This window comes from Amaranthus tricolor, chromosome 11 (genome assembly GCF_026212465.1).
Source record: "Amaranthus tricolor cultivar Red isolate AtriRed21 chromosome 11, ASM2621246v1, whole genome shotgun sequence".
Classification (NCBI taxonomy): Eukaryota; Viridiplantae; Streptophyta; class Magnoliopsida; order Caryophyllales; family Amaranthaceae; genus Amaranthus; species Amaranthus tricolor.
Genome location: NC_080057.1, coordinates 2,071,807 through 2,138,978, shown reverse-complemented (window position 1 = coordinate 2,138,978; position 67,172 = coordinate 2,071,807). Strand labels below are relative to the sequence as shown.

Sequence of the window (67,172 nt, the reverse complement as noted above, 5' to 3'; positions counted from 1 at the left end):
TATAATGGGGCATCTCTGTAGGATAAATGAGTGCTTTACGAGCAATTGACTTGAATGAGCTTTGATCTTGGTTCATATCTTGATAAAACATGACATCTGCTGCCCATTTTTACAGAGAGCATATGTTCCGTAATCCTTAATGTGCTCATGGTTGCAGGGTTTCTCAATATGCTTCATCTTAAATTCTTAATCAAGATAACTTAATCAATAATAAGATTGTAATCTTTAAAGCTGCTTGTCAGGGCTCTTTTAAGTTTGCGGCTAAAGAGGCATGCTGCATGTTCTCAGATGACTTGTGAGCTGAACTAGCTTTTCAAATTTGGTGAGGGATAGGCATGATCTGTAGACGAACTCATCCATGGTTGCACACCTTGAAACTTGCATTTCATATGCTGGGCATAGAGACTAAATTTTTCTAATCATCTTTTGTGCTTGTAAACTACCAACTTATTGCTTGTAAAGGAGATGACACGTAAGTAGATTAACGTGCCATTCCACCTAACATTATGGCCGTACTCAAATGATTACGGTTAGCATGAATCTCTTGTTTCAGGTCTTTGGCGAAGTATTATTAACCTGTGTGGCTTTTACACAGTAGATCCAATCAGAAGTCCATGATTTTGATTGTACAAACAGTTAACTCAATCCAACATTCCTAGCCACCGCTACGAAAAAGGCAAAGAAAGCGCTAAACGTAGCCTATTTTAGCCACGCGATGTCACAAACATGTATACTTGCGTGTGCCTTGATGATTTATGATGAGTTAGAAACATTGATATAGTAGCTTCGAATATCTGCCTTTTTCTATAGCATAACTATTGTTACCAATGCAATTTTAGTGTGTTGTTTCTTGATACATACGTATATCAGCTATCGTCAGATTTGACGCAAAAAATGGTATTTGACGCAAAAAAAAATAAAATTAATGGTATATGGTGAATTAATAGTTTACCACAAACGGCACACTAACGGTAGTTGCCATTAATGGTATTCTGTGCTAACGGACGAAAACTCAATGTTATATGGTGAATTAAAATATTTTGTGTGGTATATGGTGAATTTCGAAGAAACTCAGTGGTATATCATGAAATATCCGTTTTTATTAACATAATGAATATAAATTAGGGAAAATTAGGGCAAAAACTGGGATTGGATACTGTTTCGGTGATGAAACGAGGAAGTGGAAAACACTTGAAATACGGTGAGTGGAAGTGTTATCAAGAGCAGCGACTCGTGGAAAGAAGCGATTTGAATTCCTACAAAACAGCACGTTAGCCTTGTCCGGGGGGTGATCTCCCGGAAAACCCCTCCGACGCTCAAGTTAGAACGTGGATATGGCGATATGTAGTAAATGATTATAAACTGAATGTAGGAGGTTGCAGCTGAGACTACAGAATTTCGGTAGGCTAATGGAGTTGAAATGGAAGTAGAGAACAAGCAAGGCTCTTGTAGATGGTTTTTCAGATGGATCTTCCTTTCTGATGTTAGCCTCTATTTATAGAGGTGAGAAAGGAGGTTATTTCCTAGGAAAAGGTGGATTGTCATGGACAATGGGGGACGGTTATTAGCACAGAGTAAGGAGAACCAGAAGATGAGGGAAGAGTGGAGAGTTGAGTCAACTGGGTGGTTATTTCCTTAGGGGAGGTTAGGGTTTTCGGGAAGTTATCTACCAGAAGGGAGTTAGGGTATTCAGAGGTAATTAGCCCATGGGGCATTCAAAGAAGATGGGGAATTCAGACAAAGGCCCATTGACCGAAAGTCAAGGTCAATCCGGAAAGTCAAAGGTCATTAAAGTAAAATGACATTAATGATTTAAAAATAAATAAGTAAATTAGATAAATAATACCATGACATTTAGCCCCACGCATGAAGGATGATGTGAGGAGAGATGAGCCCCAGCGACTTGAAATATCTTTCTTTTATGCGGAAACAATAAGCGTCTACCAAAACTCCTTAGTGTCAATGAAGGGATGTGATTATAGAGAACGTTCGGACCCTCAAGAAGATGAATATGTTCCCAACTTGGCAGATCTTTGGGAGGATTCCGAAAATTGAGTTCGTAAGCTTCGAATCGACTGTTCATATGTCGAATTCCGAGTTGCAACGGAAAAGTTATAGCCTTTTTGAAATAACTGCAGGAGATGCTTGAAGAAAAATAAATAACATCATCAAAGCCACGGCTTCGAGCATGCCGCAGACTCGAGCATGCCGCGGAATGTCTTTATCCGTCCTTATTATTTAGCAGCAAGAGAATAGATGCGGGAGTCGGATCCTGATACACGCTCTACTGTTGCCGCGGAAGACTCAATACTTAAAATATTTTGGAATAAGGAAGCCCCCAAGGAGGGTCTGACTTATCGACCGCACGGATTTCCAAGGACCTGGATATCTTTGAACGAGATCACCATCAAGGGGGGTCCGACTTATAGACCCTACGGACAGGATGCTGGTTTGACCTGATTTACCTTCCTTATCATCATCGTGCTTCGAGCCGGAGAGTTAAGGGAAAATGTGATACCGCGGCATAAATGAGTTGACCCGCCAGTTAAATGAGCCACATGTATGAAAGACGCGGCTTGAATATATACTTTGATTTTTATTCTTCACTGAGGTACTTAATGGAGTCCGACTTATAGATGTTGCGGGGAATTTAAAAGACTTGGAATCACTCAGAATCGCTTTCTTTGCTCTAACATATCCCCCCTTTTCCTTCTAGGACGTGGAAAGATTTTGTAATTCCATGCCTTGGATGATACTGAAGAAGCGGAAGCATCTCTGCCATACTTAGAATTTTTCACCCTAACTGGGGCCACTTGGGGGTCCGACTTATCGACCATGCGGACATCCCAATACTTAAAATAATTTGTATCCGTTCAGGGGTGTAATTCAGGGTCCGACTTGTCGACCCTACGGCTTCAGAAGAATTTTTATAACTTAGAAAATCTGTTGTCATTTTACCCCATCTTGGTAGTCCGACTTATCAAGTACCTGGTCATAATCAAGATCTGATACTCAGAAAATATTTTCAATATTTCCCCACATGGGGGGTCCGACTAATCGACTTCACGGACACTATATGAAAATACTTAGACAAAACTTTGACGTCTGTCCCCTTATTGGGGGTCCGACTTATCGACTCCCCGGTATAAGTTTTGGATACCACCTTTCGTTCAAAGGAGGTCTAGATTCAATGTTTTCAGCATTTATTGCTGTAATAAATAGGATTTTTGGAACAGTTCTTTCTTCACCTAACTCATTAATTCCCTCAATTCTTCATATCGCTAGAAAGAGAAAGTAGAGAGAGACGCTCTGAGAATCTTCAATCCTTCTTCAAACTTCTGACAATCCTCTCGAAGATCTTCAAGGGTTCTGACAGAACTTCATCAAATTTCTGACAAATCTTCAAAATATTTTCAAGGTATTCAAATCTTTCTTCAAATTTCTTGAATTTCTTCACATTAATCTTCAAACTGTTCTTCAGATTGTTCTTCGCATTCTTGAATATTTAGTTTTGAATTAATTTTATGAAATTAGCCCCTATCCTTCACAAGTTTCGCCTACTGTTTTTTGATTTATCATTAATATGGATGTCGCGGAGGCTACTCATGAGATAATAGCTAACTTCGACATTAACTCGGATATCCCGACAGAAATTCCTTTGGTAGCATGTAGACGCTTTAATAAAGAGGGGTTATTAATGAATGATTCGGATGAAAGTAGTTCAGTGAGAATCACCCCCCATTATGAACCAATAAAAGCCGGGGATGAGTCGTCTATATCCCCTGTATATCCTCCGGAGATAATGAAAACTGATCCTTGGGAAGTGAGCGTCGCTTTCTTTCCCAATTACTTGCCGCGAATAAATCCTGACCTAGAAGGGTTATTGTATGTAGATATGGAAAACATTGAAGGATCAGCCGAGTCTTCTGGAAGGGAGAGCGCAGCGCCAGTTCCTCCTCCATTCTACATTCCCAACGGCGGTCCCCTTAACTATTTTATAGATTTACAAACCAAGAGAGACCTAGAAAATCGTTGGGAAGCCATCTCTCAAAAATGGGGTTTGAAAGAGAACATAAGTATTATTACCCCGGGGAATTATGACACCGTTAGGTTTCCTCCCCCACACTGTATAGCCGTATATTTTCCCTCTTTTGAATTAGGACTTAGGTTTTCTCTTCACCCATTTTTTAGGGAGGTGTTAGAGTTTTTGACTGTTTCAGTGCCTGAGTTATACCCGAACGCCTGGGGTTGTATGGTGGCGTTTTTGATCTTATGTAAAGTTTTGGCCGTGCCACCAACACTAACTGCATTTAGATATATATTTAGGGCCCGCCTATGTAACTCTCAATCATACGGCTGTGGCTGGATAACTTTCACCCACCGTCGTGGACTGAAGATAGTCCACGACCTCCCCGATAACCAAAACGGGTATAGGACGAAGTTTGCCTACCTATATAATTCGGGAGGATGGAATATTAAGACCTCCTTTGACATCAAACCCAACCTTTCGGGTTTTAATAACGGGATCCCGCAGTGTTCTCTTAGTGACGCGGTGATAATTGAGTATGCAAAGATGGACGTTCAATTGGGAAGGAAACCCATGAACGTCCAGCTCAACTGGATACCAGGTCGTCCTGAGTTGGAGAATGAGAACCTCCTCTCAGCATTCGGCATCAGCTTGGCTATCGATCGGAGTAAGAGTTGTCGGATTTCTTCCTTCTCTTTTCTATAGTGTGTTTGCTTGTTTCTAACTCGTGGTTTTGCAGGGATAGCCAAGGAAAACCTTCGAGCAAAAAATCCAGAACTCATGAAGAAATTCAGTGTCATGAGATTTGCTCAAGGGGCCATCCAACGGCCTGCGGAGAAACCTCTACCTCTTCCGCCAAAGGTATAACTTCATACATTCTTCCCGAACTATAGGAGATCTCTTTGATTTCTTCTAACTTTTTCTCTTGTAGGATTCGGCAACGGCGGAGAAGGGGCTGGACGAGGTCCCCTGAGAAGAGGAGGCTCTCTGGCTCCTTGAAGAGAGAAGACAGGTCCACATTCCCGATGACTCCCAGAGGGTAATCCCTTCTAAGAAGAGGGAATCGAAGAAAAGGGAGAGGAAGAGAAAAAGAGTCTCTTCCTCCCATGAGGAGAGTGCCTCAAAGAAGGCCTCTGCGGGAGCAACAATAATGTCTGCCGTACCTCTGCAAATGAGGTCGGTGGAGGAGGAGGTGGCTTCACCTCAAGTTGTGGCGTCCCCCGTCCTGAGCCGGGGCAAAGAGAAGGTGGGGGAATCAGCCGCGGCTCCTAAGGCGAAGGTGGAAGAGGTGTACCGTCGTCGGGAGGTTCTTCCTTTCCGGCACGACACCCTTTTCACCAATTTGGGTCATAAGGGTATGATTACCCGATTTAATAGGGCGACATCTCACTTGATCAGCCAGGTGGATGTTGATCTCTTGGAGACCCTGTCCCGCACCGATAGGGTGCGTCAACTCCAAGTTTCCGCGGCTGAGGTAAAGTCCTTCCGCTTTTATCTTCTTAAGTTAACTATACCCGGATTTTAACTTATTCCTTTTTTTTGCAGGCTTTTCTGAGGTTGTCTTTTGAGCTCAACCTCAATCGCCAGAGTGCCGCGGACAGGGAGACGCTGGCTGCCCTATCCTCCCGCTGCGATGCGCAGGACGAGGAGCTTCAAAAGCTCCGAGACGAACTGCCGGGCTTAAAGGAAAAGCTGGCTAAATGCTCTGAGCTGAAGGAGCGTTTAGTCAGAACTAAACAGTGGCGGGAGAGGGCGAGAAAGCAACTGGAGGAGACCGTTGAGAGTCTGGACGCGGCTTCCAATAAATCAGCGACCCTCGGCCATGAAGTCGGTCACCTAATGGACGCTCATGCTAAACTGGTTCATCAGAACCAGTGTCTTTTGGAACAGGTGTCGGCTGATTCGGCCAAATTCAAGACATTGCTATCCGCGGCTAGGGTTTATAAAAATCAGTTTGGAGAGACGAGCCCGGATAGCTTGGGATTGGCTTACTTCGGACGAGCCGGAAGCGTCAAGTTTCTTGGGGGATCTGACAGCAGAGATGGTGACAGCATGGCCACGGGGCGGGTTACCCGGAACCGAACCGGTCCAGAACCGCTTGGAACCGGAACCGTTTGCGACAGGTTCCGAACCGCCTCGAACCGCGAAACCGTGAAACCGCCGGAAAAAAAGTTGTCGGAACCGTGAAACCGCCGGAAAAAAACGTCGTGAACCGGGTAAAAAACCCGCGGTTTGGAACCGGAATCGGTCCGGGAGAACCGGTCCAACGGTTCCATGGAACCGGTTCTGGAACCGAAACCGGAACCGGTCCGGTTGAACCGGCTCAACAGTTCCGTGGAACCGAAACCGGGACCAGTCCGGTTGAACCGGCCCACCGGTTCCATGGAACCGGTTCGCCAAAAGTTACCGTTTATGACCGTTGAACTAGCCGTTGCATTTTTCATTATAAATACTCATCAATTTCAATCATTTTCATTCACAACTCATCTCTTCTCCTACTCTCTCTACTTAATTCTTTAATTACGCAATTATTCTCTTAATGAAATAATTAGTCTTTTAATTATTTATTAATTTAGTTAGTTACATAATTAATTATTTATTTATTTCTTAATTCTATATTTCTATTATTACTTCAATATTATCAATCATGTCTTCATTTTTGAAAAAAGCCACAAAAAAAGTTACTAAAGTGGCAAAATCATTGGGAGGTTCCAATTCGTCCAAAAGAAAGGCCACTTCTACTCCGTCGGTATCAACAACACCTTCCATTAGTAATTATAATTATGAACATAATTATCCGGAAGGGTACGACCCGGAGTTACATAATTATGCAGAAGAAGTGGAAAGAGAAATACAAATTGATGAAGAAGAAGAACAAGAAGAGGAACCAACGACCCCAATTGGGATAAATATATCTCGACAGTCATCAACAAGATCACATGAAGAACAAGGAGAACAACAACAACAACGACAAGCTCGTGGTAAACAAGTCAATTTCCAAACTATCGGTTAGTTTTATAATTTTATTCTTCAAATTAATTAAACTTTAAATTATTTATTTATTTAATTATAGTTTTATAATTTTAAATTATTTATTTAGATGAAGATGAACCAGTAAGACAACCTTTTCCGGCAATGCCACCTCCTAGTGGTAGAGCTGTTTCACATGTGTGGTCGTATTTCACAAAAGAACCAACCGAGAATCCAGATATTTTCTTATGCACTTGTCAAATTTGTGAAAGTCAAGGAGTAAAGCCCTTAGTTTCATACAGTTTCGCCAGAGGTAAATACTTTTTAAGTTTTTTATACATACTGACATACATAATACATTGATACATTATATATTCATATTTTATAAACATTTATTTATTGTGTTTTGTGAATACGTGTTAGGTGGTGGTATGGGATCTTTTAACAAACATTTGGCAAAGAAGCATGGAATCACAAAAGAAACTCATGCAGCAAGCGGCAGCGGGATCACAAGTGGAAGCCGACAGACATAATGGGACATTCCCATCACAGGTATGCCTTTTAGATATAATCGTAATGATATGATTGATGAATTTTCTAGGTATGTAATTTGTGATGAATTGCCTTTTAACCACGGTGAAAGTAGGGCAACCACAATATAGAGCAATCCCTAGGAGCACTCTTAAAAGACGCATAATTAAATTATACGAATCAATGCGCTATGAATTAGTTGAAATGTTTAAATCTTTTAATGGTAGGGTTAGCATAACAACTGACATTTGGTCTGCTCCCCCACATTTAGAACCTTATATGTGTGTAACAGAACATTGGATAGATCAAAATTGGATTATTCAAAAAAGAATAGTTGCTTTTGAGACAATGCGAGAAAGACATACCGGTGAAAACATAAAATATAGATTAGTAGATATGTAGAGAATGGAACTTATTAGATAAAATATTTTGTTGTTCAACTGATAATGCAACCGCGAACATTAAATGTATAGAACTTTTGTATAACGAACCTGCTTTTAGTTTAATCCTTGGGGGTAGCTTATTACACATACGTTGTTGTGCGCATATAGTTAACTTATCTTGCCAAGCAGGCATAAAACAATTAAGTGATTTATTAGAACCAATTAGGGATATAGTGAAGTGGCTTAGGATCGGAAAGATAAAAAGACGATATAAACAATTATGTGACCAATATCAACTTAAAAAAGTGTATTGGTCATTAGATACTCCTACACGTTGGGGCTCAACCAACGATTTATTAAGAAAGGCGATTGCTTATCGTCTAGTAATAACACAACTATATAGTGAGTGTACAGATAGTTACATAGCTGATGACACTTGGGAGTTAGCTATAGGTGTACATAACATATTAGAAGCGTATGACCACGCGACTAAGATTTTTTCTTATGTTTATGAACCGAACGTTCACTTAGTAATAAGTGAATGTATTACTATTTTTTATCATCTCCTTAAATATACACATGATGATATTAACCCAAATTTGAGGCCGATTCTTGCAGATATGATGGAAAAATGGAAGACATATTTTACCGATTTTCCTTATATTTATGGATTCCCAACCATTTTGGACCCACGTTTTAAAACTGAGGTCCTTACTAAAGTAATAGGATTTTATTACCAATCATTAGATCGCCCGTCTACTGATGTACATAATTATGTAGGAACATGTAAAAAATATTTACCAGAACTCTATGATTTTTACGCTAGTGTATATAACCCGAAACGCGATATGTCTAGGCGTGCTAGCGTTTCAGCACGTCCCTCTTACTATAATTCGGTAATAGCTAACATAATGAGTCAAGATGATAGTTTTGTAGGATCATCTTCTTCTTCCTCGACCTCATATTTAGAACTAGATAGTTATCTTAAACACCACTTTGAAATAGACGAAAGTATCTATAATATTTTGGAGTGGTGGAAAGAAAAATCTGTAAAATTTCCCATTTTATCGAGAATTGCAAAGAATATCCTTGCAATTCCTGCGTCAACAATTGCGTCGGAGTCTGCTTTTAGTGCAGGTAGAAGAGTTTTGGACGAAAAGAGATCTCGTCTTGCTCCACATAGTATTCAAATATGTGTTTGCAAGAAAGATTGGGATCAAGCGGAGATTCGAACACAAGGACTAAGGAATGATGATGATCAAGACGACGATGATGATCCATGGATGATGATGGATACATCTGCATCATCGTCAGGAGGAGAGTCAGCGGAAGCATCTAACCAACCACATGATGATGACGAGGACGATTAGGATCAATCCGACAAGCGACAACGATAAATCAACATTCAACAACTATAAATAAAAGGTATGACAAAGAACTACGTGGGCTTTGATTCCTTCGGGATACGTAGGCAGCTTAGTATTCCTTTGGGTACTAGGTTCAAGTCCATTTTCTCCCTCTTTTTTTATTAATCATCTTTATCGACATTATCATTGATTCGTTTCTTATTAATTTATTTTTTTCCATTCTTTTTAGTAAATATTTCAATAACGATGACAACTTGACATGCAATGAATTTCGCTAATAATCAAGTAATCATCAAAGGTACGTCCGCGATATTATAGTATTTTTTTATTACACAAATATTTAAAGAAAAAAAAAATGGAACCGATGGTCCGACCCGCCCGTCCCGTGAGTTGGAATCGCCGGAACCGCCTCATGAACCGCCAAGGAACCGTTTGGAACCGCCCGGAACCGGAACCGTTCGCGACAGGTTCCAAATGGAACCGGAACCGGATGGAACCGGAACGGAACCGGACCAACCCGGACCGTGGCCATGCCTAGATGGTGGGCACGGGGTCCACGATTACTGAAGAGAGGTACCGTCTGGCTGCCGCGGAGTTAGGCGTTGACTTCCATTCCCTCAAACAAAAGGCAAATCACAAGGGGGACGAAGCTTTGGCCAACTTAGCTCCAATTTTGGAACGGGAGTCGGCGGTACTGGTGGACCCCAACTGGGACGTGGAAGAGGCGAGGGCTTGGTCGGAGAGGGTTGATGTCGCGGCTGAGAAGGAGGCTCTATGCCTTGATCTGGATAAGTTAACACTCTCCCTTCCTTCGGCCTCGGGCACCCCCGAGAGCTTGGCGCTTTCTCAACTGGAGAGTTTATGCTTAGACTTGTCAAATCTCCTTATCGATGAAGGAAGAAACCTCCAAGGCTTGTCCAAGAAGCTATCCAAGATTGAAGTGGAGCCCTTCAATGTTAAAGATTTTGTGAGCTTCACTCCAAGTCTTGAAGAGGGGGCAGCCGAATCTCCTCCGTTGCCGGCCCAGGACACCGAGGAGGATGTTGATGCCTTTTTGGATGATGTTTAATTATTTTGTAATTGTAGTTTAAACTTGACATTTCTGATTGGTTTTTGTAATTCTAATCGTTACATGTATATATTTTGAATGACACTTCTATCACTGATACTGCCTCTTTTGATCTCAACTTTTCCAAGATTGTATTTCTTTGGTTCGAGTCTTAGTTCGCGGACTCCTTCAAGAAGTGGGGGGTGCCGCGGTCAAAATTTTAAGTTTACTTGACAAATTTTTTATTTTGGACCCCCTTCTAAGGGTCTGACTTATCCACGTCACGGCTGGGTGACTTGAAGATTTACCTCTCTAACTTTTGAACTTAGGACCCCCATCTGAGAGTCCGACTCATCGACGTGGCGGACAGGCAACATCAAACTAAATATTTGCTTAGGATCATTTTGAATTTGAGACCTCAATCTAAGGGTCCGACTTGTCGATATCCCGTTTAGGAAACATTAAGTGAGATTTTTACTTGGAAGTATTTTGAACTTGGGGCCCCAATCTAAGGGTCCGACTTGTCGATGTCCCGGTTAGGAAACATCTTAGCGATTTACTTGAATGATTTTGAAATTTGGGACCCCAATCTGGGGGTCCGACTTGTCGATGTCCCGGTTAGAAAACATCTTAGCGATTTACTTAGAATGATTTTGAAATTTGGGACCCCAATCTAGGGGTCCGACTTGTCGATGTCCCGATTAGGAAACATCTTAGCGATTTACTTAGAATGATTTTGAAATTTGGGACCCCAATCTAGGGGTCCGACTTGTCGATGTCCCGGTTAGGAAACATCTTAGCGATTTACTTAGAATAATTTTGAAATTTGGAACCCCAATCTGGGGGTCCGACTTGTCGATGTCCCGGTTAGGAAACATCTTAGCGATTTACTTAGAATGATTTTGAAATTTGGGACCCCAATCTAGGGGTCCGACTTGTCGATGTCCCGGTTAGGAAACATCTTAGCGATTTACTTAGAATGATTTTCAAATTTGGGACCCCAATCTGGGGGTCCGACTTGTCGATGTCCCGGTTAGGAAACATCTTAGCGATTTACTTAGAATGATTTTGAAATTTGGGACCCCAATCTGGGGCTCCGACTTGTCGATGTCCCGGTTAGGAAACATCTTAGCGATTTTCTTAGAATGATTTTGAAATTTGGGACCCCAATCTAGGGGTCCGACTTGTCGATGTCCCGGATTCGTGATGACTTGGAGTTAATTTGGATATGGGACCCCTTTCAAGGGGTCCGACTTACGGAAACAACTGAATTTTATAAGATTTACAATATTACCAGAAGAAGTAAAATATAACTGAATACTTTTTAGAGCCGGATAAGTCTTTGAAAAATGAACTCTCGATTATTATTGAAAAATGTAGACAACGCGACTCATGCCGCGGGATGAAATACAACTGATTCTGAACAATGTGATAATGCCGCGGGACGAACTTGTGATGACATTAATGATCAGACTGGCTTCTTGCGAATCTTATTAAATGAAGTACTTTTTCAAATGATCTCCATTCCATGGGCGGGGTAGCTTCTTTCCTTTCATGTCTTCCAGTTCAAATGTTCCAGGTTTGATGACACGGACGATTTTGAACGGACCATCCCAGTTGGCTCCAAGCTTCCCTTTTTCTACGATTTTCCCTGTGGCCTCGACTTTGCGTAGGACATAGTCCCCCACATGAATATGTTTGGTTTTGACGATCCGGTTGAAGTTGCGAACCATTTTTTGCTTCTGGGCCATGGACCTTAATAATGCGTTCCCCCGTGTTTCTGGAAGCAGATCCAAGTTCTCCCTTTTCCTCTGTTCATTTTCGTCGTGTGAGTAGTAGGTGACCCTTGTGGATGGTATGCCTATCTCTACTGGAAGCACTGCTTCAGATCCATATACCAAAGAGAATGGGGTATGCCCCGTTGCTTCTTTGACGGTTGTTCGGCTTGCCCATAGAATGTCGGGTAGTTCTTCGTCCCAAGTACCTTTAACCCTCTCTATCTTCTTTTTGATACCGTTCAGGATCTCCTTGTTTGCTGATTCAACTTGCCCATTTGTTTGTGGCCGAGACACGGAGCTGAATCGGATTTGAATGCCAAATCTGTCACAGTATTGTGTAGTGTTCCTGCTGATAAATTGTCTCCCATTGTCAGTGATGATCACACGAGGAATACCGTATCTTGTGATGATATTTCGCCATATAAACTGATAGACTTGCTTGTCTGTGATTGAGCTAAGAGCCTCCGCTTCTACATACTTGGTGAAGTAATCAATAGCCACAATGATGAACTTGCGTTGCCCCTTTGCTGGTGGAAAGGGGCTAATGAGATCTATACCCCACTTGTCGAAAGGCAGAACGGCTTGCATGGTGGTCAAGTAATTTGAGGGCTTCCTTTCTATCTTTGAGTGGTACTGACATTCGGGACACCGTTTGATCAATTTTTCCGCGTCTTCTAGGAGTGAAGGCCAATAATATCCGCTTCTGAGAACTTTTCCAATGACAGTTCGAACACCCTGATGTACACCGCATCCGCCTTCGTGTATCTCACGAAGAATGTAATTTCCTTTTTCAGGAGAAACACATTTTAAGAGGGGATGAGTATACGACTTTTTATAGAGTGTTCCCTCGTGGAGCTCGAACCATCTAGCCTTCTTCTGGAGTACTTTTTCTTGATTTTCATCCTGGGGAAGCGTCTAGTTTTGCAAAAATTCGATGTAGGGTTCCATCCATGTCTCTGATCTGTCAACGGTGTTCACCATGTGGTTGATACTGGGGTTCGGAAGTACTTCCCAGATGATGTCACGAGCCGCGGATGTTTCTGCCAAGCTGGCGAGTTTCGCTAGAGAATCGGCTTGTGCATTTTGGGATTTCGGGATGTGGATCAACGTGAACTTGTCGAACTTTTGAACAAATCCCTTTACTTGCTGTAAGTACATTTTCATGCTGTCATCTTTGGCTTCAAATTCCCCATTAACTTGTCCAACTATTAGTTGGGAATCAGAAAATGCGGACAGTACTTTAGCCCCTGCCTCGTAGTAGATTTTCAACCCCATCAGTAATGCTTCGTATTCGGCCTCATTGTTGGATGCCGCGAACTCGAATCTGACCGCCCTTTCCATACGGACCCCAGCGGAAGACACAATGAGGAGACCAGCCCCACTTGCTGATTGCGTTAAGGATCCATCTACATACAACTTCCATTCGTGATCGGTTTCAGGATGATGGGGGATAGTACTTTCAGCAATGAAGTCAGCCAGGGCTTGCGCTTTGATTGCTGTCCGAGGTTCGTATTCAATGCCGAAATTCGCAAGTTGATTAGCCCAATCAGTGACGCGACTTGATTTATTCTTCTCTTCTAGAATCTTTTTCAAAGGTTGATCGCTCTGTACGATGATCTGATGGGATTGGAAGTATGGTTTCAATTTCCTACTTGCCATCACGACTGTGAACAGGACCTTCTCCACTTCACTATAGTTTCCCTCTGAGCCTCGGAAGGCGTGACTTATGTAGTATACAGGGAGTTGCTGCTTTTCTCTTTCAGCGATTAGCACTCCTGACAGGGAATATTCGGAGACCGAAACATATAAGATGAGCCCTTCCCCGTTGATAGGTGAGACTAATCTTGGCAGTGATGACAGGTGGTCCTTCAACTGATCAAAAGATTCTTCGGCTTCCTTAGTCCATTCGAACTTGCTCTGCTTAAGAGTTTTGAAGAAAGGAGAACATTTATCCGCGGATTTGGATAGAAATCTCCCTAAGGCAGCTAGGCACCCTGTTAGTTTCTGTACTTCTTTTACGGACCTGGGATATTTTATATCTTGGATTGCCCGAATCCTTTCGGGGTTTGCTTCAATGCCCCTTTCATCCACGAGAAAGCCAAGACACTTCCCTCCAGTGACCCCAAACACGCATTTCTCAGGATTGAGTCGCATTTGGTGTTTTCGGAGGGTCATGAAAGTTTCCCGTAAGTCTGCGGCATGCCCGGACGCCTGTTTGCTTTTTGTGATCATGTCATCCACGTATACCTCCAAGTTTCGCCCGATCTGGGACTGGAAAACTTTGTTAACCATTCTTTGGTAAGTGGCTCCGGCATTTTTCAACCCAAAGGGCATGACTTTATAACAATATACTCCAGTATTTGTGATGAATGCTGTGTGTGGCTGGTCTTCTGTGGCTAAGGGAATCTGATGGTAACCAGCATTAGCATCCATGAAGCTCAGTAGAGCGTGGCCCGCGGTAGAATCTACCAAATGATCTATCTTTGGGAGGGGATAGTCATCTTTGGGGCATGCTTTGTTTAGATCCGTGAAGTCAACGCACATCCTCCACTTGCCATTGGATTTTTTTACGAGGACGACGTTGGAAAGACAATCTGAATATTTGCATTCCCGGATAAACCCAGCTTTCAGCAATTTTTCCACTTCTATTTTGGCGGCATCTATTCTTTCCTTCCCTTGATGCCGCAACTTTTGATTCACGGGCTTGTAACCTGGTTTTATGTCAAGTCTGTGGCACATGACACTTGTTGGTATACCAGGCATCTCTTCCGTGGTAAATGCGAAGATATCGCGGAAATCAGCTATAGTGGCCACGACCTCGTTCTTGATTGCGTCTGGAAGATCTTTTCCGATTTTGATCTGCTTCCCGTCAAATATTTCCATCCCCTCATATCGATCCACTGGGTGAGGCTTTTCGTGGGCGTTGGGACCGTCTGTATACACGCTCATGACGGTTGGAGATTCTTCTTCCCTCTTTCTCTTGGAGGGGGTGGCGGATGTTTCTCGCTTCAGGGTGTTCACGAGGCATTGATGGGTTGTTACTTGGTCTCTTTTAAGGACGCCCACCTGACCATCATCCTGTTCGAACTGCAACAGGAGTTGATGAGGAAAGATCGCGGCTTTTATCTTGTTGATGAGCGGGAGTCCCATGATGGCATTATAGTGGAATGTGAGATCCACTACCGTGAATCGTACGGGCATGGCCCTGCTTTTGTTTCTTTCCCCCACCTTTACGGGTAGAATGATCATGCCTAGTGGAATGACCTGACTACCTCCAAACCCGATCAATGGTTTGTCGAGAGGCTGCAAGTGCTTTTCTTCGAACTTCATTTTTCTGAGGCACTCCATGGTTATGAGGTCGGCCGTACTTCCGGTATCTACCAGTACTCTCTTGACCTTCATTTGCCCGATTTTGATGGTGACCACTAGAGGATCGGTGTGTGGTTGTTGCAGTGGTTGAGAGGTAGTGGCGTCGAATCTCATGATCGGTCCTTTTGATACGGTTTTTGGTGGTCCTTTCAGCAGAGTATGGACGCTATCCTTGGCGGCTCGAATGGTAGGATATTCTTCAGTGTATCCTCCGAAAATTACGTTGATAGTTCCTTGTGTGTTGGAACTTTCATGCCTGGCCTCATCCCTTCTGGGGGATCTGCGTCTTTGATTCCATGGCCTCCTATCTGCTTCTCTTCCCGCATCATAGTCCTTTCTGTTGAGGAATCTGGACAGCTTTCCCTCATCGGCCAGTTGATGCAGGATACGTTTGAGTTCGCGACATTGGGCCAGAGTATGGCCGTGCTCTTTGTGGTAGTCACACCACAGATTGTAATTGCGTCTATCGGAAGGAGTGGTAGTGGGATGGCTAGATCCTGCGAGCTGCGCCTTCTTCCTTTCTTGCCTCCTTCTATCCACCAGTGATTGGACGCTTTCGGATGCCTTTTGCTTTTTGCTTTCTAGGTATGTTCGGGCATCTTGAGAGGCGGTCTTGGACACTCCATCCTGTGGATCACTCCTGCTAAGACTCGTGCGGGTTCTCGATCTCTCCCGCCTTTTCTTATTGCGTTTACTAGAGTGGGAAGTCCTCGAGTTCCCATCTTGAGATTCGTGAGACTTTGGTATCTCCTGGTGGGGTTCGATTCGTTCCCGCAAGTTTTTTATTTGATCCGCCATGTCTTCTAATACTCGTTATTGTTGAGTAGGAGCATTATTTATGACGGCGCGGAGTTGTTCAGAGAAAGCGGCAGTGAGGTTTCGTGCTAGCATGTCCAAATCACGGTGAGTCACGGCTTGATTATTAGCGTGACCTACAGAAGTGTCTGTATCTGTGCTATGCACGGTGGCGGTTTGAGTCGGATTTTTCTTAGGAGCCATGACTTCTTATTCTTTCCCCACAGACGGCGCCAAACTGTTTCGGTGATGAAACGAGGAAGTGGAAAACACTTGAAATACGGTGAGTGGAAGTGTTATCAAGAGCAGCGACTCGTGGAAGGAAGCGACTTGAATTCCTGCAAAACAGCACGTTAGCCTTGTCCGGGGAGTGATCTCCTGGAAAACCCCTCCGACGCTCAAGTTAGAACGTGGATATGGCGATATGTAGTAAATGATTATAAACTGAATGTAGGAGGTTGCAGCTGAGACTACAGAATTTCGGTAGGCTAATGGAGTTGAAATGGAAGTAGAAAACAAGCAAGGCTCTTGTAGATGGTTTTTCAGATGGATCTTCCTTTCTGATGTTAGCCTCTATTTATAGAGGTGAGAAAGGAGGTTATTTCCTAGGAGAAGGTGGATTGTCATGGACAATGGGGGGCGGTTATTAGCACAGAGTAAGGAGAACCAGAAGATGAGGGAAGAGTGGAGAGTTGAGTCAACTGGGTGGTTATTTCCTTAGGGGAGGTTAGGGTTTTCGGGAAGTTATCTACCAGAAAGGAGTTAGCGTATTCAGAGGTAATTAGCCCATGGGCCATTCAAGGAAGATGGAAAATTCAGACAAAGGCCCATTAACCGAAAGTCAAGGTTAATCCGGAAAGTCAAAGGTCATTAAAGTAAAATGACATTAATGATTTAAAAATAAATAAGTAAATTAGATAAATAATACCATGACAGATACTTAAGAGAAATTAGGGAAAATGAGTAAAGATAATTGGCGATGAGAATTGAGAGAAGATGATAAAAAATAATAAATTTTCAAAACGCTGAAAATGGAGCAGCAATGGAGGCTGGAGAAGGAATGTGTTTTGCTCAGTTGGGGATGCTATTAGTTAATGTTTTCCAAACTTCTTTTTACTAAAAAGGTCACTGAGTTATATTTAGGTAAACCTAAGGAAGACCATGTGGATTTAAAAAAAAAATATTGTATACCACATGAAAAATCCAATACTTGAAGGTTACCATATGAAATATTTATTATTATTATTATTATTATTATTATTATTATTATTATTATTATTATTATTGTTGTTGTTGTTGTTGTTGTTGTTGTTGTTGTTGTTGTTGTTGTTGTTGTTGTTGTTGTTGTTGTTGTTAATTTTTTATTATTATTATAAAATAAAATTGTTTTTTCCTATCGCTTACTATTCCCCTAAAAGAAGTTACATCCCTATAACTCACTAACTTAGTAAAAGTCGAGGTTATTTTCTCGCATTGAAGATTTCATCTCTCAAGAGGCCTTGTCACTCTTATGATTAGACATCAGAGCTTTACAATACTAATATCTTTGCTTCTGATACTTTAGATTTCAACGGTCTTAGGTCCAAAATATGTAAAGCAGCTGAAGTATATTAGTTGAAAAACATGAACACGTCATGCACCTTTTTCAAAGATTTGGGTAACATAAAACGATATGCCAACTTTCTAACTCACAACAAACTACAACATGCATCAAAGTTTCCCGCTAGAGAACTTTATTCCTAACTATGAATTTCACCGATCGTTGTCTCAAATCAACAAACAACATTTCTCAATCCAAAGTAACTTTTTCATCTTATTTCTTATAACCCTAAATATTTCATCTTAAGTAACGTAAGGCATAAAGTACTACTTCATTGAATTCGTCCCAATGTATTGGACTTTGATATCGCCTCCCACAGAGTGTTTCAAAAGAGGCCAACTGTGTGGTAGCTTTTGTAAATATTATTATACGAAAACTCAACTAAGTCTAACATTCATCTCAAGATCCATGCCCATCCATGACCATGGCTCGCAACATATCTTTATTATGTGATTTTTTTTCTTCAAGTTCGAAAATCTGTCATAGGATGAAAAGAAATACTATATAACAAGGTGGTTTTTTAGGCTTGTTTTTAGGACTTCAAAATATATGATATATCGTATCTCTGTTCTAGAATATTGTATGAGGAACTCTGTAAAAACACACCACACACTTAATGTATGGCCTTTGCACATCAGTCTATCTCCAATTTATAGTTTATTGGAGTGAATCATGCACACTTTGTTTATCGATCAACTAAAACCCATCAAGTATTATTACATGCTTTATTATGAGGTATGCCCCCAATAAAATCCATTGCGATGTCGTTCCATTTCACATCAAAACTTTCAAGGGTTAGAGTAATCAAACTTCTCATTTATGCTCACTCTTCACCTTCTCCCAAGTCAAGCATTTAGAGACATACTTGAATACTCAAAATCTCATCGGAAAATAAATATTTAACTGTTAAAGCGCTCAATCTAGTCCCAATTTCTCTTTTTTGAATAACTTCCAACATGAATTTAGAAAATTCTCGTACTAACTCGTTGAAACTTATCAGATAAGTCACTAAATGACTTGCTTTCCTGCTCAAGCATCAACTATTAAATTTTCTTTACCTTTGTAGTAGTTGAACTCAAGATCGTACCACCATGCATACCTCTTCCACTCACATGAACCAACCTCAATTGCAGGTTTCATCGTCAAACATAGTGTTATTAGGGACATTCACCAAGCCATAGATAGTAGAACCACAAAGACCATCAAGATCTCATTCATGTTCTCCTTCATCACAACTATTGACGATCTAATGACTTTTATCACTCCAATTTCACAACTAATCATACATTCATTCTTGTCTAAAGTACCTAAGGAGATCAACTTTTTATTTAGACTCGGATCATGCCCCACATCTGTGAAAGTCATAACTGTACCATTAAACATTTTAACGTTAACACTCCCAACACAACCAACCTTTCAAGTTGCATTTTTGCCCATTGTTACACTTCCTTCGTCTATTCTTTCATAGGTATAGAAGAAAATATTATCGAGTGTCATATGGAAAGAAATTTTGGTGTCAAGAATTCACTCATTCTTACCCTTGTGCTCATGTGTGACAACTATCATCACTATCGTTCACATAACCAACATTAGCATTGCACATTTCCTCCTTAGACATCTCATCATTATTAGAGTGTTTCATTTTATCTTCCAAAAATTCCTCTTAATATTTCCTTTGAGCCTACAATAATTACAAGTGGTCTCTTTGTATGACTATATGCTGCGGTTTTTTGGTTGCCCGCAGCATATATTATATATTTTTTTTCTTTTTTCATTTAATACTAATAATAATCTAATAATAATGTACAATGTAATAAACAATGATTAATCCAATAATCCAATGATAATCACAAATAATCACCAATAATCTCTTTGTAATAATAAACTCTCGATCGTATATATAATATAATAATATGTATGTACATATATACATTAAAGTCCTAAAAATCTAAACTAATTACAATTTACCAAGAACAAAAATTAGCAAGATACACGGCAATCTTGTCTTTTAATTCGTGCATTTCTCCATTTCTGATAGGGCGTGTTTCCCTTGGAATATCGTATAAAACCTATAATATAATATAAAATTAAAAGATTAATAAAGATTAGATTTTACCAATAATATAGTAAATATATATATTATAATTTAAGAACGTAACAAATACTTATGGCATCTATATTTTCGACTCCAACCTCCTTCACGGATTTTAGAATATCGTCCATGTATTTCAGAGTGTAGTAGCCGCAATCAACGGAATTAGAAGGTTGTCAAAAGCACTAAGAGAAAATAGATGTTAGTGCCAAAAAAGCTTAAAAAATATAAAATCTCAACTTAACACGTAATTTCTAGCATATGACTATGATTTTCAATACTAACCACTTCAAAACAATAATATATACCAAATAGTGTTGTGTGCTAAGTTTCGAAACAAACCAAGTTTAAGCTACTTTATGCGCGAAAGTGCCAAAAAAGCTTAAAAACCCATAAAATCGCAACTTAACACGTAATTTCTATCATATGACTATGATTTTCTATTCTAACCACTTCAACACAATAATATTTACCAAATAATGTTGTGTGCCAAGTTTCGTGCAAAACAAACCAAGTTTGAGCTACTTTATGCGCAAAAGTGCCAAAAACACTTAAAAAGCATTGCACGCAAGGTGAACTCCTCATTAACATATGCATCAAACACGGAAACGCGTACATCCCACATCTTTCTCAAATCCTCAACGAGAGGTGCAAGATATACATCTATGTCATTGCCAGGTTGTTTAGGACCCGAGATAAGAAGCGAAAGCATAATGTACTTACGCTTCATACACAACCAAGGTGGCAAATTATAGATCACTAACAGTACCGGCCAAGTACTATGTTGAGAACTAAGATTTTCGAATGGGTTCATTCCATCCGTACACAGTCCGAGCCTTAAATTACGAACCTCATCCCCAAAAGTTTTATGCAACCTATCAATACTCTTCCACTTCAAAGAATCAGATGGATGTGTGAGCAAGTGACCTTTCTTCACCCTGCATGCCACCTCAAATTTAACGCATCTTTCTTTGTAGAAAACAAGCGCTTGAATCTAGGTATTATTGGAAGATACGACAATGCCTTAGCCAGAGGCCCTTTATCATCCCGAGCCCCTTTAGCATTGTAGCGCAATAACCCACACCTAAGACACTCTTTCTAAGTTCTCGTTTTCATTCCGATACAACACACAATCATTCGGACATGCATGAATCTTCTGTTACTCTAAGCCGAAAGGACACATGAGCTTTTTGGCATAATATGTCGACTTTGGAAGTTCATTTCCCTCAGGAAGCATCTCACCTAACGCTTCTAATAACATTGTGAAACTAGCATCACTACAATTGAACTTTGACTTAATGTTGAAAATTGTCAACATTGCTGTTAGTTTGGTGAACTTTGTACATCTAGGGTACAAAGGCTTTTGAGAAGCATCTGTCAACAAGTCAAAAACACGAGCAAATTTTTCTAACTCATCCTCGACTCCCTCCATCATCTCATCAACACGATCCACATCCTCATCGACATTCTCTTCATCTGTCTCATACCCATCAACATGATCTACTACATCCCCATTGACATCAGTCACATTATGGACGTCCTCAACAACATTTTTATCTTTGTAAACTCCTTCCTCACCATGCCAAACCCAAACATAATTGCCTAAACCCACGTCGAAGTATGTGTTCCCTAAGGATATCAACACTATCTACTTTTGATACATTGCTACAAGTGACACATGGGCAATAAAAACCAACTCCCCCCTTCCTAACTTGATGTTCAACCGCAATACTACAAAATTGTAATACGCCATCAATAAATTCTGACGATTCAATGCTTCCATACATCCAAGAATGATCTTTTGTCATCCTAATTAGCGTGATTAATTAATTTAAAACAAAATTAATACACATAGATACTTATTTATACCAAACAAATTTAACCCTAAAAATATAAGCGCAACATTGTGTTATAAAATAAAATCACTTAGAATAATTAACATTGTATACTTCATCTTCTAATTCTATATAACCAAACATATATTCTATACCTTAAACTTCAATATAATACACTAACAAACAATATAAAAATCATTTGATTCAACCCCTCAGAATTCAAACGGAACTTAATACACTACATTCACAAAAAAAAAAAGAAAAAAAAAAAGAAAACACTAACAAACTCATTGAAGTAACCTAGGATCAGAACATCAAAATTCAATACACTAGCAAACAACATCAACTCATTAATGCAGAGCATCAGAATTCAGACAGAATTCAGTAAAGTAACAAATAAAACATTAACAAACAACATTAACAAATGCATTCGAAAAATAAGATAAAAACACGCAGGTGGAATTCAATAAAATTCTATATAACCAAACATATATTCTATACTTCATACTTCAATATAATACACTAACAAACAATATCAAAATCATTTTATTCAACCCCTCAGAATTCAAAGAGAACTTAATACACTACATTCACGAAAAAAAAAAACTCTAACAAAATCATTGACGTAACCTAGGACCAGAACATCAGAATTCAATACACTAACAAACAACATCAACTCATTAATGCAGAGCTTCAGAATTCAGTACAGTAACAAATAAAACATTAACAAACAACATTAACAAATGCATTCAAAAAACAAGCTAAAAACATGTAGGTGGAATTCAATAAATTTGAAACAAAACATAAAAAATCAAAATTTAGGAAAGCTAACCTTTAATAAGCAAATAAATGGTAAGAATGGAAGAAGAAGCACGAAGAACAGATTGAATAGCAAATGTCGTGGGTTTTTGAAGAAATTTTTGAAGAACTTGAAGAAATTGTATGTGGGTCTTCGAAGAACAATGCTGGCGGGATTTTGAAGATGAAAGTTGAATTTTACGTGGGTTTTCAAGAACACAGTTGTATGCTTGTTTTCAAGAACAATACGGTAATAATATGCAAGAAGTGTAAAAAATTTCGAGGCTTTGCCCTACATTATATTAATGTTGCTGGCGGGATTTTGAAAGAAAAAAAAAAAACAAGTCATATGCTGCGGTTTAACAAGGAATCGCAACCTTTAATTCTTTAGCAACAGTATATGCTGTGGGCAACTTAAAAAACCGCAGCATTTGTTGATGTTATATGCTGTGGGCAAATACAAAACCGTAGCATTTGTTGACTATTTTTTTTCTAATTCTTTTTCCTATTTATTACTGCGTATATTAAAAACCGCAGCAAATGATTAGCATCAGATACGTTCTTTTCCATTAGTGTAAGTACAGAAACAATAGAGTTTGCAAGAACTCAATACAATGGAGTATTAAACCAGTTGAAGAGAGAAAAAGAAGGTAGGATATTGTGTTTAGGCCTTAGGAGTAAAATCAACCATGGTTAGAGTTTCATCACCCAAAAGGAGTAATATGCCAATGATAGGGACAAAGGCCTACAACAGCAAAGGGGAAAAAATAAGCCCACAATCAGAAGCTATCGCGTAAAACATAGCCCCCACCTAATGAAGTGCTCGTTTGAGCATAATATCAGCTCCTTCGAGCACCTCACCAACAACATTTACTATCTAGTTCAAGGCGTGAAGCAGCTTGATCTTGTCTTAAACGAATATTGTGGCAGGATATCCATTACAAGATAATGACCTCACTACTCTTCATCATGCACACCTCCTACGTCCCATACACCCACATGACACGCCAAGGTGCAAATTCAAGTCACAATCTCAACAGTTCCAAGTACAAATAAAGTGAAAATTAAAAAAATGAATAAAAGTGATAAAAGTTATATTTTATTGAAAAGATAAAGAAATGTATGGATGTGATGAAGAGATAAGTCAAACGTGTGAATTTGAATTAAAAAAGAGTGTGTGTCATGGTTAAAAATAAAAATGAGGAAAATTTAATAAATGGACTGAAAATATTGTTAATTGTTTGTGCTAAACCCACTACTCTAAAACCAACTACACTATATAGTTTAAAGTGAAGTACTACTTTGGAAAGGTTGCTCTCATTTTCTTACAATGTCTTAACCTTTCTTCTTTGTATTCATGACAATCCAAATTAAATCATTTCATATTTTTTTAACACAAAATCTATAATCATTCATTACACTTGATAATATAACACTTTCTCTTATTGATGTCTTATTTAACCTAAAATTATAAATACTTGATACTAATAAAATTACATTAAGATGACAAGATCCCACTCTATAATGTTTTAATTTATAGATTACGAACAAAATATAAATTAAAAGTGATCAATAAATAGTATAAAAAAAAATATAACAACAATAATGAATAGGAGAAAGTATTAAATAGTAACGAAAAATCACAAACAAAAAAACACATGTTTAAGGGTAAGAGCTCTATTATCATAAATTGACATAACAATTTCTTTTTAAAACTTAAAACTATAATTCATCCTCATTATCACCTCTTAATACCGATTACTAAATGTCTTATTAGAATATAATCTATTGCTTCGTCGCAAAGTATCCGTGTAATTTAACAAATGAATAAATTAGTTTAACTAGACACTTAGCCATTAACATGCCAGCCTTAGCAAAGCAACTAATGGATAGGTTAAGGATATCTCATTTTGGATTAAAGAAGAATTGTGTGTTTAGATGTTTAGGTTTTTTGAAATACAGGTAGACCGAAGAAAAAGAAGAGTCAGGTGAGAATCAAACTCAAGATTTTTGTCTAGAAAATGATATGTCCTCTAAATGAGGTAAGAATCGATTGTCTAAGTTGCTTATACTTCCTCTGTCTCTTTGAGCTTGTACGATAGGACTTAAAAAGATCTCACATTTTTAAGTGTTATGGTGCAAACTCATAGGAAGAAGGAAAATTAATTTAAAAAATGGGTTATCTTAAAGTCACATGAAATTTTTAAAAATTAAGATCTCGACTTTTATAGGCCAATTAATTCTCTATTGTTCTAACTATTAACTTGATTTTGAAATAACTGGTCAACAATTGTTTTTATAATTAATTATAGAAGGAATGGTATTGCCCTACCGGCTCTCTTTTTATCACCATAATGCATACACATACATCTCCATAAGGGTTTCCATATTTACATGAATGTAGTTATCGAAACTAACATAGTAACCAAATATTTACACAATATTTTCCTAATACATCCCTGCAGTCGAAGTGGGAGAAGGACAAACGTTAAGACTGGAACGGAAGGAAGTGAATAACGGTAAAGGCGATCCTTTGGTGAAAATATCAGCGTATTGAAATAAGACCTACAGAGACCTTCTCATGGACAAAGTGAATATCCGACTCAACATGTTTAGTACACTGTTGGTTAACTGGATTATGTGACATGTAAATGGCACTAATATTATCACAATACACAATAGTTGCTTTAGGAAGTGGACATTGATGTTCTAGCAACAAATTTTAAATCAAAGTAGTCTCCGCAACAACATTAGAAACGCTTCCATACTCAACTTCTGCATTAGACTAAGAAACAATGGCTTGTCTTTTAGAGGACCAAGAAATTAGATTATCACCCAATAAACACAATGATTAGATGTAGGTCGACGCGTAGAAGGACAACCAGCCCAATTAATATTATGATAAGAAACTAAACTAGAAGCAGGAGAGGAAGATAAATGAAGACCTTAATTGAAAGTGCCTTTAATGTAACAAAGGGTCCTCTTTATGGCCAAAAAATGTTGTTCTCGCGGATCATGACAAATTTGTTGAATTGCATAAGAGGTTCGAACGAGTAATGGTAAGACTTTGAAGAGCTCTAGCAAGACTTCTGAAAGATGTGGGATCAACTAGAGGTTAATCACTAGATGCACTAAGTTTAGATTTAGTATCAACACGAGTAGTGGGTTTACATATAGAAGCAAATATGCGCTGTTGAACCTACGACAAAAAAAAAAAAAAAAGAAAACGACGAAGGATCATTCTTACTGTTAATAAAACCCAAAAAAAGAGGTATGTAGCAAAGCAATGATACCAAGATGTTTAAGACTATAGAGTGAAAAACAAAGGAGACAAACATGCTTAGGCTGGCTAGGATCAACAAACCCCAAAGGTTCATTCAAATATATCTTTTTCTGCAAATCCTCATGTAAGAAAGCATTCTTCACATCAAGTTGGTGAATAACCCAATTTCTAGTCACAATAAGACCTAAAACAATACGAAATAGTAGTGGGTTTCACCACTGGACTAAAAGTCTAAAGATAATCAATACTAATCTTTTGTCCTTTATCGTTTGCAACTAGGCGAGCCTTATACCTTTCAAACTGTCCATTTTTAAGAAGAAAATATGGGTGAGAATTAGAAAGATGAGTAGTGCCCGATCTTTTAAGTAGAATTTGTGTGCCATTGCCAACAATAATATACGAATTAGAAGATTGCCAATTAAACATTAAGGATATATACTTGAATTAAGGATCTGATTGCTGAATTAAGGATACGATTCAGCATTGAACACGCCTTATTGAGCGACGACACAGGATCCGATTGCTAGGAGGCGACCACCTTGTATGCATCATCTTGAAGTCTAAACAGCAACCGTTCATCAGAATTGGGGTGAACCAAGGAAGAGAATTGAAACACAATAGATTTTATTGCTTGACAATAATCAGACAGACAGGAGAATTAAGAGAGTGCAATATTACTAAATTTATTTTCCAGGTGAACTACTTGGGCACCTTGTTATCTTGGAAATTGTCTTTCAAGTGATTCTAAGCAGAGAATGCAGTACATTTGTTGGTCAAAATTTTGAGAAGAAGAGAGGGAGAAATTGTGCGATAAATCAATGTAGCACAATAGAATCTAAATTATTCCCATGCATTAGTAGGTATGACGGGTTTCGACACGCTTGGGTACCCGTCCGGGTTCTAGTGGGACCCGGATCCAGATCCGTTTTTAAAGGGAGGATCCAGAATCGGATCCGGATTCGCGGGTCTAATTTGTCAAGATCCAGATCCGGATCCACGGATCCAAGATCGGGTCCGAGTCCAAAACGTATCCAAGCTTATTTTCGCAAGTTTGATTGAATTTTACTTCGTATTGCAATTACGATAAATTTTGGACTTTAATTAATGATAATAATGTATAAACCAAGATATGGGGTTGTGGCAAGCTCAATTATCCGTTCTTGTTTTTGTTTTTAGCCCATATATTGTATAATAATATCATTTATATCAATATTAATAAAAACAAAAATGAAAAACAAATGTAGATAAGGGAAACACAAGATCAACTTGAAGAACTGGGCAAAAATCACATAACTAAATCAAAAATAAAAAAAATGAGGAAGTGAAGGTTGAAGTGTAGGAAGCAGACTATCAAGGAAGCACTCAAAAAAGTGAGGATGGAGGCAGACAAGTAGAAAGTAGCCAAATTGAGCATAACGCATTAATATGGATCAAATTTTTAGTTTTAAAAAGTAATCTACCACATATTCTCATGAGACTCGGATCCGGATCCGACTTGGAGCTCGACGGGTCCAAGAAAATAGGATCCAGATCCGCTAAAAGGGATCAGGTTCTACGAATTCGGGTCGGATCCAGGATTCGTTGCCATCCTATTCCAATACTTTGTAAATACGAGCGGTTTTGCAGAAGAGTGTTGCCCAAGGAGAGTACTTTTCCAACTTCAAGAGAAAGTGGAATCAAATTTTTGATGTTGGTGACACTAAATGCAAGATGAAGAACATGATAAAAGGAAAATTCAGAAGTTTTGGAAGTGTTTGAGGGTGATGCAGCATTCGTAGACATGGTAGAGAAAGTTATAGAAGTTAGGAGAATACAAAGCGCCTGGTACCATATAAGAAGGAATGGTAGTGCCTTGCCAGCTCTCTATTCATCACCATAATATATACACATACATCTCTACTATGGTTTCTATATTTACATGAATGTAGTTATGGAAATTAACTATACGTATAGTATAACTAAATATTTACACAATATTTTCTAAATAATTATTTTTAATTAATAGATAGAAGCCGTATTTTTCTTAGCCAAAAACATCTCTTTAAGAAATTTTGCTATGATGACAAACAATCGCTCCAAAGCTCGTAATCATAGAGCCACCTACTCCAGGCAGGGTGCAAATCACAATAGAAGGAGTCAAAACCCCAAGCTTGGCAGAATCGCCCAAGACTATGGTTATTAAAATCACGATTTTGATTTATGATTCTACGATTTTACGATCCAAAAATAAGCGAGCAATTAGTATTGTAGGTAGAATCGTAAGTTGATAGGGGTCTTTTACCATACAAGGAACTCATCTACATAAAGGATCGACTTAGATTGCATATTACAAAACTGACTCCCAACTATCAACAAGGGAGTCAAAAAAAAGCAATTAGAGAGAGGGAAAGTCCCTCACTACTTAATAGTTCGGGAAAAACTCGAAATCCACATTAGGAAATCTGGAGCAGGGTCAAACCTTACCTCCCTACCACAAACCCTTCTAAGCACCACATCAGGAAATTGAAAAAAGTTGATCTACGGCTTGGAGGACTAGACAAAGGAAAAATTCCCCAGTCCGTAGAAGAAAACATATGCTAGGAAGCACACCATCCTCTTGAAGTCTCAAAAATAACTAGAAAATAACAGTACAAAAAAAAATTGCACCGACCTACGCTTAAAATGCAGTTAGGCACGCTTATATATGAGGCTGATAAATTTAACCACGGTTATTAAGCGTGGCCTTTGCTTATGTTGGTAAATTTTTAGTCACGCATAATAAGCGTGGCTGGTAGTACCTTCAACCATGCTCATAGGCGTTGGAAACTTTCCACACTTGATAAATGTAACTGCATGATTTCATAGACCATTGTTTTTCTTCTTGTTTCTCCACACAAATAAGTGTGGCTAATAAACATAACTAACATTTTAATTAATTTTGGCGGTAATTATTTATTATTATTATTATTATTATTATTATTATTATTATTATTATTATTATTATTATTATTATTATTATTGTTATTATTATTATTATTATTATTGTTGTTGTTGTTTTTGTTGTTGTTGTTTTTGGCAAATAAAATTTATTAATGTAAAAAATAAAGCACACAGCACAAAATTCGAGCAAAGCCCAAATACAGAAACACGAAACCAAACACCATAATGCAAAAGTTAGTAGCCTATACAATGTACTAAGACAAGAAAGTAAACAAGTCCCTAAGTAAAACAAAGTTGTTGAGGCAACACATAATATCATAGCACAACATTACACAACATTTGATTGCAGGCCACGCGTGGACAAAAGCAACCCAAGTGGCAATCGGTAGCAGCAGCTCGATCAAAAACTGAACCAGCAACAGCCATCAACAACAGAGAACAAAAACATTTAGGAATCAAACTAAACTACACATTGAAATTCCTATATCAACCACCTAAAGATAACAAGCATAGAGCAACAACATTAGCAAGTCCCCTATAATCATCATCAGAACTATGAGTAACAAAGCAGCAAAGGATTCTCAAATCATTCAGTAACTCAAAGTGTGCAGCAGCAGGGAGATGTAACATTTTGCACGCCCAAAAAGGATCACAAGTAGATGTGAACATTCCTTCTTCTAGCACACAACAATGACAAATAACCAGTAGATATGGCTATTATTCTTAAACCAATTCAATCTTAAACCAATGCATGCATCCTTGATAAATCAAGCAAAATCAATGAGGAGACAAAAATATAATTGGGAAAAATATCATTTAGTTTTCATTCTACATAAAAGAACACTTGGTTGGAAATAAATCATGTACATTTGGAACTAAATCAAGATGAGTGTCACACCAACTGTTATCTTTATTTATCATGAATACTTTTAAATTTGAGTAGGATGCTATGAACATATTGAAATTATGAAGGAAGATCACATAAAATAAGCACCCAAAGAGTGATAGTAGAACAACAATTAGGAACAAAGCTACGGTGCAAGTCAGAAAGTAGAACAAAAACATATTTTCTTTTGATGACAACAATGCCACTAAAACACCATCCCATGATGAAATTGCAATCTGAAGCAATATAGAAGAAAGAAAGGCAGGAGAAGCAATCAAGCAAATCCTCAACCATGGAAGAAAAAAAAGAGACAGAAAAATCAAAAATCAATGAAAACAATAGTGAAAGTAGGAAAGATTAGGGAAAATACCTACTTTGTTTGGATTGTTCTTCGTTTCCTTCGTCATTAGGGCGAAACTAAATTGATGGTAGTTTGCAATTTGATATTCGACTCACTTTCTTTGTGTCATGGTACTACTTACTCAATTAATTTGTTTATTTAAGTAATTTGCATCATATTACCAAAACACCCCTTGACCTTTATAGTGGACTTTGACTGTTGGTCAAATGGGCTTTCTTTTGGATCTCCCACCTTCCCGTATGGCCCATAGGGTTTCTACTTCCAGGATACCCTAACTTTCCTCCTTGGAAGTAACTACCAGTTGGACCTAACTTTCCAGTCACCCACATTCTTTGGTCATCCTTCTTCTGGGGTGAATAACTGCCCACTACCTCCCACTCTCCATCATAACCATCAGCCACTGTTCATTACCCCCATGATCACCCACTCCTCCTCAACAATAACTTCCCTTTCCTTCATTATAAATAGGGGCTACCATCAAGAGAAGGGGGGCATCGGAAAATAATTCTCTCAAATATCCTTACTCATACCCTACCTCGTTAGCCTACCAAAAATTCCAATAACATCCACCACCGCATCTTCTTGCATTCAGTTATCAATCACTTACTCCTTATTCTCATATCTACGTTCTAACTTGAGCGTCGGAGGGGTTTTCCGGGAGATCACCCCCCGGACAAGGCTAACGTGTTGTTTTGTAGGAATTCAAGTCGCTTCCTCCCACGAGTCGCTCCTCTTGGTCATACTTCCACCTATCTCCAAGTATTTTGAGTGTCTTTTGCACTTCCTCGTTTCATCACCGAAACAGTTTGACGCCGTCTGTGGGGAACTAAACAAATAGTCATGGCTCCTAAGAAGAATCCCACACAAACTGCAACCGTGCATAGCACAGATACAGACACTTCCGCAGGTCACGCTAACAATCAAGCCGTGACTCGTCGTGATCTGGACATGCTAGCACGCAACCTTACTGCCGCTTTTACTGAACAGCTCCGCGCCGTCATAAATAATACTCCCACTCAACAACGAGTATTAGAAGATATGGCGGACCAAATTAAAAACTTGTAGGAACGAATCGAACCCCACCAGGAGGTACCAAAGTCCCACGAATCTCAAGATGGGAATTCGAGGACTTCCCACTCCAGCAGGCGTAATAAGAAAAGGCGGGAAAGATCGAGAACCCACACGGATGTTAGCAGGAGTGATCCACAGGACAAAATGTCCAAAACCGCCTCTCGAGATGCCCGAACCTTCCTAGAAAGCAAAAAGCATAAGGCATCCGAAAGCGTCCAGTCGCTGGTGGATCGACGGAGGCAGGAGAGGAAGAGGGCGCAGCTGGTAGGATCTAGCCATCCAGCAAGTCCTGTAACCATGCCGCGGAATGAAGTCGAGGTCAATATCCTCCCTGAAGATCCTACACCGATAATCTCCCCAATGGCTCCTGAAATACTAAACATTCCCAACCCTGGGAAAATAAAAATCCCAAATATGGCAGCATTTGACGGCACGTCGTGCCCCGAGGAACACTTGATGGCGTACAAGAATCTGATGGTGCTGCACACTACCAACCCTTCCTTGTGGTGTAAATTCTTCCCAACTACTCTTACAGGAGCAGCCTTGACATGGTACACCTCCCTTCCAAGAGGAAGTATCCACAATTTTGCCCAACTAGAAGGCAAGTTTCTGGGCCACTTTATAGCCTCAAGAAGGCAGGAGAAATCAAACTTCCACCTACTTAGTATCACTCAAATGGAAGGAGAGTCCATATCCTCCTATCTTAAGAAGTTTCATGAGGCGGTGCTAGAGGTGACGGATTTAGAGGAATCAGTCGCCTTAAACGCCCTAATCAACGGAATGAAGGCTCAAAGGCTCAAGTTCCAGTTGGTGGAGAGCCAGGTGAAGACATATGCGGAGGCCATGAAGCAGTGTCAAAGTTATGTCACAGCCTCCGAGATATGTCAGGCACATGAACCCAAGAGGGGGAAGTCTGACAAAAAGGACGTCGCAACTTCCCATCAATCCTCGAGGAACAGAGAAGAGCCCCAGTCGAGGAGGGAAGGAAATTACATGCCGCGTCGTCCCGCGCCCCCTTCTGACATGGGACCCCCACGATCCCGTCACATTTATACCACGAGAGGGGAATCCAGAACGCGCAATCTGTTAGACGGGGGAAACGACCCGATGTTTAATCGAAACAGAAGGGATATTTTCTTTGCCGTTCGAGACAAGTTGCCAACTCCACCTCCCACTACCACTCCTTCCGACAGGCGCAATTAATATTTGTGGTGTGACTACCACAAAGAGCACGGCCATACCCTTGCCCAATGTCGCGAACTCAAGCGCATCTTGCATCAATTGGCCGATGAAGGAAAGCTTTCCAGGTTCCTCAACAAGAGGGACTATGACATGGGAGGAGAAGCGAACAGAAGGCCGTGGAATCAAAGACGCGGATCCCCCAAGAGGGAGGAGGCAAGGCGCGAAAGTTCCCATACACAGAGGACCATCAACATGATTTTTGGAGGGTATACCGAGGAATATCCTACCGTTCGTGCCGCGAAAGAAAGCGTCCATACTCTGCTGAAAAGACCGACAGCGACCGTAACCAGCGGACCGGTCATGAAATTTGATGCCACGACCTCTCAAACGCTGCAACAGCCCCATACTGACCCTCTGGTGGTCACCCTCAAAATCGGACAAATGAAGGTCAAAAGGGTACTCGTGGATACCGGAAGCACGGCTGATCTCATTACAATGGAGTGCTTGAGAAAAATGAAGTTTGAGGAAAAGCACTTGCAGCCCCTAGATAAGCCGCTGATCGGGTTCGGGGGAAGTCAGGTCATTCCGCTAGGAACGATCATTCTCCCCGTGCGCGTAGGAGAAAGAAATGAAAGCAGGTCCATGCCAATACGTTTCACGGTAGTGGATATCACTTTCCCTTACAACGCCATCATGGGACTTCCCCTCATTAACAAAATCAAAGCTGCAATCTTTCCTCATCAACTCTTGCTGCAATTCAAGCGGGACGATGGGAAAGTTGGCATCCTCAAGGGAGATCAGGTAACGGCCCGCCAATGCCTCATAAACACTCTGAAGCGCGGACATTCCGCGACACCCGCCAAGAGGGAAAGGGAAAATCAAGACGCTCCCGCTGTCATGAGCGTGTATATGGAAAACCCTAGTACACATGAAAGGCCTCGCCCCATAGAAAGATACGAGGAAATAGACATGTTCGAGGGGAAGCAAGTCAAGATAGGGAAAGATCTTCCCGGTACGATTAAACAAGAAATCGTGGCCACCATTGCTGAGTTCCGCGACGTCTTCGCCTTCAGCACGGAAGAAATGCCTGGCATCCCTACTAGCGTCATGTGTCATAAACTTGACATAAGACCAGGCCACAAACCAGTGAAGCAAAAGCTGCGGCATCAAGGAAAATAGCGGACCGAGGCCGCCAAAGAAGAAGTTGAAAAATTGTTGAAAGCCGGATTCATTAGAGAATGCAAATACTCTGATTGGCTATCCAATGTCGTCCTCGTAAAGAAATCGAATGGCAAATGGAGGATGTGCGTCGATTTCACGGATTTGAATAAGGCATGTCCCAAGGACGACTATCCACTTCCAAAAATAGATCGCCTGGTGGACTCCACAGCAGGCCATGCGCTATTAAGTTTCATGGATGCCAATGCCGGATATCATCAGATTCAATTGGCGCCGGAGGACCAACCACACATGGCCTTCAATACTAGCATGGGTGTCTATTGCTACAAAGTCATGCCCTTTGGGTTAAAAAATGCTGGAGCCACCTATCAGAGAATGGTAAACAAGGTTTTTCAATCTTAGATTGGACGGAATTTAGAGGTATACGTGGATGACATGATAACAAAGAGCAAGCACGCAACTCAGCACGCCGCAGACTTGCGTGAAACATTCAATACCCTCCGCAAACACCAAATGAAGCTCAATCCGGACAAGTGCGTATTCGGGGTCACCGGAGGAAAGTGTCTCGGCTTCTTGGTAGACGAACGGGGCATCGAGGCAAATCCAGACAAGATTCATGCCATTCAAAACATGAGATCCCCCACCTCCGTAAAAGAAGTACAAAAGCTCACGGTGTGTATTGCTGCTTTAGGAAGATTTCTTTCAAAGTCTGCGGACAAATGCTTGCCTTTCTTCAAAACGATAAAGCAACAGAAATTCGAATGGACCGCGGAAGCAGAAGAGTCTTTCCGCCAGCTTAAGGAACACCTATCGGCCTTGCCAAAACTAGTTTCGCCCATCAACGGGGAAAAGCTAGTCTTATATGTCTCTGTCTCCGAATACTCGTTATCCGGAGTGCTTGTGGCGGAAAGGGAAAGGAAGCAGCTCCCAACATACAATGTGAGTCACGCATTCCGTGGCTCGGAGGGGAACTATTGCGAAGTGGAAAAGGTCATATTTGCAATAGTGATGGCAAGCAGGAAATTGAAGCCATACTTTCAGTCCAACCAGATCATTGTCCGGACTGATCAACCTTTAAAAAAGATTCTTGAAGGGAAAAACAAGTCGAGCCGCGTCACAGATTGGGCAAACCAGCTTGCAGATTTCGGCATCGAGTACGAACCTCGAACGGCAATTAAAGCACAAGCCTTGGCTGACTTTATTGCTGAAAGCACTTCCCCCCTCCTGCTGAACTTAATCAAGAATGGAAATTGTATGTAGACGGGTCTTCAACACAATCGGCGAGTGGGGCCGGGCTCCTCATTGTGTCTTCCGCCGGGGTTCGTATGGAAAGGGCGGTCAGATTCGAGTTCGCGGCGTCCAACAATGAGGCCGAATACGAAGCATTACTGATGGGGCTGAAGATCTGCTATGAGGCAAGGGCTAAAGAATTGGCCGCATTCTCTGACTCGCAATTAATAGTGGGGCAAGTAAAAGGGGAATTCGAGGCTAAAGATGATAGCATGAAAATGTACCTGCAGCAAGTGAAGAACTTTGTTCCAAAGTTTGACAAGTTCACGTTGGAACACATTCCACGATCCCAAAATGCCCAAGCCGATTCTCTAGCAAAACTTGCCAGCTCAGCAGATACTTCCGCGGCTCGTGGTATAATCTGGGAAGTGCTCCCTAACCCCAGCATCAATTTCATGGTCAATACCATCGACAGATCCGAAACATGGATGGGGCCATACGTGAAGTACTTGCAAGATCAGATGCTCCCCCAGGACGAGAATCAGGCCAAAATGCTCCAGAAGAAGGCCAAATGGTTCGAACTTCACGAAGAAACGCTCTATAAAAAGTCATACACACATCCCCTTCTGAAATGTGTTGCTCCTGAAGAAGGAAACTATATCCTACGCGAAATACACGAGGGTGGATGCGGAATACACCAGGGAGTGCGAACTATCATTAGCAAAGTCCTTAGAAGTTGATATTATTGGCCTTCACTCCAGAAAGACGCGGAAGAACTGATCCAACGGTGTCCTGAATGTCAGTATCACTCAAAGATAGGGAGGAAGCCCTCTAATTACTTGACCGTCTTGCAAGCCATCCTGCCCTTCGACAAGTGGGGTATGGATCTCCTCGGCCCCTTTCCACCAGCAAAGGGGCAGCGCAAGTTCATTATTGTGGCTATTGATTACTTCACCAAGTATGTAGAAGCAGAGGCTCTTAGTTCAATCACGGACAAGCAAGTCTGTCAGTTCTTATGGCGGAACATCATCACAAGATACGGCATACCCCGGGTGATCATAACAGATAATGGAAGGCAATTTGTCAGCAAAAACACCATCGAGTATTGCGACAAATTCCACATCCAAATCAGATTTAGTTCTGTCTCCAGGCCGCAAACTAATGGTCAAGTCGAGGCCGCCAACAAGGAGATACTAAATGGTATCAAAAAGAAGATAGAAGGGGTCAAGGGCAATTGGGATGAAGAACTACCCGAAATCTTATGAGCCAGTCGAACCACCGTCAAAGAGGCCACGGGGCACACACCGTTCTCTTTAGTGTACGGATCCGAAGCCGTACTTCCAGTGGAAATAGGAGTACCCTCTACAAGGGTCATCTACTACTCGTACGACGAGAACGAAGAAAGAAAAAGAGCAAACTTAGACCTACTACCAGAGACAAGAGGAAATGCACTGCTGAGATCGATGGCCCAAAAGCAGAAGATGATTCGTAGCTTCAACCGCCATGTGAAAACAAGACGTATTCAGGTCAATGATCTCGTCCTCCGTAAAGTCGAAGCTACTGGGAAGATAGCTGAAAAAGGAAAGTTAGGGGCCAACTGGGACGGACCTTTCAAAGTCACCCGCGTCATCAAACCAGGAACGTTCGAACTAGAAGACATAAAAGGGAAAAAACTACCCCGACCATGGAATGGAGACCACTTAAAGAAATTCTTCATTTAATAAAATTTGCAAGGGGCAATCAGTTACTAGTATCAGTCTTAGATCTTAGCAGCTTCATCAGTGACAGTCTTATCAGCATCAATCCGCAACTACCTTCATTCCGCAACACAGTTGCGTTGTCATTCGAAATCACTCCTGTCATCGTCATTTGTATTATCAATCATTTATAACAGAAGTTTCATTTTCAGATTATCCGGCTCTTATGTTCGCAAATACTTGGTAAAGATCTATTGCAAATCTTATTAAATCAGTAATATCCATAAGTCGGGCCCCTTGAGAGGGGTCCCATTATCAAATTATTCCAAGTCACTAACGAACTTGTGATATCTACAAGTCGGACCCTTAGAATAGGGTTCCAAGACCAAAAATCATTTGAAGCGTTCACCATCTGTTCGTAACATCGATAAGTCGGACCCCCAGTTTGGGGTCCCTGAGTTCAAAAATATTCTAAGTTTTTCACAGATGTTTCCCAACCGGGACATCGATAAGTCGGACCCCCAGTTTGGGGTCCCTGAGTTCAAAAATATTCTAAGTTTTTCACAGATGTTTCCCAACCGGGACATCGATAAGTCGGACCCCCAGTTTGGGGTCCCTGAGTTCAAAAATATTCTAAGTTTTTCACAAAGATGTTTCCCAACCAGGACATTGATAAGTCGGACCCCCAGTTTGGGGTCCCTGAGTTCAAAAATATTCTAAGTTTTTCACCAAGATGTTTCCAAACCGGGACATCGATAAGTCGGACCCCCAGTTTGGGGTCCCTGAGTTCAAAAATATTCAAAGTTTTTCACAAAGATGTTTCCCAACCGGGACATCGATAAGTCGGACCCCCAGTTTGGGGTCCCTAACTTCAAAAATATTCTAAGTTATTCGCCAAAATGCTTCCCCACCGGGACATCGACAAGCCGGACCCTTAAATTGGTTCCAAGGTCGAAGTTGTCAAATCTACAAGTTCAAGCCGTGACATCAATTAAAGGCTGTTTCCCGCCTAGTGAGGGAGAGAAGCCGCGGCCGATGAAAGAAAATTTGAAATACTTAAACAATACGTTGGAATCATCATTAATCATCAAAATAGTTCGGCGAACAAAGTAATTCTATTCAAGGTTACAAAAGTCAAAATTACAAAAATTTATATTACAAAAAACTAAACATTATCCAAAAAGGCATCGACGTCCCCCTCGGCGTCCTGGGTCGGCAACAGAGGAGATTCGGCCGCCCCCTCCTCAAGACTGGGAGTGAAGCTCACAAAATCTTCAACATTGAACGGCTCCACTTCAATCCCGGATAGCTCCTTGGACAAACCCTAGAGGTTTCTTCCTTCATCAATAAGGAGATTCGACAAGTCTAGGCACAAACTCTCCAGATGGGAAAGCGCCAAGTTTTTAGGGGCCCCCGAGGTCGAAGGAGGGGAGAGGGTTAGTTGATCCAGATCAAGGCATAACGCCTCCTTCTCAGCCGCGACATCAACCCTCTCCGACCAAGCCCTTGCCTCCTCCACATCCCAGTTGAGGTCCACCAGTACCGCCGACTCCCGTTCCAAAATTGGAGCTAGGTTGGCCAAAGCTTCGTTCCCCTTGAGATATGCCTTTTGTTTGAAGGAATCGAAGTCAATGCCTAACTCCGTGGCAGCCAGACGGTACCTCTCTTCAGTAATTGTGGACCCCGTGCCCACTATTTCTGCCGTCAGACTCCCTAAGAAACTCGACGCCTCCGGTTCGTCCAAAGTAAGCCAATCCCTAGCTATCCGGGCTCGTCTCCCTAAGCTGGTCTTATAAATCCGAGCCGCGGATAGCAAAGTCTTGAATTTGGCCGAATCAGTCGACACCTGTTCCAAAAGACACTGGTTCTGATGAACCAGTTTAGCGTGAACATCCATCAGGTGACCGATTTCGTGGCCGAGGGTTGCCGATTTATTGGAAGCCGCGTCCAGGCTCTCGACGGTCTCCTCCAGTTGCTTCCTCGCCCTCTCCCGCCACTGCTCAGTTCTGACTAAACGCTCCTTCAGCTCAGAGCATTTAGCCAACTTTTCTTTTAAGCCCGGCAGTTCATCTCGGAGCTTTTGAAGCTCCTCGTCCTGCTCATCGCAGCAGGAGGATAAGGCAGCCAGAGTCTCCCTGTCCGCGGCACTTTGGCGAGTGAGGTTGAGCTCAAAAGACAACCTCAGAAAAGCCTGCGAAAAGAATAAATCAAAATCTAACAGTTAAAACTCAAAGAGATGTAAGAGGAAGGAATTTACCTCAGCCGCGGAAACTTGGAGTTGACGGACCCTATCGGTGGGGGAAAGGGAATCCAATAGATCAACATCCACTTGGCTCCTCATGGGAGGAAGAGACTCTCTTTCTCTTCCTCTCCCTGTTCTTCGATTCCCTTTTCTTAGAAGGGATTACCCTCTGAGAGTCATCGGGAATATGGACCTGTCTCCTCTCCTCAAGGAGCCGGAGAGCCTCCTCTTCGCAGGGAACCTCATTCAGCCCCTTCTCCGCCGTTGCAGAATCCTATAAGAGAAAAAATTAGAAAGAATCAAAGAAATCCACTATAGTTCGGGAAGAGCGAAGAAAGTTATACCTTTGGCGGAAGAGGTAGAGGTTTCTCCGCGGGCCGTTGGATGGCCCCTTGAGCAAATCTCATGACACTAAATTTCTTCATGAGTTCCGGATCTTTTGCTCGAAGATTTTCCTTGGCTATTCCTGCAAAAACCACGAGTTAGAGACAAGCAAATAATAGAAAAAAGAAGGAAGGAGTCCGACAACTCTTACTCCGATCGATAGCCAAGCTGATGCCGAATGCTGAGAGGAGGTTTTCATTCTCCAACTCAAGACGACCTGGTATCCAGTTGAGCTGGACGTTCATGGGTTTCCTCCCCAGTTGAACGTCCATCTTTGCATACTCGATTATTACCGCATCGCTAAGAGAACATTGCGGGATACCATTATTGAAACCCGAAAGGTTGGGTTTGATGTCGAAGGAAGTCTTGATATTCCATCCTTCCGAATTGTAGAGGTAGGCAAATTTAGTCCTATACCCCTTTTGGTTATCAGGGAGGTCGTGGACTATCTTCAGTCCACGACGGTGGGTAAAAGTTATCCAGCCGCAGCCATATGATTGAGAATTACATAGGCGGGCTCTAAATATATATCTAAAGGCGGTGAGTGTTGGTGGCACGGCCAAAACTTTACACAAGATCAAAAATGCCACCATACAACCCCAGGCGTTTAGGTATAACTCGGGCACTGAAACGTTCAAAAACTCTAACACCTCCCTAAAAAACGGGTGAAGAGGAAACCTAAGTCCTAACTCAAAAGAGGGAAAGTATACAGCTATACAGTGTGGGGGAGGAAACCTAACAGTGTCATAATTCCCCGGGGTAGTAATGTTTATGTTGTCTTTCAAACCCCATTTTTGAGAGATGGCTTTCCGACGGTTGTCTAGGTCTCTCTTGGTTTGTAAATCTATGAAATAATTAAGGGGACCGCCGTTGGGAATGTAGAATGGAGGAGGAACTGACGCTGCGCTCTCCCTTCCAGAAGACTCGGCTCATCCTTCAAGGTTTTCCATATCTACATACAATAAACCTTCCAGGTCAGGATTTATTCGCGGCAAGTAATTGGGAAAGAAAGCAATGCTCACTTCCCAAGGAGCAGTTTTCATAATCTCCAGAGGGTATATAGGGGATACAGATGACTCATCCCTGGCTTTTATTGGTTCATAATAGGGGGTGATTCTCACTGAACTACTTTCGTCCGAATCATTCATTAATAACCCCTGTTTATTAAAACGTCTACATGCTACCAAAGGAATTTCTGTCGGGATATCCGAGTTAATGTCGATGTTAGCTATTATCTTATGAGTAGCCGTGACATCCATATCAATGAATCGAAAAATAGTAGGCGAAAATTTTGAAGGATTGGGGCTAATTTCATAAAATTAATTTAAAAATTAAATATTCAAGAACGCGAAGAACAATCTGAAGAACAGTTTGAAGATTAATTTGAAGAAATTCAAGAAATTTGAGGAAAGATTTGAATACCTTGAAAATATTTTGAAGATTTTTCAGAAACTTGATGAAATTCTGTCAGAATCCTTGAAGATCTTCGAGAGGATTGTCAGAAGTTTGAAGAAGGGATTGAAGATTCTCAGAGAGTCTCTCTCTACTTTCTCTTTCTAAGCGATATGAAGAATTGAGGGAATTAGTGTGTTAGGTGAAGAAGGAACTGTTCCAACCACCCTATTTATAACAGCAATAAATGCCTTTGGGACTTGATGCATTAAATGGAAAGGAGAATTCCAAACGGGAGCCAGAAATAAGATAAGTCGGACTCCCCATGAGGAATCGTAGGGGATTTTTCTAAAAATGTTCAACACTTTTCGTAAGGTCTACAAGTCGGACCCTCAATGGAAGGGAAATATTAAAATCTTTTAAGTATCAGTTCTTAACTATAGCCGGGAGATCGAAAAGTCGGATCCCCAATGTGAGGGGAACACCAAATTTCTCCAAGTATCCAGTTAACAACCTCTCAGGCAACCGTCGGGTCGATAAGTCGGACCCCCAAGGAGAGTGAGAATGTGGAAATTTGTTCTAAGTTTTTCAACATTTGAGCACGTCCGGGAAGTCGACAAGTCGGACCCTAAACTGCACCTCCAAGAACGAAAATTATTTAAAGTATGAAAAGTTACATATTCAGCTGTCCGACTTATGGATACGGCGAATGTCATGCCGCATTATCTTTGCTCTAAACCGTCGTTTGGATAAGGTGAAGTATTTCAGAGTCCGTATGATTGATAAGTCGGACTCCTTGGAACACTGTCATGGTGTAAAAAATTCTAAGTATGGTATAATCTGCCTTTATCCGTATGATCGAAGACACGGACCTGAATGCCCCTTCCGCGTCATAGGAAAGCTAGGGATATGTTTTGTGGTTTAGTATTAATAATATTCCGAAAGGTCGATAAGTCGGACCCTGAGTTACACTCCAGAACGAATGCGAATTATTCCGTGTTGGGATGTCCGCATGGTCGACAAGTCGGACCCCCAAATGGTCCTAGTTAAAGGTGAAAAAATTCTAAGTATGGGAGAAATGCTTCCGTACTTTTAGTGTCATCCGTGACATGGAATTACAAAATCTTTCCACATCTTTAAAGATAGAAAGGGCGGCATATCAGAACAAAGAAACTCAAAACGACTTCAAGTTTTAAAAATTCCCCGCCACATCGATAAGTCGGACCCCCCTAAGTACCTCAGTGAAGAATAAAAATCAAAGTATATGTTCAAACCGTGTCTTCCATACATGTGGCTCATTTAGCTGGGGGGTCAGTTCAACTACGCCGCGGTATCATGTTTTCTTCCTACTCTCCGGCTCGAAACCTTGATGAAAAGGAAGATACCCAGGTCCTTGGAGATCCGTGACGTCGATAAGTCGGACCCCCCTTGGGGGCAGCCTTATTCAAAAATATTCTAAGTACTGAGACCTCCGCGACATCAGTGGGGCACGTATCGGGGTCCGACTCCCACATTTATTCTTCCGAGGATAAGTAAAAAGGATAGCCAAAGATATTCCGCGGCATGCTGGAAGCCGCGGCTTTGATGGTGTTAATCATTTTTCTTTACCTTGAAGCATCTCTTGCGGTTATTTTAAAAAGGCGATAACTTCTCCATTACAACTCGGATTTCGACATATGAACAGTCGACTCGAAGCTTAAGAGCTCAATTTTCATGATCCCTTAAAAGATTCACCTAATCGGGTATGTGTTCATCCTTGTGGGGCTATTGAATGTTCATTATGATCGTATCCCGTCACCAAATCAACTACGACGGATACATGGTTTTCCGCATAAAGAAAGATGTTTTCTTTCGTTGGGGCTATCTCTTCACATCATCCTTCATGCGTGGGGCTAACTGTCATGGTACTACTTACTCAATTAATTTGTTTATTTAAGTAATTTGCATCATATTACCAAAACACCCCTTAACCTTTACAGTGGACTTTGACTGTTGGTCAAATGGGCTTTCTTTTGGATCTCCCACCTTCCCGTATGGCCCATAGGGTTTCTACTTCCAGGATACCCTAACTTTCCTCCTTGGAAGTAACTACCAGTTGGACCTAACTTCCCAGTCACCCACATTCTTTGGTCATCCTTCTTCTGGGGTGAATAACTGCCCACTACCTCCCACTCTCCATCATAACCATCAGCCACTGTCCATTACCCCCATGATCACCCACTCCTCCTCAACAATAACTTCCCTTTCCTTAATTATAAATAGGGGCTACCATCAAGAGAAGGGGGGGCATCGGAAAATAATTCTCTCAAATATCCTTACTCATACCCTACCTCGTTAGCCTACCAAAAATTCCAATAACATCCACCACCGCATCTTCTTGCATTCAGTTATGAATCACTTACTCCTTATTCTCATATCTACGTTCTAACTTGAGCGTCGGAGGGGTTTTCCGGGAGATCACCCCCCGGACAAGGCTAACGTGTTGTTCTGTAGGAATTCAAGTCGCTTCCTCCCACGAGTCGCTCCTCTTGGTCACACTTCCACCTATCTCCAGGTATTTTGAGTGTCTTTTGCACTTCCTCGTTTCATCACCGAAACACTTTGTTTTTATGGGAGTGGACGAATGGGTTCAATGATAGGGTACTAGGTTTTGGGAGATGAAGGGGTACAATTGTTTTCAATTTCATTTTAGTCACGCTTAGTATGCCTATCATCCAGTCACACTTACAAGCGTGGCAATTAAAACTACACCTATTAAGTGTGCCTAAATATAATTTAGTGGTCACACTTAATTAAGCATGGCTAAATAAGTGTAGATAGATACAACTTTTTTTGTAGTGAATAAGGTTGTTTAAAAAAACTTTCATCATCTCAAAAATTGTAGGTCCTCTACAAAAAGGGTGAAGTCCCAGCCCACTACTCACCCACTAGTCTATATGTTCGCCTTTACAATGAGATGGACTTGGATAATCACATATATTTGAATCTTTTTTTATGATTTTACACAATAAGACTAGAAGAACTCTCATATATTTGAAATCTTAAGGTGCAAACTCAAAGGGACAGAGAAAATTTATTTTAAAAATGGGCTATCTTAAAGTCATGTGATTATTTTTTAAAAAATTTATATCTTGATTTTCAATTTATTTCATGTGCTAATTAATTCTCTGATACTCTAACTATTAATTTAATTTATAATTAAATGACAGGTCAATTAAAAACTTTTTAAAATTATTCCTAAACTAATCAGCTACAATTTAAATTGTGTAATAAAATTGTGTTATAAAATTTAAGACATTTTACAATATATTAACACAATGATTTTATTTGAGTTGATAAGTTCTCATTTATCATAAATAAGAAAGAGATAAGTCAAGCTACTATCCTTAGTTCAACTAGTTTTATAGCACTTGAAAGAATGACATTAATTGAAACCATAAAAATAAATGAATATTAGGGATTAATTTAATTTGTGATTAAGTATATAGTTATAATCAATTTGATCCTTTAAAATAAAGCAAAACATAAAAACTAATTTGATACCGTCAAATACATAAACAATTTTGAGATTATGTGGTGCAAGGGGTGACAACCACTATTAACCTAAAGTACACACATTACATGATTATCAGTTGGTGAAAGGATGAACAATATGCAATAGCCAATAGCTCACCTACCAACAAATAATAATAATAATAATAATAATAATAATAATAATAATAATAATAATAATAATAATAATAATAATAATAAACCCATCCTAGTGGCTACCACATCGGTTTCTATTGTGGATGCTAAGGGGTTCCAACTAGTCGCTTCACATAGAGCGCCCACTTTTACTGTTACTGACTTACCTACATCTGTTGTATTATTGAATACAAGTAATGGATTTGAGATCTTCGCTACCTATACTTCTGAGTGTGAATGTGATATACCGGAAACAGCATTTGGAGCTACATCCCATCACTTCAATGCGTAACATCCTATCTTGGAATGTCAGGGGGCTGAATGTGGCTAGGAAACAGTTAGAATTGGCTAGGTTCATTTCTCAACATAATGTTAGCCTATTTGGCCTCCTTGAAACAAAGGTCAAGCGCTCTGAACTTGACCAACTTTACCACAACTTGTGTCCGTATTAGTGTCTTACAAATAATCTTGCTCATCATAAAGGGGGGAGGATTATTGCGGGGTGGGATCCTGCTATCCTAAAGGTTGATGTGTTATGTTGTTTTAGCCAACTGATTCATCTGGCTTGTAAGCCTAACACTGGTCACCCTTTCTACTACTCCTTTGTGTATGGATTCAATGATAAGCATGAACGACTAAAGTTACTTCAGCTCCTAGTTTCTCTGCCTTGTGAGGGCTCGTGGATTGTCTTAGGAGACTTCAACTGTGTGGCTAATCTTGATGAGAGGTTAGGACAACATGTTCGCCTACTTGAATTTCTCCCTCTCAGACAATGTATGTTTTAGTGCAAGCTCCACGATATGAAGACTTCTGGCAGATTCTTTACGTGGAATAAGAAGAAGGTTGGGGATCGTAGAGTCTTTAGTAGGATTAACAGAGCATTATGTAATGTGGAGTGGGTGGATGCTTACCCTAGGGCTGAGGCCTCTTTCCTTCCTTAAGGTGATTTCGATCACTCCCCAATCCTAGTCCATTTCTTTGATCTCATTCGGGGGAAACCTATGTTCAAATATGTGCTACCACATTCATCAAAAGTTACTAGGTCTGAAACATGAATTGAAGAAACAGTTTCACTGCACCCCAATTCAACAAGCCATGCAATATGCTGAGAAGGAGCTCTTAGATGCTCAGGAAAGGGTGCATAGTGAACCTCACAACAGCGAAATACTGGATAAGGAACTAATGTGCACCCAAGTGCTGAAGCAGGTTAAAAAGAAGTATGGCTCCCTCATGCAGCAAAAAGCTAAAGTGGATTGGTTGACATATGGTGATGATAACACTATTTTCTACCACAACAGTATAAAGCACAGGGCAGCTCATAACAAAATCAATACTTTTGTACTGGATGGCAACACTGTGAGCAACCCTAGTCTTATTAAGCATTCTTTTATTTCTTTCTACTGTGAGCTACTATGTCACAAACTGCGAGATAGGAAAAGAGTCAACATGAATATTATTGGTATTGGGCCTTTGCTCTCTAACTCTATGAGGGAAAACTTACCCTGTCCTTCACTGCTGAAGATATCAGGAAGTTCATGTGAAGTATTGATGACAACAAAGCCCCTGGCTTAGATGGCTACAATAGCAGGTTATACAAAGCTGCTTGGTCTGTGGTGGGTCCTGATGTTGTTACGGCTATCCATCACCCTAGTGCCTAAAGTTCCCTGCCCCTCTGGCCCAGGTGACACTGGCCTATCTCTTGAAGCCATGTCATTTATAAATGTATTTCCAAACTTGTTTGCTTTAAAATGAAGTAGGTTTTTAGAGGCATCATCAGTCCAACATAAGGTGCCTTTGTAGCCGGGAGGAACATTGCACATAACATCCACCTGTTCTAAGACTTGGTCAAGCACGATACCAAGAAGGGTTGCTCACCCAGTTGCTTCATAAAAGTGGATCTCCGCAAAGTTTATGATACACTCGAATGGAATTTCATCCAGGATATGCTTGTAGCTCTGCGTTTCCCTTCCCACTTTATCAAGATTATCATGACTTGCATCTCATCCAGGATATGCTTATAGCTTTGACGTCTAAGAAGATTTCTGCAGCAGACTATGATGTCTTAATAGATAAGATGACTGCTCGATTGCGACTGTGGTATTGTAAGAATCTTTTCTATGCTAGCCGACTGCAACTTATGACCTCTATTCTTATGGAATTACCTCTTAGTAGTGTCAACTGTTCATTTTGCCCCGAGTGATATTAGGAAAGTAAATAGTATCTACAGGTCATTTTTGTGGCACGATGATGTGACTAAGAGCTTTGGGGGTAATATTAGCTGATCTAAGGTATGTCAACCGAAGAGCTATGGTGGCCTAGGGATCCGAGACCTAGATGTATGGAATCTGGTGGCTGTAGGTAAGCTTGCTTGGCATATCAATTCAATGCAGGAGTCCCTCTAGGTCATCAAATGGGTCCATGAAGTCTATACGAAAGGTGCTAACTGGATGTTCTTCAACCCTTCCATAACAGCTAGCTGAGCATTGAAGAGGCTATTTTTGTAAAATCTCAATTGGGTGAGTGGATGCGCAAGCAGAAATACCAGATTCATGAGGTGTATATACACCATCTTGATACATCCCCCAGAGTCCGATGGGTCAAACTTTTTTGGAATCAAGCCTCGATTCCTAGAGAGCGCTTTATCCTCTGGCTTGCTATGTCTAGAAGCCTCAAAACTAGAGATAAGCTGGTTCAAATGAATGTCATTAATAAGAAAGTATGCCCTATGTGTAATGCTACACCCGAGTCTTGTTGATCACATCTTCTTTCAATGTGCCTTTTGTGTGCAGGGTTTGCAGTTTATGGAGCAATGGCTTGCTATTCGAATCTCACATGATCTGTACAGTCTCACTTCCAAGAAATGGAAGGTACGTAGTTTTCGTAGAACTCTAATCCTCACCACTATCTGCAGCCTTACCTATATGGTATGGCGAACCGGAATAAAGCTGTCTGGATGATGAGTATGAGCACTGTTGTTATTGTTACTAAAAGGATCCTCCAAGAAGTGAGGATTCGGCTCACGAGTTTGTACCCGTTAAAGAGTTGTCAAACTTGGTTTAGGAAACTCTTTGATGCTTAAGTTTCGTTGTTTATTCCTGTGGTATCTCGTTCTCCTTTATGCACATGAAGAGTAAGGTGGTTCAACCCTTTCTCGAAGGTGAGTTTCATTTTCATACTGATGTAGCTTGTAAAAAGGAGTTGGTTTCCCTCGGCTATGTTTTGTATTTGTCTTAGTTTCATCAATAAAATCCATTTTCTTGTTCAAATAATAATAATAATAATAATAATCATAATAATAATAATAATAATAATAATAATAATAATAATAATAATAATAATAATAATAATGATAATAATAATAATAATAATAATAAGTCAATCGTAGTCAAAGTTTATTCCTACATAAATTTTCTTATTTTTCATTTTGGGCCGTTTTATTTATTTTCACACTAAAGAATCCATTTTTGTATCATAAATTTTAGGCATAATTAAACTTATTCAGCATAATTTTAATATTTTATTTATACTTATGTCTCCATATATCTTACACTATCTTGAGTTTGATAATTTTATATTATTTATGGTCTACCATCTAAATGAATCAAATTTTTATTTATTTTTATGAACAATTCTTATGAGAATATCAATAAGGAATATCAGGTGCATTTTAGAAGTTTATTTTATGACTAGTTAGATGGGCTATGAATAAAGTTTGTGATTATGTATGGCTCGATTGAGATTGGAAGTCGTACATAGACTTTAGATGAAGGTTAATAATTGTTGGTTGTTGATTATTGTATGATATTTTCAGAGGCGTATATTCTTATATGGGACGGTCTCTCCATGAGATTTGCTTTAAAGTTGGATTAAATAATCTAATAATAGAAATTTTAGCTTATGAGCTTCTTATTTTAATGTCGTATCTCCGTGAGACGGTCTCATACAACACAAGCTGTTTTAGAGGACCTGCAAGCCTTACGCCGATCAAAAAAGTAAATCATAAAAATCCTTTTATTTTGGCTTAAAATAACTTTTTGCCTTGATAAAAGGATTTTTAGTTTTTGCCATGTTTGACTTTTTTATGAATCAATATATTAAAAGTCAACAAAAAAAATATCAAAGTCAATTACCAGCCACACTACATATTTATTTATAGCATGTGGGGTCTTGAGTCGATGTACTTACTAAAAATTAAGCCCAATAATTTCTTTTTTAGTTTATAATTTAAGATTCAAAAAATTTTTAAGAGTGTTTTTAAAAAAATTTGTAAAATCACACACAATCAATATAACGAAGATTAAACAAAAAATAACTATAGCAGAGGAGATACTCAAATAGATTGTGTAAAGAGGAGACATTTGAAGACACAACGTTCAAAGATTTTGATAAACAATTAAAAAGCAACATTTTAATTAGCTAAATAACATATAACGATGGAGATGGTCATGGGTCACGTCAAATTAGCCTCGTACTCATACTCGTTAATTTTTATGGGATTATACTTGGATCATGACTCTTAGAGTCTTAAAATTTTTAACTCGAATTCTGATCCAGCAATTCTGATTGGTCTAGGGTCTCTTAAATGGATCTTAATTTAATTATTCATACTAAAACCATGTAAAGTTTCAAATGTTTTATTAGTACTAAAATGAGTTTATACGTTGTATATATGTCTAAAATGTGTCCAAAAAATATAAAAATAGGTATAAAATGATTTTGCGATTGATTTTGGATTTTGTAATTAATTCGATCTAGAGCGTGCCTGGCGGATCTAGTGGATCTAGGACTTATATGAGTACAGAGAAATGGTGTGGGTTGGGTCTTGGTTTGGGTCTGGGTCTAAAGATCCTAGACTAAGGCCTATACACATTTAAGTTTTTGGACTCGAACTTAAACGTAAATTCACTAGTTGTCAGAAAATTAAATCTTAATCATAAAATTAGAGTTGAGTTTGAGGCGAATCCAATAAAATCTAATTAACGCATTACCATCTCTAATAACTAATGTTTTGGTGTGAAACGAGGAATTGGAGAACTCTTGAAATACCGTAAGTGGAAGCGTTATCAGGAGTGGCGATTCGTGGAAAAAGCGACTTGAATTCCTGAAACACAATACGTTAGCCTTGTCCGGGGGGTGATTTCCCGGAAAAGCCCTCCGACGCTCAAGTTAGAACGGAGATGTGAGATTATTGAATAGAGAATTATAGATTGAATGCAGGAACAAGGATATCGGGGTTGAGATTGCTTGTATTTTGGTAGGCTGATGAAATGGAATATGAGTAAGGATATTAAGAGGGCTATTATCCGATGATCCCTTCCTTTCTGATGGTTGTCTCTATTTATAGTGGTGAAAAAGGAAGTTATTTCTGAGAAGAGGTTGGTTGTCATGGGTGATAGTGGGCAGTTGTCATCATCAAAAGAAGGAGTACCAGTGAATGAGGAAGGAAGGGTAGTTGTCAAAAGGGAAGTTGGGTCAATCTCGAGGTTACTTCTCAGGGGAAGTCAGGGTATTTTGAGGGTTACTTGCTCGTGGGCCAACTAAGGAGTTTGGAGAATTCAGAAAAAGCCCATTGACTAAAAGTCAAGGTCAATACGAAAGGTCAAAGGGTATTACGGTAATATGACATTAATAATTTAAATAAATAAGTAAATTAGATAAGTGATACCATGACATTTGGCCCCATGCATGAAGGATGATATGAAAAGGGAGCCCCCAAGACTTGAAATATCTTTCTTTGTGCGGAAACGATGAGCGTCTACCAAAAGACTTTAGCGTTAATGAAGGGATGTGACCGTAGAGAGCGTTCGAATACTTAAGAAGATGAATATGTTCATAATTTGGCAGATCTTTGGGCGGATTCCGAAAATTGGGCTCGCAAGCTTCGAATCGACTGTTCACATGTCGAATTCCGAGTCGTAACGAAAAAGTTATGACCTTTTTAAAATAGCCGTATGAGACGCTCTAGGAAATGAATAATGCCAACTGAGCCGCGGCTTGAAGCATGCCGCGGAGTAGCCCTATCCATCTATATCATTTAGCAGCAAAAATGTAGTTGTGGAGGCTTGATCCTGAATTATGCTTCTTTAATGCCGCGGAAGCTCCAATACTTAGAATATTTTGGAACAAGATAGCCTCCAAGGGGGGTCCGACTTGTCTACTATACGGATGAAATTACCATAATTTATTTTATTTTATTTTAATCTGAAGTTGCAGAATTTCAGAGACTTGGAATATTTTTGAACGAGATCATCACCAAAGTGGGTCCAACTTGTCGACCTCACGGACAAGATACTGGTTTTTTTGTTCTACCTTCCTTCTCGTTATCATGTTATAAGCCGTGGAATCTTAGAGGATAACATGCCGCGGCACGAATGAGTGGACTCTCATTGAAGTCTGGACAATAAATCCCGCGAGTTGATGACGCGGCTTAGATTTACACTTAGATTTTTTATTCTTCACTAAGCGACTTAGTCCGACTTATCCACATCGCGAACGGTAAAGATACTTGGACGATCTCTACTATCTTAACAAGTCCCTTGTTCTCCCATGACGCAGAATGAGCACCAAGGTCCGTGTCATCGATCATACGGACAATACGGAGTTCCATACTTGGAATTTTTGAACCATTATTGGGGGCACCTGGGGGTCCGACTTATCGATCCCACGGCTTCAGGAGAAAATTTGATAACTTAGAGAAATTGTCAACATTTTCTCCCACCTTGGGTGTCCGACTTATCGACTCCCTGAACACAGTCAATAGCTGATACTTTGATAAATTTTCCATATTTCCACCTCATTGGGGGTCCGAGCCTTCTCGGACATAGATAAGAATACTTAAGGAAATCTTCGACGTTTCTCCTCTCATTGGGGGTCCGACTTGTCGACTTCCCGGTTTTAGTTTGGGATTCTACCTCTCGTTTAAGGGGTGTTTAGGTTTGAGGTTGAGCATTTATTGCTGTAATAAATAGGGTTTTTGGAACTGTTCCCTCTCACCTAACTTTCATTAACTCCCTCCTTTCTTCAAGTTGCTAGAAAGAGAAAGTAGAGAGAAACGCTCTGACAATCTTCAACCATCCTTCAAACTTCTGACTAAATTCTCGAAGATCTTCAAGGGTTCTGACAAAACTTCATCAAATTTCTAACAATTCTTCAAATTTCTTCAAGGTATTCAAATCTTTCCTCAAATTCTTGAATTTCTTCAAATTATTCTTCATGCTGTTTTTCAAATTGTTCTTCGTGTTCTTGAATGTTTAAAGCTTTGAATTAGTTTTATGAAATTAGCCATTATTCTTTACAAGTTTCGCCTACTACTTTATGACTATCGTTAATATAGATGTCGCGGCTACTCATGAGTCAATAGCTAACTTGGACATTAACTCTGCTAACCCGACGGAAATTACTTTGGTAGTATGTAGACGTTATAATAAAGAGGGGTTGCTAATAAATGATTCGGACGATAGTAGTTTGATGAGAATCACCCCTCATTGCGAATCAATAAAGGCCGGGGATGAGTCATCTGTATCCCCCATATACACACCGGAGATAATGAAAACCGCTCCTTGGGAAGTGAGCATTGTTTTCTTCCCCAATTACTTGCCGTGAATAGATGCTGACCTGGAAGGGTTATTGTATGTAGATATGGAAAAGATCAAAGGATCATCCGAGTCCTTAGGAAGGGAAAGCGCAGCGCCGATTCCTCCTCCATTTTACATCCCAAGCGGCGGGCCCCTCAATTATTTCATAGATTTACAGACCAAAAGAGATTTGGACAAGCGACGGGACGTCATCTCTCTAAAGTGGGGTTTGAAAGATGATATCAACATTATTACACCGGGGAATTATGACACCATTAGGTTTCCTCCCCCATACTGTATAGTTGTATATTTTCCTTCTTTTGAATTAGGACTTAGGTTTCTTCTTCATCCCTTTTTCAGGGAAGTATTAGATTTTTTGAACGTTTCTATGCCCGAATTATGCCCTAATGCTTGGGGTTGTATGGTGGCATTTTTGATTTTATGTAAAGTTTTGGCCGTGCCACCAACACTTACCGCCTTTAGGTATATATTTAGAGCCCGTTTATGTAATTCACAATTGTACGGCTGTGGGTGGATTACCTTCACTCACCGTCGTGGGCTGAAGATAGTCCACGACCTCCCTGACAATCAGAAGGGATTTAGGACAAAGTTTGCATATTTATACAATTCAGGAGGTTGGAATATTAAGACCTCCTTTGATATCAAACCTAATCTCTCGGGTTTCAATAATGGGATCCCGCAATGTTCCTTTACTGACGCGGTGATCGTAGAGTATGCGAAGATGGACGTCCAATTAGGGAGGAAACCCATGAACGTCCAATTTAACTGGATACCGGGTCGTTCTGAGTTCGAGAATGAGAACCTCCTCTCAGTATTCGGCATCAGCTTGGCTATCGATCGGAGTAAGGATTGTCGGCTTCTTCCCTTTTTATCACAGGTTTAATATTTTCTAACTCTTGATTTTTCAGGGATAGCCAAGCAGAATCTGAGAGCAAAAAATCCAGACCTGATGAAGAAGTTCAGCGTCATGCGATTTGCTCAGGGGGCCAACCAACGGGCCGCGGAAAAACCTCTACCTCTTCTTCCAAAGGTATAAATTCATATATTTTTTGAACTATAAGGGATTTTTTCTATTTTTCTCCTTTATAGGACTCGGCAACGGTAGAGAAAGGGTTGGAAGAGGTGCCCGGCGAAGAGGAGGCTCTCCGGCTCCTCGAGGAGAGGAAGAGAGCTCACATTCCTGATGAATCTAAGAGGGTGATCCCTTTTAAGATGAAAGAAGTGAAAAAGAAAAGTGGGAAGGAGAGGAAGAGAAAGAGAGACTCTTCTTCCCACGGGGAGAGCGCAACCAAAAGGGCCTCCCTGGACACCATACGGACCGCCATACGTCTACAGGCGAGGTCGGCGGAAGGGGAGACGTCAATTCCCCTGGGTGAGGCGCCCATCTCCCACAAGGGCAAGGAGAAGGCGGGGGAGTCATCAACGGCCCCAGAACCGCAGATTGAGGAGGTGTATTTTCGCAGGGAAGTCTTACCCTTCCTCTTCAACGAACTTGGTCATAAGGGTATGATCACCCGTTTTCATAGGGCGACATCCCAACTGATCAGCAGGAAGGACGTTGATCATCTGGAGTCCCTGCCCGCTATCGACAGGGTTCGCCAACTCCAGGCTTCTGCGGCTGAAGTGTGACATTATTTTATTTTATTATTATTTTTTTTTTCATACTCTGTTGAATGGGAAGACTGGATAATCTTCTGACTTGATTTCTTTTTGGGCAGACATTCTTGAGGTTATCATTCGAGTTGAATCTCAGCCGTTAGAGTGCCGCGGACAGGGAGACCCTGGCGGCCCTAACCTCTCACTGCAATGAACAGGAGGAGGATCTTAAGAGGCTGAGGGAGGATCTTGAGGAGCTGCCGTGCTTAAAAGAAAAACTGGCTAAGTGCGTCGAACTAAAGGAACGCTTAGTCAGAACAGAACAATGGCGAGAGAAGGCCAGGAAGCAGCTAGAGGGGACCGTCGGTAGTTTGGATGCGGCTTCAAACCTGTCTGCGACCCTCGGCCACCAAATTGGGCACCTGATGGATATTCACGCCAGGCTGGTTCGACAAAATCAGTCACTCTTATATCAAGTGTCGGACGATTTGGTTAAATTCCAATCCTTGTTATCCGCGGCAAGAGTATATAAGCTTCCTTCGGAGAGGTGATCACGGATAACAAGGGATTGGTTGATCTCAGATGAGCCTGAGGCGTCAAGTTTCTTGGGAGATCTGACGGCGGAGATGGTGGGTGCTGGTTTCATGATTAGTGACGAGAAGTACCGTCTGGCTGCCGCGGAGTTAGGCGTCGACTTCGATTCTCTCCAACTGAAGGCTAATCAAAAGGGAGACGAAGCTTTGGCTAACCTAGCTCCGATTTTGGAGCGGGAGTCAGCGGTGCTGGTGGACCCCAACTGGGACGTGGAGGAGGAGAGGACTTGGTCGGAGAGAGTTGATATTGCGGCGGAAAAGGAGGCATTATGCCTTGATTTGGATAAACTATCTCTGTAATACCCCAAATTTAGCTTGAAAAAAAAGATTGATAGACTACTCATATCAACAAGGTGCATGTTCTTTTCTAGGGAGCCCATTTGCTAAGAACTCCACAGTTAAGCGTGCTTGGTGGAGAGCAATCTTAGGATGGGTGACCTCCTGGGAAGTGTTCCCAGGTGCGCACGAGTGAGGCCAAAGTGCGTTGGAAAGACTTGTGTTGGTTTGTGGGGCCAGTCTACAGTCTTCATGAGTAGTCACCAGCGGTCTAAGGGGCCGGGGTGTTACAATCTCTCTCTTCTCCCTCAGCCTCGGATGTCCCGAGAACTTGACGCTCTCCAAGCTGGAGAGTTTATGTTTAGAATTATCCAATCTACTGATCGACGAGGGCAAAAACCTCCAGGGCTTATCTAAGGAATTATCCGAGATCGAAGTGGAGCCATTTAATGTTGAAGAATTTATATACTTCACTCCGAGCCTCGGCGAGGGAGTGGCCGGGTCCCCTCAATTACCGCCTCAAGATCCTGAGGGAGATGTTGACACCTTTCTGGATGATGTTTAGTATTTTTGAAGTTGTAATGAAAACTTGTGACATTATTGACCAAACTTTGTAATTTTGAGTTGAATTATATTTTTGAGCCAAATTATTCTGATTCTTTCTGTATATATTTTTGATCAATGATTCTCTCCGATTTCAAGATATTTTGCTATGAATGTTTGGAGTATTTCCGATTCAAACTCACAGGCCGCGGTTTCCTTCGACCAAAAATGGGGAGTGATGCGGCGGAAATTGACTTAGAACAATTTCAATATTTAGACCCCTCTCCAGGGGGTCCGACTTGTGGATGTCACTAATACCTGCTGGATTAATAGAAGGCATTGATTTTAACTTAGATTAATTTTTGATTTTGGGACGCTAGTCTAGGGGTTCGACTTGTCGATGTTACTGATGGGCGAGAATTTTTACTTAGAACAGTTTCGATCTTTGGGCCCCTCTCTAGAGGTTCGACTTATGGATGTCACTGATTCGCGATGACTTAAATTAAATTTGATTATGGGACCCCTCTCAAGGGGTCCGACTTATGAACATTACTATTTTAATGAGATTTGCAATAATGATAGAGGAAGTAGAATATAACCGAATACTTGTGAATGTTGGAGCTGGATAATCTGAAAATGAAACTTCTGATATATTGAAAATGATGAACACTGAGAAAATGCAAATGATAACGCGACTATGCCGCGGAATGAAACTAATGATTATAGACTGGCCTCTTGCGAATCTCATTAAATGAAGTATTTCTTTAAGTGGTCTCCATTCCATGGGCGGGGTAGTTTCTTCCCTTTCATGTCTTCTAATTCAAATGTCCCTGGTTTGATGACGCGGATAATTTTGAATGCGCCATCCCAGTTGGCTCCTAGTTTTCCTTTATCTACAATTTTTCCTGTGGCCTCAACTTTGCGGAGGACATAGTCGCCAACTTGAATGCGTTTAGTTTTGACGTGTCGGTTGAAGCTGCAAATCATCTTCTGTTTTTGGGCCATGGACCTTAACAATGTATTCCCCTGTGTTTCTGGAAGTAGATCTAAGTTTGCCCATTTTTCTTGTTCATTCTCGCTGTGTGAGTAGTAGGTGACCCTTGTGGAGGGTATACCTATCTCTACTGGAAGTACAGCTTCGGATCCGTATACCAAGGAAAATGGGGTATGTCCTGTTGCCTCTTTGACGGTTGTTCTACTTGCCCATAGGATGCCGGGTAGTTCTTCATCCCAAGTACCTTTGACCCCCTCTATTTTCTTTTTGATGCCATTTACGATCTCCTTGTTTGCTGATTCGACTTGGCCATTGGTTTGTGGTCGAGATATTGAACTGAATCGGATTTGAATGTTGAACCTGTCGCAGTATTCTATTGTGTTCTTACTAACAAATTGTCTCCCATTGTCGGTGATGATCACCCGAGGGATACCGTATCTCGTGATGATATTTCGTCATATGAATTGACAGACTTGCTTGTCTGTGATTGAGCTAAGGGCCTCTGCTTCCACATACTTGGTGAAATAATCAATAGCCACAATAATGAATTTGCGTTGTCCCTTTGCCGGTGCAAAGGGGCGAGGAGATTTATACCCCACTTGTCAAAAGGCAGGACGGCTTGCATGGTGGACAAGTAGTTAGAGGGCTTGCTTCCTATCTTTGAATGGTACTGACATTCGAGGCATCTTTGATCAGTGCTTCCGCGTCACTTCTTACCGAGGGCCAATAACATCCGCTTCTGAGGACTTTGCCAATGATAGTTCGTACTCCCTGATGTATTCCGCATTCGCCTTGGTCTATTTCGCGAAGGATGTAGTTTCCTTCTTCAGGAGAAACACACTTTAAAAGGGGATGGGTATATGATTTTTTATAGAGTGTGTCTTTGTGGAGCTCGAACCATCTGGCCTTCTTTTGAAGCGCTTTAGCGTGATTCTCGTCTTGGGGGAGCTCTTGATTTTGTAAATATTTGATGTATGGCTCCATCCACGTTTCCGATCTATCAATGGTGTTAACCATGAGGTTGATACTGGGATTAGGAAGTACTTCCCAGATAATATCGCGAGCCGTGGATGTTTCGGCTAAGCTGGCAAGTTTTTCCAGGGAATCGGCTTGTGCATTTTGAGATCTTGGGATGTGGATCAATGTGAATTTGTCGAATTTCTTGACAAATTCTCTTACTTGTTGCAAGTACATCTTCATGCTATCATCCTTGGCTTCGAATTCCCCGTTCACTTGTCCGACTATTGGTTGGGAGTCGGAGAAAGTGGATAATACTTTAGCCCCTGCCTCATAGCAGATTTTGAGCCCCATGAGTAATGCTTCGTATTCTACCTCATTGTTGGAGGTCGCGAACTCGAATCTGACCGCTCTTTCCATACGGACCCCGGCGGAAGATACAATCAGAAGCCCGGCTCCACTTGCTGATTGGGTTGAGGACCCATCTACATACAACCTCCATTCTTGATTGGGTTCAGGATGATGAGGGATAGTGCTCTCGGCAATGAAGTCAGCAAGGGCTTGGGCTTTGATTGTTTTCCGTGGCTCATATTCAATGCCGAAATCTACAAGTTGATTGGCCCAATCAGTGATGCGGCTCGATTTGTTTTTCCCTTCCAGAATCTTTTTTAAAGGTTGGCTGGTCCGGACAATGATCTGGTGGGATTGGAAGTACGGTTTTAATTTCCTGCTCGCCATTACGATTGCAAATAAGACCTTCTCCACTTCGCTATAGTTTCCCTCTGAGCCTCGGAATGCATGGCTCACATAGTATATTGGGAGTTGCTTCATTTCTCTTTCCGCGACTAGTACTCCTGACAACGAGTATTCGAAGATAGAGACTTATAGGACTAGCTTTTCCCCGTTGATGGGTGAAACTAGTTTCGGCAAAGAGGACAGGTGCTCTTTTAACTAGCGGAAGGATTCTTCAGCTTCTCTTGTCCATTCGAACTTGTTTTGTTTGATTGTTTTGAAGAAGGGTGAACATTTGTCCGCGAAATTGGATAGAAATCTCCCTAAGGCGGCCACACATCCCGTTAGCTTTTGGACTTCTTTCACGGATGTGGGGGACTTCATATCTTGAATGGCCCGAATCTTGTCAGGATTTGCTTCAATGCCTCGCTCATCTACCAGAAAGCCGAGACACTTTCCTCCAGTGACCCCAAACACACATTTGTCTGGATTAAGTCGCATTTGGTGTCTCCGGAGGGTTGTGAATGTTTCGCGGAGGTTCATGGCATGTTCAGACGCTTGCTTGCTTTTTGTAATCATGTCGTCCACGTATACCTCCAAGTTTCGGCCTATCTGAGATTAGAATACCTTATTGACCATTCTCTGATAAGTCGCTCCGGCATTATTTAGCCCAAAGGGCATGACTTTGTAGCAGTATACTCCAGCATTTGTAATGAATGCCGTATGTGGCTGGTCTTCTGTGGCTAATGGGATTTGATGGTAGCCAGCATTAGCATCAATGAAGCTTAATAGGGTGTGGCCTGTTGTTGAATCCACCAATTGATCTATCTTGGGGAGAGGATAATCGTCTTTCGGGCACGCCTTGTTCAAGTCTGTAAAATCAACGCACATCCTCCACTTCCCATTCGATTTCTTAACGAGAACAACGTTGGAGAGCCAATCGAAGTATTTGAATTCTCTGATGAACCCCGCTTTCAGCAATTTCTCCACCTCTTCTTTGGCGGCCTCTATTCGCTCTTTCCCTTGATGTCGCAGCTTTTGTTTCACGGGTTTGTAGCCTGGTTTTATATCAAGTTTGTGGCACATGACACTTGTAGAGATGCTAGGCATTTCTTCCGTGGAAAAAGCGAAGATGTTGCGAAACTCGGCGATGGTGGCCATGATATCTTGCTTGACCGTGCCAGGAAGATCTTTCCCTATCTTGACGTGTTTTCCTTCGAACATGTCTACCTCCTCGTATCGCTCTACGGGGTGAGGCCTTTCGTGCGTGTTAGGGTTCTCCAAATACACGCTCATGACAGTTGGGGAATCTTCTTCTCTCTCTCTTTTGGAGGGGGTGACGGAAGCTCCTCGCTTTAAGGTGTTGATAAGGCATTGGCGTGCCGTCACCTGATCCCCTTTGAGGATACCCACTTGTCCATCATCCCACTCAAAATTGTAGCAAGAGTTAATGAGGAAAGATTGCGGCTTTGATCTTTTTGATGAGTGGAAGCCCCATGATGGCGTTGTAGAGAATGTGAGATCCACCACCGTGAATCGTACAGGCACGGTTCTGCTTCCCTCTCTTTCCCTTACCCGCACGGGGAGAATGATCGTTCCTAGTGGAATGACTTGACTTCCCCCAAACCCGATCAAGGGTTTATCGAGGGGTTGTAAGTGCTTTTCTTCGAACTTTATTTTTCTCAGGCATTCCATCGTTATATGATCAGCCGTGCTTCCGGTGTCTACCAGTACCCTGTTGACTTTCATTTGCCCAATTTTGGGGGTGACCACCAGAGGGTCAGTATGTGGTTGTTGCATTGTTTGGGAGGTAGTGGCATCGAACCTCATGGTTGGTCCGCTTGATGAGGCTTTTGGAGGTCCTTTTAGCAGAGTGTGGACGCTATCTCTTGCGGCGCGGATGGTAGGATATTCTTCAGTGTATCCTCCAAAAATCATGTTGATAGTTCCTTGTGTGTTGGAACTTTCGCGCCTGGCCTCATCCCTCTTGGGGGATCTGCGTCTTTGATTCCACGGCCTCCTTTCCGCTTCTCTTCTAGCGTCATAGTCCTTCCGGTTGATGAAGCTGGACAGTTTTCCCTCATCGGCCAGTTGATGTAGGATACTTTTGAGTTGGCGGCATTGGGCCAAAGTGTGGCCGTGTTCTTTGTGGTAATCACTCCACAGATTGTAGTTGCGTCGATCAGAGGGGGTGGTAGTAGGAGATAGAGTTGGCAACTCATCCCGGACGGCGAAGAATATGTCCTTCCTGTTCCGGTTGAACATCGGATCGTTACCTCCATCTAGTAAATTCCGCGTCCTGGACTCCCCTTCAGCGACATATACGTGTCTGGATCGTGGAGGCCCCAAATCTGACGAAGGTTCTGGACGACGCGGCAAGTAGTTTCTATCCCTCCTTGATGAATGTTCCTCTCTGTTCCTTGAGGAATGATTGGATATTGGATCCTTCTTTTCTGACCTTCGTTTCTTGGGGTCATGTGCCTGACATATATCGGAGGCCGTGACATAGCTTTGACATTGCTTCATGGCCTCCGCGTATGTCTTCACTTGACTCTCGACCAACTGGAACTTCAGCCTTTGAGCCTTCATTCCATTGATCAGGGCGTTTAATGTGATCGATTCTTCCAAATCAGTTATTTCCAGCACCGCCTCGTGGAACTTCTTTAAATATGACGATATGGATTCCTTTTCCAATTGCGTTATGCTGAGCAAGTGGAAGTTTGATTTTTCCTGTCTTCTGGATGCTACAAAGTGACCCAGGAATTTGCCTTCTAGCTAGGAAAAGTTGTGGATACTTCCCCCTGGAAGGGAGGTGTACCACGTCAAAGCTACTCCAGTAAGAGTAGTTGGGAAGAATTTGCACCACAATGATGGGTTAGTGGTGTACAGCAGCATCAGGTTCTTGTAGGCCATTAGGTGTTCCTCTGGGCAGGATGTTCCATCGAAGGCCGCCATGTTTGGGATCTTTATTTTCTCGGGGTTTGGAGTATTCAGTATCTCCGGAGCCAGCGGGGAGATTATTGGTATGAGATCTTCGGGAAGGCTACTCTTGCCGACCTCAGTCTGCGGCATAGTGACGGGACTGATGGGACAGCTAGATCCCGCGAGCTGTGCCTTCTTCCTTTCTTCCCTCCTCTTATCCACCAGCGATTTGAACGCCTTCAGACGCCCTTTGCTTCTTGCTTTCTAGGTAGGTACGGGCGTCTCGAGAGGCGGTTTTAGATTGTCATCTCGCGGGCTAGTCCTGTTGAGACTTGTGTGGGTCCTTGATCTCTCCCGCCTTTTCTTATTGCGTTTACTGGAGTGTGACATCCTCGAGTTCCCATCTTGAGATTCATGGGATTTTGGTATCTCTTGATGGGGTTTGATTCGTTCTTGCAGATTTTTTATTTGGTCTGCCATGTCTCCAACACTCGTTGTTGAGTAGGGGTATTATTTATGACGGCGCGGAGTTGTTCGGAGAAGGCGACGGTGAGGTTTCGTGCTAGCATGTCCAGATCACGGCGAGTCACGGCTTGGTTGTTAGCGTGGCCCGCTGAAGTGTTTGCATTTGTGCTGTGCACGGTAGCGGTTTGAGTTGGATTCTTCTTAGAAGCCATGACTTTTTATTCACATCCCCACAGATGGGGCCAAACTGTTTCGGTATGAAACGAGGAATTGGAAAAGTCTTGAAATACCGTAAGTGGAAGCGTTATCAGGAGCGACGATTCGTGGAAGAAGCGACTTGAATTCCTGAAACACAATACGTTAGCCTTGTCCGGGGGTGATTTACCGGAAAAGCCCTCCGACGCTCAAGTTAGAACGGAGATGTTAGATTATTGAATAGAGAATTATAGATTGAATACAGGAACAAGGATATCGGGGTTGAGATTGCTTGTATTTTGGTAGGCTGATGAAATGGAATATGAGTAAGGATATTAAGAGGGCTATTATCCGATGATCCCTTCCTTTCTGATGGTTGTCTCTATTTATAGTGCTGAAAAAGGAAGTTATTTCTGAGAAGAGGTTGGTTGTCATGGGTGATAGGGGGCAGTTGTCGTCATCAAAAGAAGGAGTACCAGTGAATGAGGAAGGAAGGGTAGTTGTCAAAAGGGAAGTTGGGTCAATCTCGAGGTTACTTCTCAGGGGAAGTCAGGGTATTTTGAGCGTTACTTGCTCATGGGCCAACTAAGGAGTTTGGAGAATTCAGAAAAAGCCCATTGACTAAAAGTCAAGGTCAATACGAAAGGTCAAAAGGTATTAAGGTAATATGACATTAATAATTTAAATAAATAAGTAAATTAGATAAGTGATACCATGACAACTAACATACATGTCAATTTACCTCTAAGTCTATTCTTTTTTTTGTTTTCTTTTTGAAGAAAGATTTGTTCCTTAAGAAGCTAATGTAAGCTATACTTAAGCACATACGTAGGCATATATTCAAAGTTTAGTTAACATTATAAAGTATATAAAAGTAAAATTAATCCAAAACAAAATAATAAAATAAAAAGTCAAAGTTGACTTTTAATTAATCTGTTTAGGAGACCATATCAACGATGTACTTTTTCCTTTTGTCTTCTTTGATTGATTTGGTGGTTAATTAGTTGTCATGTTGACATAATTTCCATGTTTAATCACTTGAGCAACTCTTTTTTATATGGTTTTTTCAAGGTGAGGTAGTCAAGTGTAAGGTGGTGGATGATCCATTCTTCAACTAACAACTATGAATCCAAATCAAATCATAAAGCTTAACAACCAATCTAATTCGTCACTCGCTTCCTTTCAAATCAAATATAATTTACATGTATTTTTTAACATTTTATGATTTTGGAACGAAAGGATTGTATAGGTTAGGTTTGAGCTTCCTTTGAGTGAAGGTTAACCACCATGTCCTAATAAATACTTCTTCTATTCTGAAATACTTGCTACATTAAATTTAGTAGCAATATTCATATTTTAATCTTTTTTTTTTGTATTGCGGTTAATGTGTAAGAAAGAAATATAGTCAAGTGAGATCTTGTTTAAATCGTCTAATTGCATACTTTCACATTCACAAATTTTTATAATTTTTAGTTAAACGTAGTTTAAGATATAAATGATCAAGTTACGCATTGGATTGTGTAAAAATTGAAATGTAACAAAGTATAATAGAACAGAAGAAGTAATAGAAATATAGCATATATATTAGGCATTTTTCGCCATAAATTATTTTAACTCTACGTCCTCTTTATAATATAGACTTATCTCACTACTATTATTAGAATAAAATTGTTCAAATTCGGTGCATTAAAATATTAATCAGAAATTATGATGTTAAAAAAGTGTTCGAAGGGTTTTTTTTTTTATTAAATCTTTAAACTAAATCAAAAAATTACAATTACAATTCCCAATTAGAAATCGTTAATGGCTTTTTTCAACCAATAAAAATCAAATATAAAGATTAATGATTGTTTGCGAAGACAAAAAAACTACAGCCTTTAGATTACATTTAAATTTCAGCTATTAGAATACATAAACACAACAAAATTATAGCCCTTATATTACATAAGTATAAATACTCAACAGTTGAACATGAGAACAAGAATAACCCGATTTCAGCATCAGTTTTCAAAGAGAGCTATTGTACTCAACAACTTCAAACAATTAACCAAAATCAAATTGAAAGAGATTAAAATGTTGAAATTGTAAAGTATGAACATGGATATGATGTGTAATTGGCTCATTTGGTTCATTTGAATATTGTGGGAATGGCCGGTCCAAAGCAAATACAAGTCGTGTCTACGCCTAAAAAAATTTTAGTTTTCAACTAGGGTTAAGATTCAAACTTTTTCATATATATATATATATATATATATATGTATGTATATGTATATATATTTATATATATATATATATATATATATATATATATATATATATATATATATTTATATATATATTTATATATATATGTATATATACATATATATATATATATATATATATATATATATATATATATATATATATATATATATGTATGTATATATATATACATATATATATATATATATATATATATATATATATATATATATATATATGTATATATATATATATATATATATATATATATATATATATATATATGTATATATATATATATATATATATATATATATATATGTATATGTATATATATATATATATATGTATGTATATGTATATATATATATATATACATATATATATATATATATATATATATATGTATGTATATGTATATATATATATGTATATATATATATATATATATGTATATATATATGTATATATATATATATATATATATATATATATATATATATATATATGTATATATATATATATGTATATATATATATATATATGTATATATATATATATATATGTATATATATATATATATATATATATATATATATATGTATATATATATATATATATATATATATATATGTATATATATATATATATATATATGTATATATATATATATATGTATATATATATATATATATGTATATATATATATATATGTATATATATATATATATATATATATATATATATATATATATATATATATATATATATATATATATATATATATATATATATATATATGTATATATTTATATATATACACATTTATGTAGTGTAAGGGTTAAAAGTTTTACTGACGCTGAAATTAGATTATTGTTGTACTCATCTTCAACTACTGGGTATTTATATTTATGTAATGTAAGGGTTAAAATTTTGTTAATTCTATTTATATAATCTAATAGCTGAAATTTTTTATGTAAATCTAATCTAAAGGCTGTCTTTTTGTGTCTTTTAAAATAGTCCTTAATCCTTATATTTGATTTTGATTGGTTGAAAAAATTAATAATGATTTGTAATTTTCTGATTTAATTAAATAATTTAATAGAATAGCCCTTCAAATACCTCTTTAACATCATAATTTTTGATTTCATATTTCAAAGCACTTAATCATTTTATTCATTCCAATGAATAAAAATAAATGTATCTCTTTAACAATATTAAGTTCTTTGGTTACTTTCCATATTCGAAATAGAAAGGACATACAAGATTCGATGGAGTATAATAATAACAATAAATAAAATAATAATAATAATAATAATAATAATAATAATAATAATAATAATAATAATAATAAATAAACAAATAAATAAATAAATCATAAATAAATATATATAACTAATATGTCTAATATTATTATTATTATTATTATTATTATTATTATTATTATTATTATTATACCTTAGTTCCTTTTTGTTTGTCCACTTTACGTTTTGCACGCTTTTCAAAACAAACTTTGAGCCTTAATATTTTTAAGTACGCATTATAAAATATTGTAAAAATTATATATTTAAAAACTTTGCATCAAGACGAATTTAACAAGATCTCACATGAATATATTTTATCTTCTATATATAATTCAAAAATTAAATTAAATTTCTCTATACTAGAATGAAAAACTTAAAGTGGACAAACAAAAAGAAACGAATAGAGTATTTATTACTTAATTATTTAAATTTAAATATTGATTAATTAATTAATTAATTGATTAATGATATATAATTTTTATTAATTATTCAAATAATAATAATAATAATAATAATAATAATAATAATACAAAACTCTACAATGACGTCAGAGGAGGAGGTAATAGAGTCGAATGGATCCACCCCATACCTAGAAGCAGGTTCATAGCATGGTTAGCTTTCAACAAATGACTGAAAACAAAACATCGCTTAAAGCTTACTGCAATTGTCAATTCTGACACTTGCCCGATCTGCGATTTGGAGAGTGAAACAGTGAACCATATCTTCTTCCAATGTCACTTTAGCCAGGAATGTGTTGCTTATCTAAAGGAGCGTATGAGATCAACAACAAAATAGAGACGTTGGAGGATACACTCAAGAGGAACCATGGGGCGCTACAAAAGAAAACAATTTGAGGCCATTCTTTGCAACCTCATCTATGCAATATGGAGCACAAGAAATAAAGCCGTGTGGAGCCAAAAAGTACGAATGGTGAATTGGGTGGTGGACAACGTCATAGACACCTCGGAGAGCAAATTCAAGGTCCTAGCATCGTTGAGAGCTGACTCAGCATGAAGCTCACCTAGAAAATGATGTCAATGTTCTTACTTAGAAAATTGTAGATTTCATAATGACGTTATTAATCTACTTTGTAAGCACTAATATCACTTGAAGATGAAAATGAATTTTCGAAAGAGTTAGAAATGATGCTTATACTTATGGAAAAAAAAGAGGTTAAAAAAGAGCCCCTGCTCCAATGGTGTTAAATTAGGGTGTGACAATTCGTCACATGATTTTCACCGCGGCCCACTCGTGTGGACACGGAACACTCGTGGGCTCAAGCCTACAAATTCACGAGCCAAGAGCGTTGACTTGCACATACACTTGGTGAGGTTCATTGTTTCCCAAAACCATATGGTAGTAGGAAGATTAGCTCACCCACTATATATGCAAGTCAACAACCCACTATTCTATCGACGTGAGATCTTGTCTCACATGTGAAGTATTTCCAACAAATGACGGCTCAAGACACACCATAAGATCGATTAAAGGTAATTTCAAGAAGGGTTTTGAAAAGAAAGCCATCTTCCTTTAAGGGCTCTCCAAAATTTCAATCCACTCCTACTCAGTTTAAAACTACAAAAACAGAAAGATTAAACTATTTGATCTTTGTGGCTCTTTGTAAAACTGTTGTTGGTAAAAATATTGTTGCTAATTGTTGATAAATTTGTTGTTGAGTATTTCATTTTTGAGTATTTTGTGTTTTGAGGATTTTGATAAAAGTTTTGGGTAATGTTGGTAATGTTGTTGTTGATAATGTTAGTATTTCGTTTTTTGAGTATTTCAATTTTGTTGGTAATAGTTTATGAAAATGTGTTGGATTCTATTTTAACTATTTCAGTTTGAATGATGAGTCTTTATATTAAGGAAACATTATTACATTGTAATGCATTAAATGAATGTTGTCAAATATACCATAGTTTTTAGGTAGCTCACTCATTTGCATATTATATTATTTCCAATGATGAGTCTTTTAAAATGAGAAAAGATTAAAATATAATGCATTTGATTAATTTTGCCATTAATTTGTGTCTGTTTTTGAGCAGTATATAGGAAGCTTATTCATTTGCATTTGTATATGTTTTTGATGATGAATGAGGGCTAAACTGACATTATTACATCTTAGTAGTAAAAGAGCAATATGTTTTGTTCCTTTTAAGCATTCATTCCAAACATATTAGTCATGTACTCCTTTTAATATGCTAAGGAAACATAATCCTTAACAACCCATCCAGGTGCTTTTACTCCTTCAAGGTCTCCATTGTCTTCAAGTTGTTTTTTCTTGTTGTATGGAACATCATATTTTTTTGGAACCCTTAGCATTTAAAAATTTCATTCAATACGTATTGTAATGACATCCAAACATTACTTAATGTCTTAGAATGTAACTCTGTTGTATGCATCTTCAATTACTCAAACTAAGTTGTCTATTGCTTTTGGCACCTCTTGTGAATAAGAGATTCAATGCTCCTGAAAAAATCAAGGTCTAATATGTTTGAAGGTGGTTGCTGGGTCAAAATGAATGTGAATCCATCTGATTGGTAATTTGATGGTCATTCTTGATCATCTTGAAAAATATGTGCTCTACAATTATCTTGTTAAATGAAAATTACCTTTCGTCTCTTATTTGGCCACTTTGCTTTGATTGCTA

At 39.8% G+C, this 67,172-nt stretch overlaps 3 protein-coding genes across 3 annotated transcripts; 2 read left to right on the top strand and 1 right to left on the bottom strand.

The window, feature by feature from the left end:
- The first annotated feature begins 6,620 nt into the window (after window positions 1-6,620).
- LOC130826845 (uncharacterized) lies at window positions 6,621-7,421 on the top strand. Its single transcript, XM_057692443.1, has 2 exons — window positions 6,621-7,035; window positions 7,128-7,421. Exons 1-2 carry the CDS (start codon window positions 6,675-6,677, stop codon window positions 7,358-7,360), a joined length of 594 nt encoding a protein of 197 aa, XP_057548426.1. The 5' UTR covers window positions 6,621-6,674; the 3' UTR covers window positions 7,361-7,421.
- A 26,488-nt stretch (window positions 7,422-33,909) lies between these two features.
- LOC130826442 (uncharacterized) lies at window positions 33,910-37,661 on the top strand. Its single transcript, XM_057692031.1, has 5 exons — window positions 33,910-34,530; window positions 34,686-35,408; window positions 35,466-35,934; window positions 36,049-36,346; window positions 37,586-37,661. The coding sequence occupies exons 1-5, from the start codon at window positions 33,910-33,912 to the stop codon at window positions 37,659-37,661; spliced, it is 2,187 nt and encodes a 728-aa protein (XP_057548014.1).
- An 18,696-nt stretch (window positions 37,662-56,357) lies between these two features.
- Window positions 56,358-57,971, bottom strand: LOC130826440 (uncharacterized). The gene is made up of 2 exons (XM_057692030.1): window positions 57,617-57,971; window positions 56,358-57,514 (listed from the first exon to the last, which is right to left on the bottom strand). Exons 1-2 carry the CDS (start codon window positions 57,969-57,971, stop codon window positions 56,358-56,360), a joined length of 1,512 nt encoding a protein of 503 aa, XP_057548013.1.
- Between the last annotated feature and the right edge of the window lie 9,201 nt (window positions 57,972-67,172).

Excerpts from the sequence above, each read along its gene's own strand:
- LOC130826845 (XM_057692443.1), top strand. The coding sequence starts at position 6,675 with ATGTCTTCATTTTTGAAAAAAGCCACAAAAAAAGTTACTAAAGTGGCA. Across the intron at positions 7,036-7,127 it reads AGTCAATTTCCAAACTATCG|ATGAAGATGAACCAGTAAGA; the intron begins GTTAGTTTTATA and ends TTATTTATTTAG.
- LOC130826442 (XM_057692031.1), top strand. The coding sequence starts at position 33,910 with ATGATAACAAAGAGCAAGCACGCAACTCAGCACGCCGCAGACTTGCGT. Across the intron at positions 34,531-34,685 it reads TTCAGTCCAACCAGATCATT|CACTTCCCCCCTCCTGCTGA; the intron begins GTCCGGACTGAT and ends TATTGCTGAAAG. Across the intron at positions 35,935-36,048 it reads GAAGATAGAAGGGGTCAAGG|TGGAAATAGGAGTACCCTCT; the intron begins GCAATTGGGATG and ends CCGTACTTCCAG.
- LOC130826440 (XM_057692030.1), bottom strand. The coding sequence starts at position 57,971 with ATGATTACAAAAAGCAAGCAAGCGTCTGAACATGCCATGAACCTCCGC. Across the intron at positions 57,515-57,616 it reads AGAAGCTGAAGAATCCTTCC|GAGTACTAGTCGCGGAAAGA; the intron begins GCTAGTTAAAAG and ends ACTCGTTGTCAG.